The 72,089-nt window shown below is 42.7% G+C and overlaps 2 protein-coding genes across 4 annotated transcripts in view; one reads left to right on the top strand and one right to left on the bottom strand.

The window, feature by feature from the left end:
* GPRC6A (G protein-coupled receptor class C group 6 member A) overlaps positions 1–5,800 on the bottom strand; it is a 17,648-nt gene extending 11,848 nt beyond the window's left edge. The window contains exons 1-2 of one of the 2 annotated variants that reach the window (XM_083435236.1): positions 5,542–5,800; positions 911–1,214 (exon numbers count right to left, since the gene is read on the bottom strand). In XM_083435236.1, the coding sequence (XP_083291362.1) occupies positions 911–1,214; positions 5,542–5,735 (498 nt within the window). In that variant the 5' untranslated portion in view covers positions 5,736–5,800. Of the gene's footprint in view, positions 1–910; positions 1,215–3,017; positions 4,424–5,541 lie in introns of those variants that run through there. The other variant, XM_083435237.1, reaches the window with a different exon arrangement.
* Positions 5,801–20,540: 14,740 nt separating this feature from the next.
* RFX6 (regulatory factor X6) lies at positions 20,541–49,748 on the top strand. Of its 2 annotated transcripts, none has more exons than XM_083435247.1 (19): positions 20,541–21,204; positions 22,463–22,619; positions 23,865–23,988; positions 25,475–25,536; positions 28,374–28,451; positions 29,505–29,532; positions 32,277–32,384; positions 34,519–34,596; positions 34,690–34,803; positions 35,236–35,285; positions 36,257–36,416; positions 37,590–37,734; positions 39,101–39,195; positions 41,785–41,902; positions 44,110–44,232; positions 45,416–45,625; positions 45,758–46,273; positions 47,747–47,959; positions 49,323–49,748. In XM_083435247.1, exons 1-19 carry the CDS (start codon positions 20,979–20,981, stop codon positions 49,496–49,498), a joined length of 2,781 nt encoding a protein of 926 aa, XP_083291373.1. In that variant the 5' UTR covers positions 20,541–20,978; the 3' UTR covers positions 49,499–49,748. The 2 variants fall into 2 exon arrangements, with proteins under 2 accessions (XP_083291373.1, XP_083291372.1); XM_083435246.1 differs by having other exon boundaries at positions 20,551–21,204; positions 39,086–39,195.
* Positions 49,749–72,089: the final 22,341 nt, after the last annotated feature.

The raw sequence follows: 72,089 nt of genomic DNA, 5'->3' as shown, positions 1-72,089 counted from the left end.
TGCGGCACCAGGGTGAATGAAGATAAAACAATCAAGTAAGATGAACAAAAACCTGTGGTGCCAAATGACTTTGTCAGAAGATGCAAAAATGTTGTTGGCACGCAGCCCTGTCAGATTGCTTGTGGAGATCACATCGTTGAATTGTCGCTCACCTCAATAAACATGCCTTCTGACATTCAAAAGGCCAGTGCAACAGGAGAGGAGCCTAGGATCTTGACCATGTGCAAGCGAACACCAGCATCAAGAGCCTGGTTTGACTCCCAGCTGGTGGGTGGCACACCAGCCTCAGTTTGAGCTGGCTCCTTCTCCAGTTCAGAACCATGACAGTCCCCTGGTATTCTAAAGCAGTGGTGGGGTCTCTTTAGCCCGCAAGCCTAATTAGCTGCCCCCGCCCCAGCCATTTTGGCCAAGCCATATCTACCTGTCAAATATGACATCATACATACGTTAGGTGTAGGACAGGTAAAGAACTGGCCGAAAGGGAGATTGCAAAGCACAGTGCATCTGAATCAAAGACTAAGGCTTAGTGCACAATTACATAGAAGCAAGCTACACTGCCAGGGTGTCTCACTCTGTGTGCTGTCTTAGGTCATTGAAACTCCTGCTCAGTCAACAACAGGTTGGGTGATTCCACTGAGCACCAAAGGTATGTCAATCCCATCAAAGTCTCACGATCCACATCACACCAAATTCATGGCAATAAAGTTGTGGCCTTCTTTCTTTACCCCATGTTAAAATATGATAACCAAGAAATAAGCATATTGTGTATTTAGTACTCTAGAATGTTGTCCCTTCCATGTTGCTATATACCCACCAGCCAAGCCATCTTATAATTATATTCAGAGTCCTATAATTTCATTAAAACACTCCACCTGTTGAAAGCAAGAAGCACTTTTTCATAGTGACTTACCTGTGGTATAAGCTGCAAATTCAATACTCTGGCAACCGACATAGATACTTCTGAATAGGTGGCACCTATGACAGCTTTGACTCTGGGCGTATAGTCTGAATAGTTGCACCTGAATTCCACGAGGTCTTTTGAGGCATTGAACTTGGACAGGAACCTCAGAGCTGCAGCCATTGCCCTGGTGACCTCTGCACAGGTGTCATAGATTTCATACCCCAATTTAATTCCAGGTAAGAGTGTAGAGTTGTTGATTGTTTCTATTGCATGGACCATTGCAAGGCTCTGAAGAAACACTTGAACTTCAAAGCTGTCAAGAAACACATAAAGTCCGTTATCGTTATGTCACCCAAATTCACTTCACATGATTTGAAATTAATATGTGCAGTGTGCATATGTTGAGAATGTATCCACCATGGAAGGTTATGACATTTTGTAGTCTTTGAAATTCATGTCAGATCTCTAGAGAAAGATGGCGCCCCTCCCAATGCTGTTAGCTTACACTGCCCCAAAATTCAGCTCTCTCTGTGTGTGTCTTTCTCCTCCATACTGCTTCTGTTGTTTTTCACTCACAGCTTAATAAGGATGAGTCACACCCCCAACTGTCTCCTACCCTCTTGGGCCATTGACCTAACATAAGATGTGTCTGGAATCTTTGCCACTGGTGACAAGGAGCATCTGCAGTCATTCTGACCTCATTAACTTTCTCTCACCTCCTCCATCTCACAACACACACACAGTATCAAGAAATTGGTCTAGCTCATACTTTTCTTAAAACAATAGCAGCTTTTTCTATACAAGATAAATGACCAGGTTCATAGACATTAAACACATAAATATTGAGATAAATAAAAAACAGGTAGCTGTATATAAATTTAAAAACCATTTTCAATTTTGCAGTTGGCCTTTAAAGGTGAACCTACCTAATTCACACAAAACAATATGAGAACTGAAAAACAGGGCATCCTGCAAAATTTGCAGTTATCTGAATTCTTCAGTGCAGCTCCCTGCCAAGTAATGTGTAATGCATGCACTACAGTAAAATAAGCATGAAAATGAATATGATCGTGAAAGTAACATACAAAATGCATTATATTGGGGAAAATATCAATATTTGTGAAAATAACAATATTTGTGAATGTATGCTTTACAAAAATGCATATATTAGGCAAAACTGCACACAAAAAGTGTGTATCAGGAGGAATGCTTATTAAATTATATGTTGACTTTTTTCAATGCAAACTGACGTGGAAATGTGGAGAACCGCACTCAAGACTGGAAACATGAGAAAGTGTGAGAAACCAAGGCTAAGAGATTTGCCCATCCCTACATATGAACTCTCCACAAACAAAATGGAATGATTTTTTAATAAATAGTTGACACTGTCTAATCTCCTTAGAAATAAATTGGGATGAATGCTCAATACGGCTGTCATCTTGAAGTGATCCCAGTCTCTTCTGTTGCTGTAATTTGTAAGATCCTGTCTTAATCTAACTGCTGGAGCATGTCTCTAGGGTGCACCAATTGGTGGGGCCTTATCCCATCCAGTAACACATTTGTGAAGCACCTATGGGGCAAAGAAGTCAGTAAAAGATATTTCCTTGCCCAGGTCTCTGCACAATGGCTGCTCTTTCAGCAGAAACACTTCCAATCTTTTCCTCCTGCTCTTTCTCTTCCATGGGCACAAATGGGATGGAAAAGAATCTGTCAACAGTAATCTGCAAATGACCATTCATTCTCACTTCCATCATGCACTGTACCCCCCCAACCTTGCATCAACATCTGCACATTCTTTCCCCTCCCTGCATTTGTGGGACTTCTCTTCCATTTCCTTGCCCCCTCTTGCCACCATTTCCAGGATCCTAGACAGACAAAGCCTCTTGGTTCTTTGCTACAGACTGCAAATCTTCCCAGTTAAGCCCATCACCAGCTCATCTGCTTCCTGCACCCTCCTCTTATCCATGCCTAACTGCCTACTCTGTTGCTGGGCTTCTGAATATGCCCTGACTACCCTGGCAACAGCCAACACTAAACCTCTCATGTTGAGTCTCTATATGATGCTTAGACTAGAGGTTGTACTTGGGAGACCTCCAGTCTGTCTGCTCATGCTTACCTTAAAATCAATGTGAGGTTACTACTACTACTACTACTACTACTACTACTACTACTGAAACAACTTGAACTGCTGCTACATGCTTCATTATGGCTGAACCACACCAACCCAGAATTTCTCTCCAAAGAAATGCAGTCCCACTGCCAATACCAGTTTTGGTTTTTCCAAGTGATACAGTGTTCCTGGGTTGCAGTGCTAACCCAGGTTTGGTTTTTCTTTGAGTTTATTTTCAAATTCACAGGTCAAACATAGGTAGAGTGACGGCTTAATAGGCAGCCAAATCCACTGCCCCACATCAGATTTCCAGAGAGGGGCACCTCCCTCCAAAAACACACTTTTCAGACATTGCTGTCTCTCTGGCTCTCTCTGTGTGCCCCACTCAGAGTCTGTTGTCTGTTGTCTAATATGCTTCTGTTGTTTTCCCACTCATATCTCGCATGCCCCTTCCCTCTGGCTGAAGGAGAATGAGAATGGGTTCATCTTCTCCAATCATCTCTTAACCCTCGTGGGCAATTTACTACCAATTTCCCTAATAGAAGATACACCTTGAAACTTGGTCATCAGCTATCAAGTAGCATTTGCAATCATTCTGGGCCAATTACACAACACTCTCCTACCCAAACCCTAAATCTCACAATACCGCATATGAAGCTGTGCTGTATGGAATCCAGGGAAGGGCTCTTCAAACTGCATGTTGTTGAGAGGGGGCAATTTTGATTTGTCTTGCTAACTGTCTGGCCCCACAGAGCCCTACATTTTAAATAAGGGAAGGGACAGGAAACAGAAGGTCCAAAGGAACCTGCCTCAAACTGAGTCAGACCATTCATCTCTCTCAATGTCAACAGCAGCACTCTCTCTACCTGAGGTGTAGAGGTCAGGGGCCGAACCACTGTGCTTTACCGCTGAGCTGCATCCTCAGGAGTCTTCTGTAACTGCCCTACAGTAATTCTGAAAGCTTTACCTGTTTCTTACGCAATTAACAGTCTCTAGCTATCTTCTACCCTACCTTCAAGGGGTACTGGGGGACATACATAGGAGCCAACCCCTAGGGGTGGAGGTCTCTTTGGCCCCCCAAAAGATATTTGAGGGGGCTGGGGGCACCCAAAGTTGATGGGTATTACTATTTAAATGTTTGTGTGCTGCATCTTGTGATTATGTAGGGCAGGGCTTACCTGCCCTCCTCAGTAATTCAAGTTGGCACCCCAGGTGGCATACATGACCCTCCCCCCTCATACAGCACATGATTGGGACTATGTTAGACTGCAAGCTTTAGTTCAACTGGTCCATTTAGAGCTTTTGACAATTTAACTGGGGAGAGGTGATTTTAATTACATACTGGGATACATTTTAATTAGTAGGGTTGAGTATGAAGGTTATACCTATTTACTTTTGAGTCTTTCTTGTTCTGATGTTTCAATATATACAGCAGTTATGAAAAACTGCCTTTCCTTTTCACAATAGGAGTTGGAGGTTTTTGTTATGCTAAGCTGTTATCCCAAGCATCAGTCAGTAATTCAATACGGTATCTATGTGGTGGTTTTGGTGATACACACTTATATTGAGATATAATTGATTTGTTTGTTAAAACTAAAAGAGGACAACTTGCATTAAATGTAAACTGTGATTATGTGTTGAATACATTTCTGGATTACTTATACAGCCATCCTAAAAGCAGTTATGCTGCAATCCTGAAAACACTCTCTTACTGAGTAGTCACATCAGTTTCATTTGGGTAACATCAATGTAAACAGTCTATGGACAGCAGGTTAATTGCCTTTTTGCTGGCACTGTCAAAATGTTGACACATCAATGCAATGTAGAAAAAGAGATTCAGCTGTACTTTCTGAAAACACTCACGTTCTGTGTCAAAAATGCTCTCTATTATTTTATGTCACTGCAGTTCAAGCTTATACATTTCCACTCATAAGTAAGTCCCACTGAGTTCAATGGGATTTACTCAAAGGTAAGTCCACGCTTTTCTGGGAGTAAGTCCCATTGAACTTAGTAGGGCTTTCTCATGAGAAGACATTTATAGGTGTACATTGTCAGGCTTTAGCATGGCCAAAGTGAAAATGCTGGGTACAGAAGAAATCCAATATACAGACTGGGTTCCAGTTATATACTATGTTTTCTGCCATATTAAAATGTGGTGTATGGAGGTAATAAAAATGCAGGGGCTAGTTATATACCGTAAAAGAGGTGCAAGTCAATAAGACACTAACAGTGGAATCCTATGCATGCCAGTTCAAAAGTCCTATTACATTTACCTTCCTGATAAGTACATATAACATTACACAACATAAGAGGTAGAAAGTAATTGCAGCCTCTCACAGTCATTCATGTTAGATTTTACCCAGGCATATCAGGCACACACTTTTCATTGCTGATACCCTTTTAAGAAACAGTGATTTAAAGATTCCAAAAATGTAAAGGTCCCCCCCCCCCGCTTTTCTCATTTGCTCCATTCATGTCCATGTCATCCTGCTCTTTTCATTCTCCTGACACAGTTGATATTCTTACTCACCCGGCACAATTGGCAATCACTGGCTTGAGGGGGTTTTCTTCTGAATGCAACATCTTGCCATGAATTGCAAACAAGCCTCCAATGACAACATCTCCCGGAGAGCTGGCACCCACAAAGTCATCAGAATTCCGGCAAGACTGCCCGATATTAAAGCATATTAGGAAGACAGGCATCAACACACCAAATATTGCCATGTTTCTGTTTCATTTGATCTTTAGTTGCCTTCAGTCAATTAGGTAAGCAGCCCTGCCAACAACACAGTTCCTATTTCACCTGTAAACATCAGCAAGACACAGGGCTGTTCTGGGAGCCAAGCACGCCTTAACCAAATGCTGGTTACCAGCTCAGACGGGTCATGCTGTTTAACTGATACCACTGGAGGACTTATGAGGGAGGGGGAGGTCTGGGGAAAACTGGGGGGGGGAGGGGGTGTATAAAATAAGAGTGCACAACTCAAATCACTCCAGAGGGCCACTCTTTTTTACAAACTCAGGAAAGCTGTATTAGTAAATTAACTAGAGAAGGATTTTGGTGAAGCTCTATATTTTTGGTCCTCCACTCACTCCCACTCTTTTATGTAGGTTTGCAGTACCCACATTCAGAGTACCTCTTGTCTTTTTTTGTTGTTTGTCTCTGCATCTCCACCTCTTGTTTCTCTGCACCCTGTTGCACACTCTTCTGTTGCATCTCATTCTCTGTCATGCTATCCCCCACACTCTTTTTTTAAAAAAAATATTTTTATTAAACAATTTCAACATAACAAAATATCAGTCCGAATAATCAATTATTTTCCCCCCACCCCTCCCCCTCCAAGGACTTCCCTCAGTTCCCCTCTTTGATTTCTTTGCACATATTGTTCTCTGCATGTTACAAATTTGTACATATCCTTCCCTTATCTATCATGTATTCAACTAATAAATTTGTGGATGTTTATTCAAAACCGTCCAAGGAGTCCAGATTATTTTCTTGTCTTTTTATAGCTATCCCCCGGACTCTTGCTTCACCCCACTAGTCCCTGTGCACCCCATGATACCTACTTTTCTTTCTCTGTGCCTTATCTCTCGGGTTGCGCGCACACACTGTGCATTTGAAACACGCACCCCAAAAGAATACTGGGAATTATAGTTCGCCTCTGACAAAGCCACAGGTCCCAGCATGCTTAACAAACTACAGTTCCCAGGATTTTTTGGGGGGGTGTTTTAAATATATGCTTTGTTTGCAGCCTTGGTTCCACCCCCTTTTCTTCCTTTAATCTCTTATTTTATTTACTCTTATCTTCATCCTTATATCCATTTCTTTTCATTGAATCATGCCCAAGGGTGAGATAGCTTTGAGTTTGGTTGAGGGGGACTCAGGAGGAAGGAAAGGGTTGTATTTAAAAATTTGGGATTCTGCATGGAATCAAGAAGCCATGATGGCTTAAGGGTTTTTTCAAAGGTCCTGGCAATTTCATGACAACTGGAGACAATGTCATGCACTGCATTTTGTGTGCCTCGGGGCTCGTCCCCCTGGTGCTACTGGCAATAAGGGCTGGGCTGGCACAGAAGGCTCCACCCACCCTCTGTGCCCTGTCTCCCTGGTGCTGGTGTGCCCACCCCAAGCACCAGCAATCTATGCTCTGCCACTGCCACTCTGCCACACCGACAGTCTGAAAAAGATATAACACATGAGCGGAAAGGGGATTTGAGGGATGAGAGGACAACAAGCTCAGGCACCAGTTCTTAAAGTTCTAAAAGCAGCGGGCAATATCCAGAGCTGGAGGACAAGGCAATTCCAGCCACTAGTTCTTCTGCAAGACAGCTGGCTTGGTGATGACAATGTTTGTGGTGGCTCTAAATAGAAGGCTGGGGTGGAATATGTTTGCATGTGTGGAACTGCTGTGCCTTTCCTGGTAGGCAGTGGGGGCAGAAGCCCCCATCGCCTATCAGGAACCGGATCCTACCCTGCATCCTGATATGGCAAATGGGGATGCAGGCTGAGACTTGGGCTGTGCCATGGGGTGGAGCAGGTAGGCTTCCCTCGGATCCACCCCTTGTCCATCTAAGCAGCCCACACCTCTTATTGTTGGTCTCTTATTTATATGGGTTGGGGTATGATGAGCCTGGCGCCTGGTCTTGCAAGTGTGCTGCTGTACCACCACTACATCTGTACTCTACAAACTTTTCACAGCTCAAGCAGATCCTGCAGAATAAAAAGGATTTGGGGGGAATCAAGAACTGCCTATACGCCATTTTCTGTCTTAACTCTTACAACAACATCACTTGGACAAAGTGGTTGCTGAATGCATTCATTCTTCAACAGGTTTATGTTTTTCACATGAGTTTCCATTATCATGTTCCTTTGCCTTAGGCAGATAAGCAGAGCTTCCCAACAAAGACTCAATGATAATATTAAAAAATGGATTTTCCATGGATTGTTTGAAGTGCTGAACAGGAACATTGCTGCTAGGGACTGGAGACCCTTTGTAACATTTGGTTCCTGGATCCGAATTGTATACTCATTAGTTCAGCCAATGTAGAGTTTGCTCGCATGGGCGCTAGTAATATTTTTTGTTCCAGTTTTTATTGCTAGAGGAGGAGGAAGCTGGAGCAAAGGGGAAAAGGCAGAAGCAGTGTAACCAGATAAACCATTCAGCCAGGATCATTCCTACCAGTGAGCAGATAGCATTTTCTGTGATTACACTGCTTAGAACCCACTGATCCCCATCTACAGTTAACCATACCTCAGCTTTGCACTTATACAGGTACAGTCCTAAAGCCAAGCAAAAATGAATCCCTAGTAGACGGACACAATCACACACAAAGTTTAGGCACACACACACACAGTTTAATCAAATTGTCTTTTAAAATGCTTTCTCTTACTGCAAAAGAATTCCAAACACATAAGATTTTTCATCACATCAAATTATTGTTGTTTCCATAAATAACAGCCAATTATGTACCAATTATAGCTACTGTTTATTCTGTCAACTTCCAATTCCAATGTGAAGGCCCAAGGATTTCCTTATCTAAATCTTATAATTCTATTTAAAGCAAGCAAGCTTGCTGCCACAAGCCAAGACAGGTTTTCCAGCTCTTACCAGTTGCTAAGTAAAAAGAACCCTGCCCAAGCATAATTGTCTTGCAAGTTCTGAAAACTGTGACTTATATTACAGGCATCATGTAGAACTTAGTTCACAGAATGGAAAAGGTGTGCCGAAGTCTGGGAGCTTCCAGAAGCATGTTGACTATTGCTCCTCATGCACGCAAGCTTTGGGTTGACATCTATGTGCCACTCCCCAAGTTTCCCCATTTAATCTGGATTTACCCTATCCATGGAAAATCTATTTTTTATATGATCATTAAGCCCTTTTTGGGAAGCACTGCTTATCTGTAGTTAAAGGCAGTTCTTGATTCCCCCCTAAATCCTTTTTATTCTGCAGGATCTGCTTGAGTTGTGAAAAGTTTGTAGAGTACAGATGTAGTGGTCATTTAGCAGCACACTTGCAGGACCAGGCCTCGGGCTCACCATACCCCAACCCATATAAATAAGAGACCAACAAGACTGGTTTGGGGTCAAAACAGACCACAACTTTATTGAATACAGATGAAAGAGGGCTGGCTTGGGCATGGGGCAATCTAAATACTTCCTGCCTGCCCACCTGCCAGCTGGAAGCGATGTGTGGTCAATCCAGGCAGGGGTTCCTAAGACTTACATCCAATAGGGTGACCCCTAAAGGGACCACTGTCTGGGAGACTGCCTTCGGCCCAGGCCCCACCTGGGCACGCGGACATGGCCACTCCCCCCGGATCCCTTTAACGGGATACCCCAGTGTTTGGAGGGGCAGGCAGAGACTACAACCTCCCCTCCGCCCAAAACAAAGGATTGCCCCAATGCCCAACCTGTTGTGATGACTGCTATGAGGTAGGCAAAACCACCGGGTTGGTGCCAATCAGCCCAGTGGGCAAATTCCTACCCGGCCCCAATAAAGAACAGTGACCACCGTAGCCACAGCAAAGTCATTGACCACCAGCTTAAACCGAGGGTGGGTGGGCAGGGAAAACTGGTGAGGGAACGAACAGTCAGGGCCCCAGGTGCAGGCTGCTTAAATGGACAAGGGATGGATCCGAGGGAATCCTACCTGTTTCATCGGCTCCACCCCATGGCACAGCCCAAGTCCCAGCCTGCATCCCCATTTGCCATATCAGGATGCAGTCTAGGATCTGGTTCCTGATAGATGATGGGGGTTTGTAGTTCCACACATCCAAACATATTCTACCCCAGCCTTCTATTTAGAGCCACCACAAACATTGTCATCGCCAAGCCAGCTGTCTTGCAGAAGAACTAGGTGGCTGGAATTGCCTTGTCCTCCAGCTCTGGATACTGCCCGCTGCTCCAAGTCATGTAACTTGTCCATAACAAACTTGCTGCCCTCAGATTTGATGGGAGATATTATCTTACTCCCTGTATTGTAGTAAGATTCAACTCTCAGTTCAGTTGGCTTCTCTGCATGAAATGTAGGAAGGCAGAAATGCTATCTTGCCCTTCACCTCAGGTAGAAAGAAGTCCTAGGCCAGACCAGGCCTGTTTCTTTGTGACTCCTGCTTCCCAGCTTCTCAGACCCTGGATGAACATCAGCTGAGAGGCTGTGTGCAGGAGAATTGGGAGGGAAATGACTTTTTGCTTGCCACAAGGTGTTCTGGACTGGCCCAGCCCTTGAGGGGGGTGCAGGATGATATTCACCCTCCTTTGTGTGATAACTCAGAACTCGGGGAATGTGAACAGCCTTGAAGAAAAGGGAGTCTGTGAGACACATGCATTAGGAGTCTTGCTTTGTGGGGACTTAATGCAGAAATACATTAAACTCTGAATACATCAGTATCCGTTGGATATGAAGAAACCTCTGCTTTGTTTTAACTTCCAAACAGATTGCCACGGGGCCACCAGTTTTGCTATTAGAAAGAATGATGATTTATCAGATTTTCATCCTACTGTGACTTCAAAGAGGTTCCAGCAGTGCATCTGCATAGTAACCCTTTAAAATAATTTAAGCCACAGCTTAGCTTTCTTCCGAAGTGACAGTGTGTTTCATGGCTTATTTCAAGTGACAAAGTATTTCAAATTATCAGATTTCTTTCATGGCTGAGCAGATATATGAGCCAAAGTTTCTGCAGCTGAAGTCCTATATTAGATTCCCTCCTCCACTTCTTCCTCCTCTTTTTTAAAAACTTTTTTTTTAATGGCATCTGAATATAGATCAGCAGAAAATACTGTTGCAATACTGAAATAATGAGAGCTCCTGCCAGTGCGGCAGCTCATCAGTGTCACAAAATCTCCTATGTTACTCACTTCCCTCTTCCTATGTATTGACAGTATCTGTTTTGTGTGCTTGATCACATGAAGCAGCCACAGTGACAGACCAGCAATCTACATTTAGTGCCCTGATTTGATGCGATGATAACTTTTGAAAGAGCTAGCTCAGGCAGCCAAAGCACATGATAAAGTCATGTGAGTTGACACCCCATATGTGCATATTTCCCCTTTGTTTATTATGTTTTGAATTCTTGGACTGTGGTGGCTTGTGCAATGCTGTTCGCAGTCTGGCTTTTACAGTGTTTTGTGAGCTAAATTTTTACCATCCTGCTATGTTTACAAGCAGTGCTAAGGATAACAAGCAAAGGATTTGGTAGGGTTATGCCATGCATTAGGAATATAGAAGTCGGAGGTGAGGATGGCACATTCCTGTCCAGGTTCCCAGATTGTGACGGTCATTGCTCATCTCGAAAAGTCCTGGTTTGACCTCTAGGTTCTTGTCCTGCACCCTTTGATTCATGAGTAAATAATGTTATATGTGAAAAGAACAGGAATGAGTTGGCAAAATGTATATCATTCAGGTACACTCACCAGTGAACCATGATTGAATACAGCTGGAGTGAGAAAGGGGTTTAGATTGCCTTGTAATCTTTCTTTCTTTCTTTCTTTCTTTCTTTCTTTCTTTCTTTTCAAACTGCTTTTTTAAGTGTATTATCATAGTCTCACCATTAATACCTTCCTTCAGGGTGTGCATTCAAACCCACAACTTACAATTAACAATTTAACCAATTTTATTCTAGAGAAAACAACACAATCCAGGTAAGCCGCAGCAGTGCCAGTATCAGGTACCATTACCACTCTGTTCTAGGGTATGTACTTACTTATTTAATTTGTATATCGCCCTTCATCTACAGAAATCAGGGCAGTTCTCAACATAATTTGGCAATGTGGACATGTGAACCTGCCTTACACTGAGTCCATCCATTCAATAATAATAATAATAATAATTTTACTGCGCCCATCTGGCTGGGTTTCCCCAGCCACTCTGGGCAGCTCCCAACATCATCATCATCATCATCATCATCATCATCATCATCATAAAGTGATGAAACATCAAACATTAAAAACTTTCCTAAACAGGGCTGCCTTCAGATGTCTTCTAAAAGTCAGATAGTTTTATTTCCTTGACATCTGGTGGGAGGGCGTTCCACAAGGCAGGCACCACTACTGAGGAGGCCCTCTGTCTGGTTCCCTGTAACTTTGCTTCTCGTAGTGAGGAAACTGCCAGAAGGCCCTGGGAGCTGGACCTCAGTGTCCGGCCTGAACAAGGGGGGGGGGGGGCGGAATGCTCCATCAGGTATACTAGTGTCTGTTCCAATTGGCAAGTGCTCTCCTAGGTCTTAATAGATATCTTTGCCAGTCCTGCTTCCCACGACCATTTTCTAGCAGGGACTGAATTTGGGACCTTACCTAATGCATGGGCAGCATGTACGTACACTGCCATGAGGAATATCAGATCCAGGGGCTGAATGCAGCCATCCAGGTGTCACTATTTGGCGCTTAGGGTTATTTCCAGGGTTATTTCCCATCTCCCTGGGAAATCAGAAGCCATCCAGTCAAGGATGAGGTGCCTTAAGATCTATGTTCTTTTGCCCCATGTGGATCTTCTACATTGGAAGGGAAAAAGTACAAATATTTGATGGGCCAAAGACACAGAAGCAGGTTTTCTGTTTTGTCTGAAGATGGTGGATGTAGCAGTCCTCACAGACTGATTTCCAATTCAAGGAACGTCATTTCGCTGGGTTCATTCTGCAGCTTGAAGCTTTGCCATCTGCTCTTCTGATCACATTATGGCTTCCGTCTTTTCACACTCTCGGCTGTTTACATCAATTCTTACTGCTGTTTCTGGGAATCCAATTTTCGTTTGGTTCCCAGCCATAGGAGAAAACAGCAATGCAGCAGACCTGTAAGGAAGAGTCCAAACATGTTCTAACTTAAGATGCAATGATAAGTGGCAGAGAGCAGGAAATGTGAGTCACTTGTGCATCTTACCCTTTTTGTCAGCTTCAGAACAGCTCCAAACTTCTTGAGTTGAATGAAATAATGTAATACTGGCCATGGAAAACCATATTGTGTTTTGCATAAATAATATTTTTGTGTGTGGTTTTTTTTTTTTTGAGATATATAAACTAGATGTTGGATTACTATGTGTTCAGGCCATCAGTACATCAGTCAGTGAAGGAAAGAAAACACAAAGCAGAGAGCAAACGTTGTCAGAGCACACTCTTGATGTAATGGTCAGGCTTTGAAAAGGGTAAGGAGGTGAAAGACAGTCCTCTGAAATTTTAGCAATAAGCAGGGAGGGAGAAGAAGACTGTGCTCCTCCTCTCTCCTGCTCGGTGCTGCCTCCCTGCTCCTCCTCTCCTTGCCTGCCGCCACTCCCATTTTTTCTTTTCCTATTTCTCCACACCCACGCTAGTGGCACCCTCTCTCCTTCTTCCTGCCTCACTCTGAGAAAAGGCCTAGGCTAGGGGACCATTCCTCAAAGCGAGGCATTCTGAGGGAGCTGCTCAGGACTCCGCAGGACACAGCAGTAGCTAGAACCTCCGGTTAAACCTCACTTTAAAATTACCTTAATTTAAAAATCTAAGTTGAAACAGAACTTCTCACCACCATGACACAGGTGCAGGCACTTTCCTGGCCACCATGACCAAAATGCCCCATTCCAGGCCCCCCACTCCCCATAGTTCATTCTCAGACCAAGGCAAGGTAGACAGGAGCCCCCATGTTGTTGTACTGGTGTGTGTGTTTAATCATTGACTACTGGATCAGAATCAATTTATACTGGAAAGAACTTTGCTGATCTGCCAAAGGCAGGTCACCAAACTCCTTTCAGGGTTATGCTATATATCAGGTACAGGCAAACTCAGCCTTCCAGATGTTTTGGGACTACAATTCCCACCATCCCTGACCACTGGTCCTGTTAGCTAGGGATGATGGGAGTTGCAGTCACAAAACATCTGGAGGGCCGAGTTTGCCTATGCCTGCTATATATCATATACATGGCATTTCATAAGACCATGTCTTTACTGTATTTTTAAATCCCCTTCTCTGGTTTAGGGCATGTTTTACCTAATGCAATATCCCTGAGACACATTTCTCCAGACCCTACAAACAATTAGGCAATCAAGTGTTTCCCACAGCTCATTCTTTAGAGTGCTATGGGTGGGTTTGTTTTTTTTTATTGACTGGAGCTTATGTATATCTTTCTTCAATTCTAATTGATAGGAGAAACAATGGCTCAGATTTCATCAGTTCATTGGGTTCTTGTATGTCACGTGGAGTGCTTCTATGAGGAGAAATGCAACTTATAAACTATACTCCTTTTACATGTCATAAATCCATCCTTGGAAATAAGGGCTCGATGGATTCTGAGCCAGTTTTGTGACACTAAGAACGAGCAACCCTGCTAGCTATGGTTGCTTCCAGATGACCTACTTTCTGAGCATTAATCCCAATTTATATGCATAAAGTTTGTGCAGAGGCTAGACAATAAGAGCTGAGTCAGGCTAATGGCCCATTTAGTCAAGCATCCTGGTCTTACAGTGGCCAACCAAATGCCTCTGGGAAGCCTGCAAGATGGACATGAGCTCAAGAACACTTTGCCCACCTGTGATTCTCAGGAACAGGTATTCAGAGGTGTGATGCAAGAGTACCAAATCACCTTTAATTTTGCTATTATTATCATTATTATTAATTCCCCAGCCACTCTGGGTGGCTCCCAACAAAATATTAAAAACACAATAAAACGTCAAACATTAAAAACTTCCCCAAACAGGGCTGCCAAAATGGAGGTGCGGGGACAGAACCAGTCATATAACCCTCTTGTCTATTGGGAAACAATTTTTTTGTTGCATTGACACCTGCAGTTGTTCTAACCTAATTTTGATGTGCTGATTTCATATCTGAAGTTGGTTTTGTTCTGTAACAAAAAACCATGAAAAAAAATCCCCTATAGAGGTCCTCCTGAGAACATTTTCAAACAGGAGCCAAGGAAACAGAAACACTGAAGGATCTTCATAACTATTCAGGATTCTGATTTCACTGAGCTGTTAGGAAAAGCAGTTGTCCATTGCAAACGCACCACCTCACATAGTCTGTTGAACAGAAAAACATAGCAAAAGGTTCTGTAGTGTTTGCAAAACACTTCCTAGACAGGGCAGGTGGTGTTTTAGAAAGTTTTGCAGAGTTCAGATGAAATGAACAGACAAGCTGAAGCTGGTTTTTGCTAAAGCACTAGCATAACAAATTTAAGTGTGTAGAGGAAAGGGGAAAGGGGGGCAGGGATGTATGCAAATATCTCTCCCCCTTCCCCCATGTGCGCATCAGCTTCTTTGTCACATTTAACTTGAACTTACATTTTTATCATACACTCCAAAAATGATAGACTTTGGTTTAATTGCTGCAAACTTGTATCAACGTACCATAGTATTCTCCAGGGTGTTTTTATGAAAAAATAGCGCCATCTAGGGTAACTAATGCCTTATCTTTTTATATGATATTGGATTTGGGAATCCAAATATCAGCAAGATCCATTTAGGAAATGCGCCTTGTAATACCAACCATTGCTAATCCAGGAAAAATTAGGCACCAACTATACCAATTTTCCTTGACTTTAACATAATGATCAGAAATCTGTATCTAATGTTTGATGCATTGTGTCTAAAGTGTCTGAAGGAATTTCCACTTAAAAACAAATAACAAAAAGTATTTTTGGTTGCTTTCTTTTGATTCTGATTCCGAACTTTTCCCCAATGTCATGAAGCTTGTGAGTTCTCTAACTGGCTTTTAATAAAGCTGAGCAAAATATTCACTGAAAAGCTGAAGGGTTCTTATATGTCTAGTAAGTGTTTTGAACCTGTCTTTTGTAGGGGTTTTATAAATATGCATATAGTTCTATATGGGAAAGGAGTACGGCAAGGCTGTACATTGTCTCCCTGCTTATTTAACTTATATGCAGAATTCATCATGCGAAAGGCTGGGCTGGATGAATCCCAAGCCGGAATTAAGATTGCCGGAAGAAATATCAACAACCTCAGATATGCAGATGACACAACCTTGATGGCAGAAAGTGAGGAGGAATTAAAGAACCTTTTAATGAGGGTGAAAGAGGAGAGCACAAAATATGGTCTGAAGCTCAACATCAAAAATACGAAGATCATGGCCACTGGGCCCATCACCTCCTGGCAAACAGAAGGGGAAGAAATGTAGGCAGTGAGAGATTTTACTTTCTTGGGCTCCATGATCACTGCAGATGGTGACAGCAGTTACGAAATTAAAAGACACCTTCTCCTTGGGAGAAAGGCGATGGCTAAACTAGACATCATCTTAAAAAGCAGAGACATCACCTTGCCAACAAAGGTCCGTATAGTTAAAGCCATGGTTTTCCCGGTAGTGATGTATGGAAGTGAGAGCTGGACCATAAAGAAGGCTGATCGCCAAAGAATTGATGCTTTTGAATTATGGTGCTGGAGGAGACTCTTGAGAGTCCCATGGACTGCAAGAAGATCAAACGCATCCATTCTTGAGGAAATTAGCCCTGAGTGCTCACTGGAAGGACAGATCGCGAAGCTGAGGCTCCAATACTTTGGCCACCTCATGAGAAGAGAAGACTCCCTGGAAAAGACCCTGATGTTGGGAAAGATGGAGGGCACAAGGAGAAGGGGACGACAGAGGACGAGATGGTTGGACAGTGTTCTCGAAGCTACAAACATGAGTCTGACCAAACTGCGGGAGGCAGTGGAAGACAGGAGTGCCTGGCGTGCTCTGGTCCATGGGGTCATGAAGAGTCGAACACGACTTAACGACTAAACAACAACAATAGTTATATATAAACGTACTGTCAAAATAAGTAAATACCACAAAGGCATATGTATTCAGCTTCTATATATACTATTGTTCCAAAAAATCAAAACTAAATTTGTTGTGTTTTTTATGACTCACAGGACAGTGGGAATCTGCTCATAAGTGCAGATTCTGGATCAGGCCTTTTTAAACAGATCTCATTTCCTTCAGGAACCATAAAAATTGTTCCCTTGGAGAGAGAAGTAAACAGAAACAGCATTGAACATTGCCATCTACTGGTGATACTGTATTTTCCTTCAAAATCAATAGCACAATGAACCCAATGCAGGTGTACTCAGACATAAATCCCATTAATCTCAATGAGAATCCCTGTTAAGTGTGCTTCGGCTTGCAGCCTGAATAACCCACTGCCATTAATAGAATGTCTTTTCAAAGTAACATGGTAGCCTGCTGACTTTTGCAGAAAGTAAAAAAGCAGGGGAGGAAGGGGCAGAGTTGGAGAGAGTTCCTATAGGCAAAGCAGACTGCCTACCCTTGTGGACATGAAGAAGGAGCAGAGAAATGCCTAAAGTTGAACCACATTATCACCACCCAATGGATCATGTTACCGGCATCTTCTTGTTGAGCCCAGTTCCTTCTTCTCAATTAACACTCATTGGGATACTGAACCAGCACTCACATCAGGATGGCTTTAAAAGAAGAGTAGGCAAATTAAGGGGGAATAAGGCTCTCATTAGGGGCATGGGTGGCGCTGTGGGTTAAACCACAGAGCCTAGGACTTGCCAATCAGAAGGTCGGTGGTTTGAATCCCCGTGATGGGTTTAGCTCCCATTGCTTGGTCGCTGCTCCTGCCAACTTAGCAGTTCGAAAGCATGTCAAAGTGCAAGTAGATAAATAGGTACCACTCTGGCAGGAAGGTAAACGGCATTTCTGTGTGCTGCTCTGGTTCGCCAGAAGCGGCTTAGTCATGCTGGCCACGACCCGGAAGCTGTACGCTGGCTCCCTCGGCCAATAAAGCGAAATGAGCGCCGCAACCCCAGAGTCAGCCATGACTGGACCTAATAGTCAGGGGTTCCTTTACCTTTAAGGCTCTCATTTGCTACTAGCCATAATGGTAGTAGTAGCTTTCACTGCCAGAGGCAGTATGCTTTTGAATGTCAGTTGCTTGGAGTTGGCCTCTGTGAGGACAGGATTATGGGTTAGATGGACTACTAGCCTGATCCAGTAGGGTTCTTCTTGTATTCTGGTGTTGGGAAAGACTTTGGGGACATCCAGGTTCACATTCACCAGGTTGAGCAGAAATGCCACCAAATGCAGCAAGGCTGGATTGCCACATTTTGAAGTTAGTGGAGTAACACATCTAAAAATCCCCACCCCACCCCCATAATACCATTGCTCAGAGTCAAAAATACTGGGGGGGGGGGCTGGGTTCAGAGTTAACAAGGAGAGTAGGGGAAGGAATAAAAAAAGATTTCTTGCCTTTCTCTTTGACTCCCCACTTCCTTGTGGGTGGCCACTGGTATCATCTTTATCAAAGCCCCTAATATGATCAGATCCAGTGCTTATTAGCATATGTCAGAAAGAAGTGCATAGGAGGAAAGGCAGAAAAAGCATATGGTGCCTGCTTTTGTTCTCACAAGAGAGTTATATTTTGCTGCCCTGTGGGGGCAGATGCTGGCAACTTGTTATATTTGGCATTTTGTGAGTGATATGATTAATGTATTTTTTATGTTACTTAGAAGGTGTGATGAGAGAGTTCTGACCTCCCCCTGCACCCTGGCATCTCCTGGAAGACCAATTAGCAGGGTGTATTAGGATGTCTTGGATCATTCATTGTCTAGCTCCTTCCCTTTGACCTTACCATCTTGGGTGACCCTGCTGGGAGTACGAGATTCCCTACAGCTTCGCTCACAAGGGTCATAGGAACGGGCAAGCCCACTCACTCCCACCCAGGAACCAATGTCCCCACTGTGGAAGGACGTGTGGGTTTAGAATTGGCCTCCACAGTCACTTACGGACTCATTGATAAAACCGTGTTTATGGAAGACAATCTTACTTGGCTATGAGTGATCACCAAAGATTAGAATGTATTAGAGTGTTGGCTCAGAACCTAGGACACCACGGTTCGAATCCCCTCATTAATGAAGCTCATTCCTGAAGAGCCAGGGTGGTGTAGTGGTTAAGAGTGGTAGACTCATAATCTGGTGAAGTGGGTTCGCATCTCCGCTCCTCCACATGCAGCTGCTGGGTGATCTTGTCTCTCAGCCCCACTCAACTCACAGAGTGTTTGTTGTGGGGGAGGAAGGGAAAGGAGAATGTTAGCCACTTTGAGACACCTTCAGGTAGTGATAAAGCGGGATATCAGTTGGACTTTACAGAAGCTTGGCAAAAAGTTCCAAGGCAAAGATGTGGAATGAAATACCAAAGGATCTTCTTCTTTCTTCTTCTTCCTCCTCCTGCTGCTGCTGCTGTTTTGAATCTCCTTGGGGCAATCAGACTGTACCAGCTGCAGATGAATGAAACCATTTTTTAATTAATAAAATATATAGAACGTGATATTATAATCAATTTAAATGAACAATTTAAAAAGGCGGTTCTAACTTCTGAACTTGCCCTAACTACCTGCATAAGTTTCAGGTTACTGGAATTGTCCATCTCTCTTCCTACCCTCCTGGCAGGTGGACAGCAATGGAGTTTTATTAACAGGACTTGGCTAAGCATTTATAGTTCTTTTCCTGCAGGTCTTTCTTTTTGTGGTGAGTTTGTCTTCCCCACTGATTTGGGAGAGATTTTGTAGATGAGCTGTGCGTCATACTAAACACCTGTCTAAGAGATCACAATATACAGTGAGGGTGGGAAGCCTAAAGTCTGTGAGGACACCTGAGCCCACCTGTTCTCTGCAGGTGATCTAGCAAGGTGCAGCTGCACTCTCTGTGCAGCACCTCATGGTGGGGGATAGTAATCCTTTGTTAATTGTGCAGCTTCCCACACTGAGGGTAAAGAGGTGCATATTTGAATGTCATAATGTCCAAAGAGATGAAAATCTAGTACAGTGGTTCCTCGGGTTAAGAACCTAATTCGTTCCAGAGGTCTGTTCTTAACCTGAAACTGTTCTTAACCTGTGGTACCACTTTAGCTAATGGGGCCTCCCGCTGCCACCACGCCGCCACCACACAATTTCTGTTCTCATCCTGAAGCAAAGTTCTTAACCAGAGGTACTATTTTTGGGTTAGCAGAGTCTGTAACCTGAAGCATCTGTAACCTGAAGCATCTGTAACCCGAGGTACCACTGTACTGGTTGGATTTCCAAAAGCAGGCAAATAGTTGTGGGTGGTGGGTTTTGCTTGCTGCTCTTAATATTGGGGGACATTATATTTTAAAAATATGTCCCCCAGCAATGGACACTCTAGAGTGGACCATACAGTCCTCCCACCCATTCTGAATTGGTAGTGAACATCACTGCAGGGCACCTGTCTACAAAGTGCCTGGGGATCACCTGTCTGCTCCCGGTATTTATCAAAGATCCAGCATCAACCGACCCACTTTAATTCATCAGAGGTCAGCATCCTTACTTTAGTTAGAACTGCCGGGAGCCTTGGCCCTTAGATCGCTCAGTCGGTGGAGCAAGAGCCTCTTAATCATGGGGCCGTGGGCCTCACGCTGGGCAAAAGATTCCTGCATTGCATGGTATTGAACTATATAACCCTCAGGGTCCCCTGCAACTCTATGAAATCGCGCCCTCTGGCTTGGAAGCCTGAACTTAGTGCCCAGATCTGTAGGAGGCGACTACGGTGACTCCACTTTGCACGCGCTCAAAAGAACCGTTATCAGAACGTCCCTTCCTCTGGGGACGAGCCTTGGAGAGCAAACGAGAGCTGAGCAAAGAAGAGTTGCTGCAGGGGCACCTGCCCATGGCTTAAAAGGAAAAGGGAAAGAGGTCGCGAATCTGACGCGGGGCAGAGTGCGTGACAATGGGTGGGCAGGGCTTTCCTTTCTCCCCGGCCTGGCGGTGCTGAAGGGGGAGAGCGGTTTGTTCTCGACGGCCCTCCTCCTCCTGTCCCCATAAAGGAGCTTGACTGGAGAGAGCCTTCACGTCTCATGCCCCTTCGGCTCCGCCTGTGCCAACCTGACCAGCACCTGCTCCGTTCCAGATCGCGCACCTGTCCTTCGCCACCCCTCCTTGGGGCCACAGTGGGGTTGGGTGGCCGCCTCCCCGCGTGCTCTCCAGCCCCTCTGCGCCCCCGACCTCTCATGGACGGGGCGGGCGCCGCGCCCTGAGGATGGAGAAACTGGCGAAGTTCCCGTCCCGGGGCGCCTTTGCGCCGGGCCAGCCGCAGCCTCCGCAGCAAGCGGACGACGACGAAGAGGACGAAGAGGAGGACGAGGACTGCTACGCCGAGCTGCTGGCCCAAGGCTTGCTGGACGAGGCGCCCCAGGCCGGCTCGGTGCCCGGAGGACGGCGCCGCGGGGCCCACGAGCCGGGGCTCCGCGCGGGGATCAAGACAGGTGAGGGGGCAGCTGCACGCCGGCCAGCGGGAAGGGGCAGCCCAGAGAGAGGGGGTCACAATCCCTCAGGGCCGGTGGGGGCAGCCTCGGATCCGGGAGCCCTTCCTCGTGTGTCCCTGCTGTTGCGCACTCTGCACCAGCCCCGGGGATTTGTCACCACCCCCTGCTCCCGTTTGTATGCCTTTGGCACTGGGAACAGAGACCAGGATGGAGGATGCTCGGGTTTAAACTCCTTGTCTTCCCCTCCCGCCCACGGATGCGAAGGGAACGTCTTTCCAAATAATTGCAGTGGAAAGAGATGCCACTGAGCCAATGCCGAGTTTTTCTCGTTTCCATTGCATTCCAAGTACGCAGTGAAAAGGATGCACAGTTCATCCCCCCTCCCCACATCACCCCCTCAGTTTGGTGAGAAAAGTACAAAGGCTTTCATTCCCACCGAATTCCCTCCCTTTCGCTGCCGTTCTCTCTCTGAAACCCAGATCCTTAACATATTTACAGAAAGCGAAAGGCTGCAAGAGGTCCCCTTGAACTCAGCGGGACTTCCTTCTAAATAAATACATAGGCTTGGAATGCGAATCTCTCCCTGATTTTAGCTGGGCTTCTTAGAATTACAGTCACAGAGCTTGGCTTCAGTTTACTATACAGATGTGCAAGGTGGTGTCTTTTAGTGGTGTAGTGTTTGCTGGTGCTAAAGTCTGCAAGTCCGAGGTGGACATTCCCGCAGCTGGGTATCTACAGATTCCAAATTGGCAAGGGAACATTTACTGGAGTAATTTCTATTGGTGCATGGGGTTTTGTTACCGAGGTACCCAAAATTCAACAGTCTGCATGTGAGATATGAATATAATAGCTAAAACAACAGCATTGATTGGACCAAATATTCACCTCTTCCCGTATGCCTACCAAACATTCTTCTTTTCACACCTTTTAAAACTCTGTATAGCTCTATGATAAGAAGACAAAACCAGAAGTCATCCGCTGCAGCCATGGGGATGTTGCTCTTGTTGCATTGGGAATATGGGGTGTGTTTGTGTGTATGCTCGATGTGGCTCTTTGCCTTTGCAACACACCTGATCTGGATTAGGCTTCTCCCCATGCGGCTCTGATTTGCACCAAGAGGGAAAAGCTCCCATCCAAGAAATCCAAGTTCAAAATTGTGTGGAGTTCCCAGGTACAGGCATAGCAAAATAAAATGAACCAACAGCCCACAGTTCATTTTGATTCATTGTATTTTCTTCTTAAACTCCCTTGTGCTCAGAAATTCATTTTAACCGTGAACCCCTTTCCTTGGAAGAGGAAGATGGGAAGAGCCATGAAAGTAAGATAAAATCTCTGAACAAACACTCACCTCCAAAGAAAACGATCACTCAGATGATGAAGGATAAGAAGAAGCAGACGCAGCTCACCTTGCAATGGTAAGACCACTGGCCACGCCAGAGTCCTCCCCCATCGCTCTGCCTGGACACTGAGGTCCAGCTCCGAGGGCCTTCTGGCGGTTCCCTCACTCACTGCGAGACGCCAAGTTACAGGGAACCAGGCAGAGGGCCTTCTCGGTAGTGGCGCCCGCCCTGTGGAACGCCCTCCCATCAGATGTCAAAGCGATAAACAACTACCTGACATTCAGAAGACATCTGAAGGCAGCCCTGTTCAGGGAAGTTTTTAATATGTGACATTTTAGTGTATTTTTCATCTTTGTTGGAAGCCGCCCAGAGTGGCTGGGGAAACCCAGCCAGATGGGTGGGGTACAAATAATAAATTATTATTATTATTATTATTATTATTATTATTATTATTATTATTACTCTGAACACTTACTGAGGAGTGAGTCCCATTAAACTCAATGGCTTTGGAGTAGACATGCAATGCCCCTTTCCTGCTACTCCAGGGGTATACAACATGGTGCCCTCCAGATATTATGGACTATAATTCCAAGAATACTTGCCCATCAGCCATGCTGGATGGGGTTTATGGAAGCTGCAGTCCAAGCACCTAGAGTGCTCCATGCTGTGTACACAGTGTTACTTTCCCCCGTTTAATGTGTCCATTTTTAATTGTTTTAGGCTAGAGTGATTTCCATGTAAGCCTAAATATGGATTACCAGGACTGCAATAATCATCATCATCATCATCATCATCATAATAGTAATAATTTCACCCTGCCCATCTGGGTTGCCCCAGTCATTCTGGGTGGCTCTTTGGGTGGCTTTGTGACAGCTGATCCAAGCTTTGGCTTCACATGTCCTTCACACGCCGGATTGTGGTTAAACAAACCTTGGTTACAAATCATGGTTGAGGATGAGTGATCTTAACCACGATCCTACATGCAGGTGGCACACACTAAACCAGAGCTTAAGCAAACTGCTGTGCCCTGCTGAGCTAAAAGGACAGCCAGGCAGTTGTTATATGCTCCCTGGAAGCCAATACACCTCTGCATTCATGCTAGCCTATGGTTTGGCTTAGGGTTAGGTCAGAGACAGGGCTATTAGCATTTAGGAAAAATGATTGGAAGAAAGTGGTGGAGGTATTCACACAGTACAAAAGGCCCAGGACTTTTTTTTTTCTAATTTCTGGACTGGTCAGTAACAATAATAATAAGAAAAGTAGATAAACTAGGATTAAGGACAGAGTATTTCATGTTATTGGTTTGTTTTCCACCTTTAGGTTGGAAGAGAATTATATTGTATGTGAAGGGGTTTGTTTGCCGAGGTGCATCCTCTATGCCCATTACCTAGACTTCTGCAGGAAGGAGAAACTTGAACCTGCCTGTGCTGCCACATTTGGAAAGGTAAATAAGGCTGCTTTCATTTCATTGCTTTTTTGAAATAAACAAAACCAGTTCCCTCATTTTTTTCAAGAGGCGTTTAATTTGAGCCTCTGATTTCTCCCATGATAACAGGACTGAGCAAAGCCCTCTGTGCTTTCAGTGAAATTTATTTTAAATCTTACTCCTGGTAGGGTATGCTCAATGTCCTTCTTTGTTTTGCAACACGGGACTGAGAAGGGGCAGTAGTAGAAGCTGGGGATTTGCAGGAGGATAGAATCAGTCCTTCACCTGAAGAGGTGCAGGGTAGAGGAAAAGGATTGCTGGAGTCGGCAAAGTTGAAAGGCATGTAACTTTTGTAATAATTACTGTGAGAACAGGGCACAGTTAATGAAAGAGATTGAAAAGGATAGGGCTGCAGGTGGCAGATCTTTCCTCTTCCCTCCTACCCCCAATTGACAAAAATCCACCCACGCTTTAATGTTGAACTCATTTAATCAAAGTGAGACGTGGGCTTTCCAAATTAAATCCAAACTACTAGGAACTGGTGAAACTAAATACCAAGAAAGCTTCAGAGTTCAAAAAACACCCATGATATCTCCCAATTGCTTTGTGGAGCTGAAACACATTAGTTTAATGAAATGGGGGAGGCGGTCCATGTCTCCCAATGACATTAAATGACTTCACTACCAACAAGAGTGAATTAACCTTAATTCCTACCCCCAACTGCATTACTTCTTTTTCTGAATTTTGGCAACAGTAGGATTATCTCTTTCTATTAGATGCGGGGCTTTTCGGCTCCAGGGTATTTGCTCTGTTGTTGGCTGCTGAGCTGTGGTGTCTGTGGCTTTTGGCAGCTTGGCTCACCCTCAGTTGTGCCGTTGCAGAAGTCACTTCCAAGGAGGGCCTTTTCAAAACAAGATTAGCTATGCTGCTGAACTGAAAAACAACAACCCAGTATCGGCACATCTCAAGTTCAGAGTTCCTTATCTCAAACCGCATTGAATAAATTGGTTCTCCAAGCTAAAAAAACCCTTGTTTTAAAACCCACCTGGCTTTTTGGTAACTTTCCAGCTACTCATATTGCCCAGTTGTCTTGTTGATGCTTCCAGGGCAATTTACATGGGATGCTAAAAGTGACACTGGGCTTTTCTTGTGCCACTTGCCGAAAATTGTTTGATTCTTGTTATTGTGACACAGAATGTGGAAGAACATCTGCCTTGTGTGCAGAGTGTCCCAGGTTCAATCCCCAGGTAGGGATGGGAGATTTATCTGCCTGGAACCCTGGAAATCTCTTACCTGCCGTTGTAGACACATCTGAGCAAAATGGACCATTGGCTTGACTTGGCATAAGGCAGCTTCCTGTGTTCCTAGATGTAAATTTTAAGCTATGGAGGTTTTACATTCAGGTTTCATAATGTGGGAAATGAGAGCAGCAGGGGAGATGAACACAATGCCACAGCCTTTTCCCTCCCATTATAGATATTTAATTTCTGATCTTTCACTGTAGACTATTCGTCAGAAATTTCCTCTTCTCACCACAAGGCGGCTGGGCACCAGAGGCCACTCAAAGTAAGAGATACTCCTCCTCTAGCGCTTCAGAGCTGTGATTTCTCAATCTATAAATGTGTGTGTTAAGCCATAAAATCTTTCATCAGACAATGGGAATTCTCATATGAGATGAATTAATAAATAGTCTCTAAAACAGGGTGCAGAATGTATTTCAGACATGGAGCCATATATTCTTGTGGCTGATCTTCCAGGGGCTGCATAGATCGGGCCAAATAAAAAGCAGGCAGGGCCAAAGGTCCTAGCCACACTTGCCAAAATAATCACACACACACACACACACACACACACACCCGCAGTCACACACAGCAGTTAGGCTTGAAAAAAGCCTCCTATTGGAGCTGATAGGAGGCTTTTCTCCAAACCTAATTGTGGAACTGGCCATTATTGATGGGGAAGATTAATGATAGAATGATAGCTCTGGGTCCAACTCCCAAGAAGAAAGCTATTAATTAAAAGGCCCCTCAAAGCCTCAGTAGCACTTGGCCTGTCCACACTTACAGCAATTACGTTTTACAATTCTTAAAATATGCACAGATGAGGTCTGAAGAAAACAAAAAAACCAACCAGGACATCAACATGGAAAATGCTGGGGTGCAACAGATTAGCAAATCAAAATGTCTTTAGGATGATTCACAAGCATATCATTGGCAGACCCTGTCCCACTAAAAAAGGCCACAAATACTTAAAAACCTTCAGATTAAATGACAAAAGTCTGGGTAAAAAGGAAAGTTTTTGCTTAGTGCCTAAAACTAGACAAAAATGGTGTCAGGTGATCTTCCCTAGGGAGAGCATTCCACAAATGGGGAGCCACCACAGAAAAGACCCGTTCTCATATTGCCACTCTCTGGACCTCTCATGGAGGGGGCACCAGAATAAGGGCCTCCAATGATAATCGCAAGGTCTGGGTTGGTTCATATAGGGAGAATCAGTCCTTGAGGTATTGCGGTCCTGAGCCCACAGGTGGAGGAAGAGGGGGGTGGGGAGAGCGCACCGCCCCCAGTATCAACATCCTGAGGTGGGCGTCATGCCCACAGGATACATGCCATGCCCCTGCGGGCAGCGCACCAGGCCTCCGGGACACGCTCCACACCCCCGGGACGCACACCAGCCATGTCCCCACCTGCTCTCTGCCACTGCCTGAGCCATTTAAGGCTTTATAGCTCAAAACCAGCAGTTTGAATTAGGCCCAGAAACTCAGATCCATGTACTCTAGGTCTGCTCTTTTATAAATACCCTTGTGTGAGCCAGGTGAGATTCATTTCCTACTGATTTCCTATAACCGAGCCTCATTTAATTTGATGTTGGATGGAAAGGCTGAAAAAAATATTTATTTATCTCCCTACATTTATATGCCTCTTGACTGTAATAAAACCACAAAGTGGTTTACAAAAGGCAGAATGAATGGGAGGAGGTGGGAGTGAAAGATGGAAGAGTAAGTGTAGCGAAATGGCGAAAGTGATGGAAAGCCCAGGAGGAAGAGGCCCTTCCACACAACTGTTGTCCATGAAATCCCGCAGGCAGTTAACTTAGTAGGAACCATTAAACAAATGGCCCTGCACGGAGAAAGCCGTTGGACATAAGCCCTATTGAAATCAACATGACAGATAAATTAGTTGTGCTTAAATTAAGCCATAGGGTTTTAGCCACACAAGTAACTTCCTCTGGACCAAGGCCAAGGTCTGCTGTGCAGCTGCGGTTCCTGTTGAGGGATGACCTGTGTAGGTGTCATGGAGGGCAGATGCTGTGGGCTGTTTGAGCTCGAGTTACAGTTTAATTTCTTTGTAGACTTTGATCAACGCTAAATCTTAGCTTCCCTGCGCCATTTCTGAAAGGCATTATCTTATTTATTAAAAGTGATTTAGTGGGTTAATAAAACTGATATGGCAGCTGGCCTTGCGATAATGAGTTATTGCAAGTGCCTGAGCAGCTTAATCCTATCATTGCCCTTATCAGCCATCGTTTGTGTCAGCATATGCTCAGGCCAGGGCTACTTGCCGCACAGGAACATATGTCCATGCCCATGAAAATGGGAGAGTGAAGAAATAGAGGGAGAGGGATTGTTCTGCTTCTTACAGTAAATTTTGACGAAAAATACATATATGAAGATTATCACCACAGCTTTTATTTATTTTCAGTACAATAAAAACAATTAGACACTAAATAAACCTATCCCATCTCTCTTATCCATCCTATAAATCAGTTTCCCTCTTCTTGATCCTCCCTCTTCTATCATACTATATTTTATATAACAAATTACTTTTTATGTTACAGATAGTAAACTATTCAATAGCTAAAGTTCACTATGGCGAGTGAGCTTGCTTCTGCATACCTCAGACCGCTGGAAATAAGCAGTTTCTAAAAATCCAAATAAGTTGGGTTCCTGGCTTAAATGTCAATACCTAATGACAAAATGGTTGCCATCATATAAACTACTGTCTTGTTTTTCTCTTATTTGCTTATGAGTCTTAAGGAAAGGCATGCACTTTTCAGGGACACTGGTGAAACTTCTTATTGTGATAACACTTTGGGGTCTTTCATCACCTTGACTAGTCATGGTCCTAAGTTCAAATCTTAGCTTTTAATAATGTCCTGTCTTGGGGGAAAGGATTACTGAATGAAGGTTATCTAATGAACATAAAAAAATGAAAGTCTGAGTTCTGCTTTGTCCTCAACTTTTTGTGCCCCTTTTAACAGCATATCTCTCTATCATTTATCTGTCTATCATCTATCTATCTATCTATCTATCTATCTATCTATCATCTATCTATCATCTATCATCTATCTATCATCTATTTATTTATCTCTATATCTGTTTGTTGGCTTCTTCCCTGCTACAGATATCACTATTATGGAATTGGCATTAAAGAAAGCAGTGCATACTATCACTCAGTGTATTCTGGAAAAGGTTTGACAAGGTATGGTAAAATAACATTTGAAGTATAACTGATATGGTGTTGAATGATGTTCAAAAATCACCTTGGACTAGTTCACACATGTACACTTGCTTTTTCACCACTTGATTATTATATTACATGATCAGGCATTTGCTTGAACATGCAAATGCTCAAAGAGTGGACAGGGGAGAGGGGTGCATTCAGGCCCTATTTGTGTTATATGATAGAAGTAGCATATAACTAATGGCTACCCTCTCCTGCCACACCTGTGTGCCGTGTCACACCCTTTGAGAATGACTGGTTTATGGTCCCATTGCCTTGTGGACAGTCTGTGTGTGGGAGAAACATCCTGATAGTGGGTGGGGTTGAAGCCAACAGGGACAATTGCATAACTCTACAACACACCCCTTATTGGGGACACTTTGGGGAACATGCTCTTAAATGCCTGGGAAAGCAGAATTGTGTTGTCTAGCACCTAAATGAAAGAAATGAGGTCTCTAGTAGGTGCCCTTGGGGAGGGCATTCCAAAGGCAAGGAGCCACCACAGAAAAGGCACAATCATCAAAAAAGTGGCAAACTTTTAGCTATTCTGGGACTGAGTTAGGCTGCTTGCAGACAGGAATTTATTGTGGAACCATTGCTACTCATACACAGAAGCTTTTTGCAACATCCACATCAAAATGCCAGGCCATAATTTTTGTTGCATTTAATCCAAATTTCCTCTGACTGCAGAAAATCTCTTAAGGAAAAACAGACCTCTATATGTCTGCAGTCACTGGTGGTATCTAGTGCATTGGTTTGAGTGGGCAAGTTGTCAAATAATGTTTCAGTCTCCATCACCACCAGAATTTCAGTATAGCTGAATATATATCTGAATTATTATTATTATTATTATTATTATTATTATTATTATTATTATTATTAACCAAGTGAAAATAGATGTTGCTTCACTCTCCTCAAAAAGCACCACCCTCCCTTTTGTGAAACATGATAACTAGTGGGTGGTAGTACTTTTCTCAACATTTTCTAAATTTTACATCCTAATGCAAATGTGAAATATCTTGGTTTTCAAAGGTTTTCTGGAAGCAAGTTGAAGAATGAGGTGAGTAATATTTCATATGCTTTTGTAATGTGGTGGGAACATCAGATACACAGAGCCCTGCTGATCCCATAGTAGAAGTTCCACAGTCTTTTGATGTCTGCTTCAAAACCTCATGTAGTTGTGGCCTGTTGTTTATACTTGGTAAGAAGACTAGAAAATGCAGACTCTTGATCCAGAGGGGGAAGTGAACTCAAATTAGAGATTTAAGAACAGAACAGCTACAGGAAACTTTTGACTCCACACAGATACAACCAAGTTCAAGGTGACCTAACAACTAAACTGTACAATAGCACAATCCATATATGTGGGGAATCAACGAAGCTCTTCTCAATGTCAGCTTCCCCCTGTTTGGGGAGGACCAAAATTTTAGATTGTTTAGCAACATGTCCCTCAGGTAACATAAGGTATGAATATTTTACAGAACTACAGTCAATAATGTCCATTAGATTATGTTAATTGATTATAGCCAGAACTTTCCCAAGCCTCCCACATCTACAACCTTTTTTGCTTCACTGCGGCACACAGATTTGCAAATGGTTGGCTCCCCTCACCCACCACAAAGGCAGCAGTATCAGCAAACTCCTTTATCTAAAGCATTTATTGTGCCATTCAAGACTCTGTGATTAATTGAGCCACAAATAATTGCTGTCATGGACTCTCACGTTGAGCAGGCTTACAATGAGTTCCTTCGAAGTGAAAGACACCCATGGCAAATGTGCGGCTGAGACCCAAGTCTTCAGATTCATTATTGAATTCATCATGCCAATATTTTCTCTGCAATCGACACAACCCAAACACCACACCTCCTTCCTCAGCTCCCCTTGCCCTTCATTTTTGTATGTTTGATGGGTACAGTCTCCAAATGCTGATAGGTAATTGTTCAACTGCAGCCACATTGACTCATGACAGTCTTTTAAACCACCTAATGTTTGTGTCAATACAGAATGTGAACACACATCACTTCTTTCATTTAGCTCTTTATCTGTGTTTGTGTAGCCTGATTCTTAGGTGAGGTGCAGCCTGACTAGCTATATTTCTATCCTTGCTCACTTTATTTTACTTTAAATTGTTGAAAATCTAAAACAATGGTTCCCCAATCTTTAACTCTATGGACCACTTGAAAATTGCTGAGGGTCTCAGGTAGACCACTTCCTGATTTTTCCACCTCTCATAGAAATCGTAATGTGCCAGATGCTTTAATGGTATTTTTAGAGCTTTGTTTATCTCTTTTATATTGCATTTTATGGCATTGCAATTTGAATTCCATGCAACACAATAAAACACAATATAAGAAGTAAATGAAGCAGTAATAAACCATTAAAAATAAAATAAAAATATTTAATGTGATGGATGTGCCATCTCCTGTCTTAAACCACAAATCCACAGACATGCCATGGAGCACCTGAATGAAGCTTGTGGACCACTGATGGTTCTCAGACTACAGTTTGGGAATTTCTGATTTAAAATATCCATTGACTATTATCCTTGAATCATGAGATTGGCCATGGATAGACTGCTTAGTTAGATGGCCTGATTTGTGTCACCCAGCATGCTAATTCTGAGAGTGCCGATATATAACAAAGTCAAAAGCTGGGGTCACTGGAATAAACATAAAGGGATGCAATGTTCAAGCCAGACTAATGTTGCACTTCTTCAATGTTTTGTCGTTATTCACATTCTGTGCTCCTGGTTCCATGTTGTAAACTGTAGGATCGAAAATATGGGATCCAAATAAATTTAGCTTTCAGTAGTTACCAACACATAGTTACCCACACTCCATACAAATGTTGTATCCCAGCATCTGCTAAGGGCCCAGAAATCAAAGGGAGCCTTCCTCTATGGCTCTCAATCCTTCCACCTCTGATCCCACCCAAATCCCTCTTACAAATTAAAAAGTCTGCAAAAGCTACAAAATGAATAATTTACACATAATATACAGATTATGATCATTTATCCCGAGAATATGAGTTTCCTTCCTGTGGAAAGTACTTTTTTCAGTTTCAAAATATTTATTTTTTTAAAAAAACCACAGAAAGAAAGAAAAACAAATTAAAATATAATTGAAACATTTTAAAGGGCAGGTATGGAAAAGAAGGAAACAAGGAGAAAACACAGTTTTTGGAATCATTTCAGGAAGAAGCATCCAGGTGTTTTTTTTAGAAAATCTGTTCCCCTTTCCCCTCTCCTTCTGTCCTTTTAATGCTTAGGGTTAGTGTAGAAATATAGGCAGGTGGGGAACTTGGAGCTATCTGGTTGATCCAGAAAATGCCTGGCAGATTTATTATTGTAATTTAATTCAATCTCTCTCTCTCTCTCTCTCTCTCTCTCTCTGTGTGTGTGTGTGTGTGTGTGTGTGTGTTTTCCTGTGTGCTAAAGCACCACCATATATATATTTCTGATTTAGTCTACATATGCATAGATTTATTATTAATTTAATTGATTTATTCACAACTTAATATAAGCAATCTTGAAGTGGTTTGCAAAGTAGAAACTTGAGGGGAAACCCCTCAAGTACAATCTGAAGTACAAATAAATAAAAGAGAGAGAAACATACTTTAAATAAAAATAATGGAATCTAAATATAAAAACAAAATACTGATCAAAACAAAAGCAAAAAGTTTCATAATGCCAGCTTCATAATTCTGATCAGTAAATTTATGCCAATTAGTATGGCCAACTTTTATCCCGCTAAAATTGCGGCTGGTTCTTGGCGTGAAGATGTAATATTGTTTCCCATCTTATAGGGTGGATTCACTAGGAAATATTCACTGAGCTCCAAAACGGGGACTCTTCTTCCAGAATTCCCCAGCGCCCAACACCTTGTCCTGGATGGGTGCATCTCCAAAGACAAGGTAAAAATGTAAAGTGATAATATATTGAACTAAATCAGCTCCTTTTAATCTGCCTCTTCCCTTGAAGGCTTCACAGTAGTAGTGACATGAAACAAGTAGAAATATCTATAATCAAACAAACTTGACTGATTTATAGTGGGAGCAAACCTCTATTATCTCCTTTTAACTGGCTCTCCGGTGGAAAGTGGTTAAATTATTTACATATTAACTTGCCTAATATTTTACAAACAGGTGGTATTTGCCTTAAGAAGGGCAAAACAAAGAAATAGTTAGGAGTACTATCCATTCCAAATACCAATGGATTAATTTAGCACTGATAAGATAGGAGCAAACGATTGGGGCAAATTATTAAGTGGATTTTTCCTCCTGCCTAGTTTTGTCAATGAACAGAAGATAGCACACTTGTACTTACTGATTATTTTTAAATTATGTACATGTGGAGTTTACATGACAGAAAACAGCACTGGGCATTTCAGCTAGCAGACTGGGTTCATTTCTTTGTAGACCTTTGTGAACAATCACATAAAATGTAGACCTTTATGAACAATCTCACTGAAAATGTTTCACAATTTTGGCTTATTGTCCATTTGATCATAGGGATCTCCCAGACTTTCCCAATCTCCATTAAAAGCCTCAGATATGCTTTGGATCCCACAGGAGTCCATGAAAATGTAGGCACTGGTTTCTATTGAGACAGTTTGGCTTGGAAAGGTGCTCTACCTAAAGCATACTACATGCCCTTGTTGTAGAAGATACAGTCTGCATATGCCAGGCAAATTAGTGTTTAAAATGATTTTATAGCTTTGACAAAATCTTTATGATTCTATTTGATTGGGTGGTCCAGATCAACCTTTACAGCAAGATGATATATAACATTCAATTACCAAAATGCCCACTTTGGAGATCAAAGTCAGAAAAGCATGTTCTCAATAAAGGAGAGCACGTGTTGTGGATGGGGCCAAACAAAGCACCCCAGGGTTAACAGGCAGGCTAGTTTCAAAGGGATGGAACTGGATTGGTGGTTGGTGTTACTGGGGTAAATTTGATGTTGCCAATTTAGGGGTGGGATCAGAGCTTATTTAAACAAGGTGCACAGCATTTTCCTTTCTCTTTCGCTGTGGGCACCGGATCACCCACCCGCCCTCCCTAGTCATAACCAATGCCTAAGCAACCACTCACAATTTGTATGATAATAAAGTTGTGGCCAAAATTATGCCAAAAACCTTAAACAAAAATGATGTGTGAAGTGTGAGTTATTGGGTTAGGGTGTTTTGGGGGACCTCAGCACGCAATCAGCATTTTAACAGAAGAACCCAACTTGGAATGTTTAGTTTCAAATGCTAGTCACTTTGATTGGACAGTTTATCTTGGCATGTTAAACACTATTGCTCTATACTTTTAACTCTATTCTGTATTACATCAAGAAGCAGAATGACAGAGCATGGCAAAGCTTTAGCTCCAGCCTGAGTGTTGCAGTAGAGAGTGCTGGATTGAAATCATGGCTTAGCCATGACAAATAACTCTTTAGCCTTCTTAAGTCATTTATCTCCATGCAAAAGATTTGTGTTTGAAGCCCATGAGAGATGCTGCCACTCAACGCTAGCAATAGATGGACCAATGGTCTGATAAAGTAGAAGGCAATGTCCTATGTGCTTATGATAGTTGGATAGGTTTGCTGTGAGGGCAACTGAGGCTTCCAAGGCACTTTGAAAATCTTTCATAAATGGTAAATCAAATAAATTAACAACTCAGTGATTGCCTCACCCCATATATATGTTAAATGCAATGCTGAATTCCATACATTATTATTTTGTATTAGATCAGCTTTCACAGTTAGTACAAAAATGGACTGCGATACTTACTAAATTCCCATAGAAGAGGTGAAAGTTTCTTTGAAGGGTCATAGCTCGGTGGTAGAAAACATGCTCTACATGCAGAAGGTTCCAGGTTCAGTCCCGGCATCTCCAGGGAAGAATGGGAAGAATTCCTACCTGAAACCCAGGAGAATTTCTGGCACTCAGTGTCAACAATACTGATATTGAAGGACCAATGGCCTGATAGTATAAAGTGGCTTCTTATGTCTCTGAATTTCATTTGATTCTAATTTTTATTTTTATTTTTATTCCTGAAATAGGTAGATACCCTTATCATGATGTACAAAACCCACTGTCAGTGTGTCCTCGACAATGCCATTAATGGAAACTTTGAAGAGGTGAGGCTCACTTGAGTAGGCACCTAGCACTTACCTGTACAAGGTCATGGCCCCCATGTCATTCATATCTGTGCTCTGCTTGCTCTTCCATAGATCCAACATTTCCTATTACATTTTTGGCAAGGAATGCCCGACCACCTCCTCCCCCTGCTTGAAAACCCTGTGATCATTGACATCTTCTGTGTTTGCGACTCAATACTATACAAGGTGTGTTCCATGTTAACTAAAGTGGAGAATGGAAATCTTGTCCCAAGCTAAGTCCTCACTGAAGTGAGAAGCTTCAGTCTCCATACAGGGTTCATGTGACTGAATAATCCTCCATACAAAAATCATTAAAATCAGCGCAGATAGAAAACAGGAGTGTCAGGCTTCCTTTCTAGTTTTTTATCAGGAGTACCACCTATAGTGTAATGGTTGATGGGGAAGGAAGTGAAGTGTTAAAGTTTCTACAAACTTTTTAGTGAAGTGTTAAAGTTTCTACAAATTATTCAGTCTGTTAACCTTTAATGATTGTGAATGGTTGTTGAAATAATCTCTTATGTGTAGAGAAAGCAATTTTAAGGAAGCTTTAGTAAGCACCAGTTTATTGGAATGTGTTGGTGTTTGAGAACTTTTCATTTTCCTGCCATTTTATTCAAGGTCCTTACAGATGTACTCATCCCTGCAACTATGCAAGAAATGCCAGAAAGGTGAGCAATTACTTGCATAAGATGATGTTGATTGAATAATAAAGGTGGACATTTTGATAACTGATATGGAAGAGGGGGAGGAATTACCATTTTTAAAAAAACATTGATCTTTCAACGCCTAATGACGTGAATTATTGTAGTTGAACAGGGAACAGCTTGATGGACAGCAATGTTTCACTTGCTAATTTCAGTTGCATTTCTTTCTTCTCATCCAGCAAGGGCAAGCAAATTCTCTATGTACAAAAGGGCAGTATGTGAGTGGTTCCTTATGCTGAATCTCCTCCATCAGCAGACAGGGCTGTACACAAGTTCCCCCTTCCTAGTTTTGGACTGTACACATACCACAAAACAAAGAGTTAGTTCGCACTTTCAGCTTTGCCAATGCTGATTGCTAGCTAAGGAAAAAATCATTCAGCCTTCCCTTCCTAAACAGCTGTCTCAGTGTTCATTATCTATACCATGATATGCAGTATTAATATAGTTTTTTTAATGGTGTCTGTTGGATATATTTATTTAGGCTGAATTGTTTTGTATTGTTTCATTCCCTGTTGTTTAATGTAAAGTAAGGTTGAAGGCTTAATATATTTTGATTGGATAGGATTGCAGTGGCAAATGTTGATTTAGCTAAAGCCAGAACCCATTGCACATTGCTACTTTGCCATGTCAGGCAATAGCAGTTGGGCTGCTGGGACAGTAGATTTGGCCCATCTTGTTATGCTGGTGCAGAATAACACCACGTGACACTTGCCGTTGCTTCCCATGGTGTTTATGGTCTTGTGCATTTATTTGCAAATGCAATGGGTCTTGAGTTTTGGCCACGTGCTTTTTGAGACCTCAAGCAACCAGTCTGGCTTGTGTTGGTTTATCAAGTATGCCGCATTGATTGTCCAACATTTTTGTTCAGCCGTTCCTGATTATGACAAAAATCAATACAGAAGTTGATTCCAATCTACTATTTTCCTTTTCATTAGTTTGCTGGCTGATATAAGAAATTTTGCTAAAAACTGGGAACACTGGATTGTTTCATCACTAGAAAATCTACCAGAAGACCTTGCAACAAAGAAATTACCCATAGCACGAAGATTTGTATCTTCGCTGAAGCGTCAAACCTCCTTTCTGCACTTAGCTCAGGTAAATCTAGAATAAAGGTCATAGCACTGCACGCATGATGAAGAGAGTGACCTGAAAGTTTTGACAAGAGACATTGGTTTTTGCCACTGGTGCTCTAGTTGTCTCAGCAATTGCTTCATTGCCCTCAGCCCTGGGGAAAACCATAAGGCCACCTGGGCTCCATCTAGGCTCCATCTGGGAGGGCCCTTTGGAGCCAGACAGTCAATGCCCCTGGTTAACTCCACATCCCAGTGGGCTACCAGGGAATCAGCAAAGGCCATCCATATGGGATAATATATCCCCTACCACTCTTCAAACCATTTAGATCCATTGAGTAGTGGTGATAGACCATTCTGAGAAGTGAAGTTACAGGGAACCAGGCAGAGAACCTTCTCAATAATGGTGCCCACCTTGTGAAACGCCATCCCATCAGATATCAAAAAGATAAATAATTATACAACCTTCCATAGAAATCTGAAAGCATCCCTGTATTCGGACGTTTTTAATGTGTAGTGTTCTGTTTAATGTGTTATGAAGCATGCAGACATCAGAGGTTGGCCACCCTGCAACCCATTATATATTTGTGCTTGGATTCTATACAAAGCTTGAGGTGGCTATCTGTAGGTTAAGAGAGAACTGCTCCTCTCCATGCATTTGGTGAATGTGCAATAATGGCCAAGAGAGGAAGGAACACTTCTAGGCAGAAAGGGTAACAAACCATTGTTGCGAAGGTGCTCTTCGCTCAGGGGAGCCCTCTTTGCTCATTCCCCTCTGAATTGGTCCTGGCCAACTGACCATGTTCACTAACACATTGCTATTTACCAACCCACCTACCTCTCTCAGGGCTGTAGATTCACAAGCAAGAGCTGGTAAGAACAGTTGCTGCCACTGATTGAGTGCTTTCAGGCAGCCCAGACCTGCTCTGTGCTTTCTGATGGTGCAGCTTAACCCCCAGCTAATTTCATTGCATCTGAAACTGAGCAGACACCAGTTATAAGAACTGTGCTTGCTATTTCAGCGTTCATTCCATTTTTTTTCTATGTCAGAAAACATTAAGGGGGCCAAAAATAATAGTACTGATTCTGTATGGTCTTCCAAACATAAACATAAAGAGAAACAGTAGTGTCATCTCCCCACCCATCTCCATTAGCATTTTCAGCAGAGTTTTTTTTTCCCCCTGTTGCCTATTCACAGATTGCTCGACCAGCTCTTTTTGATCAACATATAGTGAACGCCATGGTTGCTGATATTGAGAAAGTAGATCTGCACAGCATTGGATCTCAGGCATTGCTCACAGTCTCAGGAAGCATGGTTTCTGAGGGAGAGGGCTACGTTGAATGTAAGTTGCTGGTCAAGGGAGGAATCATTGCTGTTCCCTACACCCAGGGAATTTCTTTTAAAATATGTTACATTAAAAATCACATTTAAACCTTTTCTGTCCTGTAACAATCGTTTCACCACTTAAGAGATTTTTGAAATCTTAAGTGGTATAGAAATGTTTTAAAGAAAGAAAGAAATACTAATAATGATGTTAATAATGTCCGAGAGAAGTCAGAAGAAAAATCAAATGATTCCCAGGCAATATAGTTTTAATTTTGCTTTATCCAACAACTTAAGTCTAAGGTAATTTGTGTCTCATGTGTGAAAATAGGCCTTAACCTGTAGATGTTAAATGTTGGGAGAAGCTCCTTCTCATTCCATGCACATGGTGGCCACTGATATTGAAGAATCTGGTTTGGGAATGTGATAGAGGCAGCTGATTGTATACAACTGAAAATATTATTTGGAAAAAATCAGCTTCATTCTACTCCTGAACCACCACTTTTGATATTTCAGACTTTTGCTGAAATCATTACAGGATCATTGGCATCCTGATTTTATCCCTGGTGATTGCTTGTTATGATGACCTGGCTAATTGTTATGATGACCTGGCTAATTTTTCCTTTTGTCTGGCTACACTCTGTGATCTTTGTGTGGTCGTTAAAAGTATTTCACTAAGGAATAATAAGTTTCAGAGTTAATGAACTGATTTTTGTTTCCTTTTTTAAAGTAATGTTTTTTTCTTTTTAAGACATGTTTACATTTTCAGTGCCATTTCTTTTCCTCTCCTTTTTTTACTCTGTTCTTCTGTTCTGCTTGCATAGCTTTATCATTGCTGTGAGACAGGAAAAGACTGGTTAATCCACAGGAGAAAAATTCCACATGGTGCATGTAGCCCCACCATTGACTGCTGAGGTAGCTTGCTCTAAATCAAGAGGAGTGGCCTAGGCATTTTTGGCCTGAAGGTCACACTGACATGTTACAAACCCTCTGGAGACCACATGCCAAAGTGGCAAGGCATTAAAGTCTGTTTAGTCAGGGTAGCTGGTATAAGACTGGGTATAACTCAACCATCAAGAGTTTATGGTATTTTATTCCTGTGTTTCTCAAAATTGCTATAAGGGTGTATTCCAAGCAACAGCTAAAACTACTGGGTTGCATCCAGCTAAGACATACTCAAAATAGGCCCATTGAATTCGATGGACTTTATTTTGATGAACTCAAGATGCTGTCTTCTCATTTCACCTCTGCAGCTCTAATTCTTCCTTTTCCTTTCCTTTACATGCTCCAAAACTATCAATGACTGGTGAGTGGCTTTCTCTCCTGTTCAGAGTAGAATGCAACTACGTGTTTTCCTTTTTACATGGTAGATGACTCTATTACAGTGTTCCAAGAACTGAAGGACCTTTTAAAGAAGAATGCCACTGTGGAGTCCTTTATTGAATGGCTGGATACTGTGGTTGAGCAAAGGGTTATCAAGGTAAGCCCCAACTGAAATCAAATTGTTCCTGATAAAGTCTATTCCTCTTGTGAACAGCATTCTTCCCTCTCATGGTGCCCCCTTCCTGGGGGTGGGGATACAATGGGAAACTGTGGTTTAACCAGTGCTTTTTTCTGGGGGGATGCAGGGGTACATACCCCTAAACATTTTGTGCTGCTCTGACCAACCGACTGACCGACATGCCAGCTGTCTCCTCAGTAGCAGCGTGGACTGGAGCTCCGTCGTTCTCCCCACCAGTGCTCGGGGAGGGGAGTCTGGGGCAGCTGCAATGGAGGCAATGGTGCTCCTCCTCCTCTTGCTGGGCTAGAGCCAGCCAGTGAGCACTTGCCCCTCTTCGCTCAAGCTGACCCCGCCATTGCCAGGGGCCTTCCTGTCCTCTCAGCACTGCTGCTGCCACCTTGAGTCCCTCATCCGGGGCTTGGGGGAGGAAGGGGGGAGGGGATGGGGAGCAGCCAAAATGAGAGTACCCCTAAACATCTTTTGGGGGGAAGCACTGGGTTTAACAAACCAGGAGGCAATGCATTAAGACACACTGGATGAGGGCCCAAAAGGTCACAATTTGTTGGACTGGGACTATTACATCTGAACTGAATCCAATGTATTGTTAGGCTTCACCTTGATAGAAATAAGTAAGGCATACGTCAGAGATATTGCAGGTTTGGTTCCAGACCAAATATTTCAATAAAGCAAGTCACCCAATTCTTTGTGTGTGTCCCAGTACATATAAATTTTATGTTTGCACTATACTGTAGTCTATTAAGCCAGGCCTCCCTGGCTGCAGGGGCAGGAGGGGGAATACCCAGCTTCAGCCCTAGCCACCTCCAGCCCTATGGCCAGAGGAGGGCAACAGCAGCAGGGGGGTGGGCTGGCTGCAGTTGCACCAGCATCCTCATAAGGGTCAATGAGGTACGCCTGTACTTTGTGGGAAGACCTTAAGGCCTGGAAATCCATATACTATCACTATACAATTCAAATGATCATTAAGCCCTCTGATTCAAGAACGAATTGAAATATTGCAGAGTAGAATGGCATTCTCAGCTCTGTTTGGCTAATCTTTAGATAATCACTGTTAAACAGAGGAAGCAAGGGAGGGGTGGAATTGTCCACCATTCAGCATCTGTTGCAGAACATTGTTCTAGGGCAAACAGGTATAGTTTCCAGTGTTTTCCTCCCACGTCTGGAAAAAAATGCTGAACAATTTACTGTATGAATCAAGATTAGCTGAGTAAGAGGTAATGATTTACAGAACACGTAATCCTTCCATTGCCCTCTACCTTCTGTTCAGTTAAAAGTGCAGGGCCTCTCTCCGTCACACCAAATGGCTTCCTTTTGTTTGCTGATTGAAAAAGGGGCAGCTCGTCATGTTACCACAAGCTGCTGCTGGGTCCTGGCAAGGGAGGCAGTGTCAGAGCGTCTTTCAACGCCTGGACACAGAAAGGACTGACAGATTGATAGCACAATTTCTTGTGGGGGTATTGCGAGGTTTTTGTATCTTTATTTTAGATTTTGTTGTGATTTATTTGGGTTGGTTTTGTATTTTTAAATGTTTTGTTTATTGTTTATGGCTGCTTTTGCTATGTTGTGGTTGCGTATTTTTTCATGTTGTAAGCCTCCTTGAGCTTGGTTTGAACTGTGGAAAGGTAGCATACAAATAAAAGTATGTATGTATATATATATATATGTATGCATGCATGACAAGAGACAGAAGCAGGCCCTGATATCTATTAAGTGTCTCTGCAGGTGCATCGGTGATGCTGCAACCATTATTTAGAATGGAGTGTAAAAGTGCTTAGGCTGTTGCAGCCTTAACGATACAGTGGGGTTTACGCAGAAGCAAATCCCTCTGTGCTCAGTGGGATCACAGCCTTGAAGGTCTGGGGCCTGGATTGTGCTCTCCACTTCTTAGAAAACATTGTTTTATCCCAACATCAAGTGAATACACTCTTGTCTGATGTTCACCTTGCAGCAGTAGGTTACAAAATTATGGCCTTTATGAGGCACAGCCACCATGGTACCCTCCAGATGTTTTGAATGACATCTCCCGTAATCCTTGACCATAGGCTCCTTACTGGTTGGGACTGATGGGAGTTGGAGTCCAACAACATCCAGAGGGCAACCATGTTGTCACCCCCTGGTCTATACTAACAATAACTGGTTTTTTATAAAGCCAGTTGTCAACACACAGTCTTCAAGCAAGTTCACTACAGTGGTACTTCGGGTTAAGTACTTAATTCATTCCGGAGGTCCGTTCTTAACCTGAAACTGTTCTTAACCTGAAGCACCACTAATGGGGCCTCCTGCTGCCGCCGCGCTGCCGGAGCACGATTTCTGTTCTCATCCTGAAGCAAAGTTCTTAACCTGAAGCACTGTTTCTGGGTTAGTGGAGTCTGTAACCTGAAGTGTATGTAACCTGAGGTACTACTGTACAAGCAAGATGCATGGGCATTGGTCTCCAGAAATACTGTACTTCACAGCAGGATGGGTATGTTATAGTTTCCACTATATGTGGATTTGGTTTTCATTTCTTTTTTCTCTCTCTACCCCCCCCCCCGCCGCCATTTTGTTTAGGCAAGTAAGCAGAATGGTCGATCCCTAAAGAAGAGGGCACAAGACTTTCTTCTCAAATGGAGCTTTTTTGGAGCTCGAGTAATGCACACCCTCACTTTGAACAACGCATCAAGTTTTGGTATTTGATTTTATTCAAATTCTTTGTTTTCCTATTTAAGTTATGGCAAGGTGTAACCAGGGGCCCCACCAGATGAAATGAGGTGGGACGTCCATTTAGGAGGTGTCAAAGTCACACAGATGAGCCTATTTTCCCAGAAGCCAAACAGAAGTCCTCTTGAATCCAGATATATAGAGACTAGTTGTGATTACTCAGTGGTGATAAGTATTTTCTACACATAGTCAGTGGTTCTTACATTGCTTTTCTAGGACTGAGTCATGGCAATAAAAATAAATTCTAATGTTAGGCTCTGGTAGGCCCTGGCTCCAACCAGACTTTTGTCTTTATCTGTGTGGTTTATATAATTGATTCTTTTAATTTTAGAGAAAAATGGGATTTTGTTGTTGAGATGCTGAGTGATTTTCTTTTACCTCTATGTAACTAGAAGCAAGTTTTTCTTGATGTTTTTGTTGGTGTACTTATGTTTTTGCTTTTTGGCAATGGGTTTGTATTTATTCCATTAAAAGGCACAGATGCCAGGATTCATGCCATGTTTAATTTCTACATGAGAGGTGATGGGACTAAGCTTTGTCTGGAACTTGTGCTCACAACCTCTCATACGGAAGTCCCTCCCTATCTACATATGTGTACATAGGATTTATCTTAGACCAAGTCAGACTATTGGTTCATATAGCTGAGTATTGTCTACAATGACAGCCAGTGGCTTTCCAGGGGTTTAGGCAAGAGGATTTTCCAACCCTGCCTGGAGAAACCTGTCACCTTTTGTATGCAAACCATATACTGTGTTTTTTCTATGTCCAGTCAATCAATCAATTGTTTTATTTGTATGCCGCCTTTCCAAAGTTAAAACTATGCTCAAGGTGGCTTAGAACATATCCAAAAAATAACTACAAACATAGCAAAAGTAGTCATAAATAATAAACAAAGCATCAAATGTTACACAACCCAATTGAATAATTTCCACATAAATAATAAGATACAAAATAAAGATACAAAGAATTATCAACAGCAACAAGCCCCTGTGAACAGCCATAAGAAACACCCTGCAGCCTCAGCTTTTCTAGCTGGAGTCAGTCAGAGCCCCACCCTCCCAGTCCAGGTGGGAAAAGGCCTGCAAGGCAGGGAGCAGGTCTTCCAGGACTCACAACCAAGATGGGCCTCAGTCATTCCCTATATACCCAAGTTTATAGGGAAGAGGTGATTTCACCTCAGAGAGCATTTTATTCTCTACATGTTCACAGGCACTTTTTCCTTTATAATTATTATACAAACCCTGGAGTTAGGGATGGAGAAACTCAATTCATTTACCCTTCAAAATTCAAACTTACCTGAATGTTGTGATGCAGTTCTGCAACAAACCAGCTTTTACAAAAAAAATAAAAATGCATATATTTGGGTGCATAAATGCATGTAATGTATGCACAAAAATGAATATATTAGTGAAAAGAATACAAATAATACATAAAATACAAAAATAAATCATGTCAGGGAAAATTGCTTGTATGTTAGTAAAAACTGTGAATAAACGTGTTTATAAGAAGAAATTGCTGGTGAACTTTTCATACTTTTAAACTGAAAATTGCTCCAAAACTGGAGAACTGAATTTAAGATTGGAGAAATGGGAAACGGAGAGAACCAATCCTGATAGATCCTTCAATCCCTACCAGGAATAAATGATTGTTTTTGTTTTTTTAATGACTGCTCTGTCATCTCAAAGAGCCCCTAGCAACTGCTGGGAATTAGATCTTAAAAGTGTTGTTAAGTCAAGATTTCATGACAATGTGCTCGTTTTCTTACTTTTATTCTACAGAGGTCTGCTAGCAAGACTCTGCCAACTACTTTCTTGTTGTTTAGTATAAGGGAAACTGAAATATAGCAAACTCTTGTCTACAGAGTTCAGTTTTATTTTACTCTAATGTATGCCCTCTTCAAATATCAAGCATATCTCACTTTCATCAGTGTTGTACTTTGATGTCATTAGTGGCCAAATAACCTACAGGACAGTCAACATATTGAGCTTGGGGGGCCAGTGCAGAGCAAGATTAGAGTGAGAAGTTAAGCACTGCTTCTTGTTGGTCTTAGCAGGTCATTGAAAGTCCAACAATTATTTGTTTGTTTCATTTGCTTCTTGTAGAGTGTTGAGAGATGGTCACCAAGATAACTTTATGACATACACACTCTCTCTCCTCTTTTCTCCCCCTGCAAAGGTTCATTTCATTTGGTCCGCATGCTTTTAGACGAATACATCTTGCTTGCCATGGAGACCCAGTTTAACAATGACAAAGAACAAGAACTCCAGAATCTGTTGGACAAGTATATGAAGAATCTGGGTAACTAGGATTGGTCGTTTATAACCCTGAGAGTTCTGAAGCTTTGATGATGTTCACACTTGTTTGTGGTTAGGCAATGGTAGCCAAGCTGATTGGTTGTTTTGACATATTTAAACAACTATTCTTCCATACCTAATATTGGCAGGGTGATTTGTTTATTTAAATTTCTCTTGGGCTAGATGATAGATTAAGGCTGCAGTCTTAAACACACTTATTGGGGCATAAGTCTCACTGAACTCAGCGTCGACACACGTTTCTGAGCAGGCATGCATAGGACTGTGCTGTTATAAAGCTAAACTAAAATTTAAACAGATTGCTCCCCACTTGTTCCTATTAATTCACCTTCAGTCACAAAATGCCAGCCCTAAAAAGGCCTTACAAAATTTCGTGTTGGTGCTTGAGCTAAGGCTTTGGTGAGCCCCTGGGGGTGGGAGGAGTTCCAAGTTGCAGAGGCTGATTCCAAAAACAACTTTCGGAAATGGCAGAGGGATTATGAATCAAGAAAGGTCACCTTCGAGAAAACCCTAGCTGGTCATAGAGAAGAAGGCTATCTCTTGGATATATTGAGCCTTTAAATAATACCCTGAGGAGAATAGGTACCCATTGTAAACCCTGAAAAAGTACTATATGATATGTAAAAGAGTACTTTAAAAAATATTCAGGTACCAAGCGACATGGTTCTTTTTAAATATACCTAACCAGTTTATATTGCCCAACAACTCTGTTCCTATTACGTTTGATTACTGTCCTCTGATCCTTTGATTACAATCCTCTCTGGTTCACTGCTAGCTGTATAGCTCAGTCGGTAGAGTATGTGACTCATAATCTCAGGGTTGTGGGTTCAAGTCCCACTTTGGGCAAAAGATTCCTGCATTGCAGGGGGTTGAACTAGATGACTCTCGTGGTCATTTCCAACTCTACAGTTCTATGATTCTGTGGTGATATGCCTGAGTCCCAAAGACACAGGGTTGCTCATGCATCTCCCCTCAAGGGAAAACCTCGCTTAACACTGCCCACCGTACACTTCAAGTGTGTGCTCTTTCACAGCAGATATTTAAGAACCATCCCTGAATGATCGACCCATTCTTACAGTTTCATAATTCATATAAATATATAGCAGTATACACACACAGCAGTGCATGCTCTTAATTCACATGTTGTGAATCCTGTCTTATTTTTCCAGATGCCAGTAAAGCTGCTTTTACTGCATCCCCCAGCTCTTGCTTCCTAGCAAACCGCAGCAAGGCTGGTACACTTTCCAGTGATGCTTCAGTGAAAAATGAATGCCTAGTGGAGCAAGCCTATTTCCCTCTGCCAACCAATCAGCACAGCAGCATGTCCTCTGGTCTGAATCCTTTCTCAATGGGGAACCCTGAAAATATGCAGCTAACAGGTAGGAAACAAATCCCCACCACCCACCCTTTATCCTTTCCTCATATTTTCCCTGTGTAGGAGTGGGCAGTGCTATGGAAAGGAGCTGTATACCATGCAAACCATTCCTCTACTCTTCTGTTTGTTTTCCCAGGTCAAACGGAGCTCTCTCAAAGCACAGGTCATCTCATGACTCCACCCATATCTCCAGCCATGGTTGGCCGAGGAAGCGTCATCAACCAGGGACCGATGGCAGGCAGGCCTCCTAGTGTAGGTCCACCGTTGTCATCTCATTCCCACTGTGCATCTTTTCCGGAGCCCCTGTACCAGACTGTGCCACAAACCAACCAAAACTTTTATGGAGTCAGTGCTGGCTACCCGGTCATGTTCAGGACCCAGACTCACCCATCTTCTGCACCCTATCAGCACAGGGCAGAGGCCAGCCATTTTGCAGCCAGCAATGAGCAGCAGCGCTTCTCCAGAGACTACTTCAGCAGCAGCTGCGCTGTATCTCCATACAGCACGAGGTCACCCCCTAACTATGGGTCCTCTTCGACAGTACAGGAGGCGCACGGCATGCAATTTCTGAACAGTGGGAGCTACAACTTCATGAACAGTCCAGCAGCTAGCTCTGGTCAAGGATCATCATATTCGTCAAATGCTTCCAATGGTACTAAAATGTTCAGATTTTTAAAATTATTGATTTCAATTGATCTGTACTTCTTCCCTAGTGCTCCACAATTTATGTATATTCTCTCTAATACAACTTCTGGAAGCGATAGGAGTGTTGGGACACATTCTTAACCTGACCTCCCTGCTGGTGGGACTTTGTGGAGTGGTGGGGCCACCATGGCATCTGCAACCCTGCTGCTCATGGAGGCAAGACGATTGGACCTAACACAGTTGTGCATCAGCAGTGAGCTCAGGGTCCAGTGGATCCTGGTCCAGCTGAGCCCCATCTTTTCTCTGCCCCTGGGACCCATTTTTGGGTTGTCCTCTGGGTCCTGGTGGCAATGAGTCTTCCAGTAGACCTTCCACTTGCCCGTTTGCTGGGTGGAAGAGGGAGAGCAGTGCTGACAAGAGGCCATCTTAGCCCACAGAGCTCAGTGGAGGGACACTTCTGCTCAGTCCAAGCCAGCCTGGCATAAAGGGTGGTTTGGATTGCTTTGTTAGTCTCTGGCAGCATAAACAGCAGTGAGTCTTGTGACATCTTCCAGGCTTGTATTGTAAAGTACGTTTTTGAGGACAAGAATTCTCTTTCTGCTCAAAACAAAACAGAAATGAATAAAAGGCCCCTGATTTCTATGCAGCAGGAGCTCTTAGGATAGATTTCTAGATAGTACCACTGTCTGCTGCTGAGTAAGAATTTAAGAAGAGAGCAACTGGATCAGGGCAAAAGTTCATATATAGTCGAACATCCTGTTTCTCAAAGCAGCCAACCAAAAGCCTCCTCCAGGAAGCCAGCATAAAATCAATCACCTTCTTCCGTTGTTGTTCCCAAGCAGTTGGGACTGTGAGGCATGGTGCCTCTGCCTTTGAGTCCCCAGCATGGTGTAGGGGGACCAGGTGGTAATACTGGACAGCATCATGAGATGATGGAGAAGGCAAACATTCAGCTGCTTGGAGGTTAGCATAATTGAGTGCAGCTCTCTGATCTTATGCCCAATTGTGATCTTATAGCAGCTTCTCAACAGCCACATACCTTCATGATGTTAATTTAGCCTCCTATGCCCAATGTCTTCTCTGCCACCATTGGTCACCCTCTGGTAAGGGTAACAGGTCTCCCCCCCCCCCATTCAGACGCTGGTATCCTCCAGCAAATCATCTCACTAGCCATTGCTGCTCCAGTATTTAGAAGTTACGGGCACACAAGTTTCCCTAGTTAAAACTGCTGCAAATCACAGGGATGCTACTTCACATAAGCAGCTACCAGATGGCTGGGTGGTGCTGTTTGGCTTCTGCAGCTTGTCCATCTTTTTGTCTTTCTTGTATCCATAACTATATCTCCATATCCATGTGCACATTCACTGTAGACATAGAACTTTAATTTTATTTGGGTGCTATAAGGCAGCATTCTAGATGATCTAATACTCATATAACAGTTGTCTATTATACCTAATATACACTTATTGTCTGTCAACAGGGTTCTATGGGAACAATATAAATTACCCGGAATCCCATCGACTCAGGTCAATGGTGGATCAGCATGTTTCGGTCATCAGCAGCATCAGCAGCATTCGACCATTGCCTCCATACAGTGACATTCACGATCCACTTAGCATCTTAGAGGATGCTGGAAGGAAACAGGGAGCATCATATTATGCAGATGCCTCGATAGCCTGTCAGAACCCGCTAAGTAAGTAGGTCTGATGGCAGAACAAGAACTCTAAATCTTCTCATGTTTTGGACTGGGCCAACACCTGGATGGGAAGAAGAATAGTGCTGACTGGCCATGCACATTGACCAAAAGTGAGAACAGGTTCTGTGCAAACACAGCTGTATGTGCATAGGACTTGTAGTACTTGGAATGGTGGAGCCCACTTGCACAGGTGCATGCAAAGCCTGCGCACATACAATAGTATATGAGTTGGGTCTGTTTTCACTTTTGGCCAAATGCCAAAGTTGAGGTATAATGCCAGCAGACAAGTAGAGGACAAGAATGGAGTCAGTCAGCGCAAACTTACTTTGTCTCCATGCATTTGCTCCACGCATGGGCTCGTATCCAGTGCAACTCTAAGTAAGCATATCATCAGTGCAAGAGTTCTCACTTGGGCAATGGGACTTCCCATCTCCCCCACATACACTTCCTACTCCCTCCCCAAATCTGCACCTAAATTTCGGGGGAACTCCAAAACTCCAGAAGCGATTGGGGAGGATGGATGCCTTCTGGATGCCTTCTTAGGGCTGCATTGGATACAAGCCTTAGATCCAAGCATGAAAAATGGGTTTAGTTTTTAACTTACATGGGAATCTCAGCTGCAAAACCCGCAGCCAGTGCCAGACCCCAGCTTTAGAATGGAGGCATTGTACATTTCCTCCTCCACCTCCATGTATCTCAGACATAAGACTTTCAGCTCAGAGGGTGTAATGTCTAGGAAGGCTGAAATGCTGTCATTCGTCTCTTTAGAAATTAATCACAACTAATGAATGGTTGATTTCCCCTTCTCCCAAGCTCTAAGTACAGCCCATTACGTATGTGATTTGGAAAGCTATGGTGGGAGGGTGGTTCCTCTGCAACACACCCACTCCCACTTTTCTGTTCAAAGACGTCCTCTAGGGCTCCCCTTTGGAAATGCTGGGCATTTTCTCACGAACATTCTTCAGAAATGTTGTTTTGGTTGGAAATGTCTTTTTAATAAAAGCTGGGGTTCAGAGGAACCCAACAGGGCCTCATGACCATCACACACACCCAAGAGTGTTAACTCCCTGTTCCTTACTTAATCTATGTTTGCAGGCAGGAAGAATGAAGAAGGCTTAATTTATGCCAGAATTGTTCACAGTGCCAGGACCGCACCTTGAAAGTAATAGATGAAAGTGCTCCTGAACTTACGCACATTGTATTTCTTGCTCTACTAAGTAGAGCAAGTCCTCCCATAGCAGGGTGGAACTTGCAGATCAGAGGGTACTATTCACAAGCAAACTAAAGCCATGGCCTATGTCTCCTTTTTCCCCTAGAAATTAAGCACTGGAAGTAGTAACTGTTGCCATTTTCTTTGTAGCTTCAGATCTGCAGCCTGCTATATCTGCATCCTCCTCCCAATGTATGTATGGACATTCTAGACAATGCCCTTCGCAGGAAGCAATGGATTCTTCTGGGCAAGGTAATAGTGAGATGGTCTCCACCTTGCCACCAATCAATACTGTTTTCATGGGAACTGCTGCTGGAGGCACCTGACTTCCAGAAGTGGCTGCACCCAGTCTTCAGTCCCAGGACTTGATGGCGAATAGGAATGAAAAAGTATTACACATAATTTTTTAAGACTACCAAGAAGATTTTACGATGCACTGAAAAAGCAACTACAGCTGGTTGCAGAGTCCAACCTGTCTCAAGTGTCTCTGGTCTTAAACACAGGAAAAGAGATTGTCCATTGCATTTTCTCTCCTCGTCACAATTATAACCAATATTCTTGCTTTTTTCCATGTAATCAGGATGCTGTTCTTTCTTGGTGATCACTTTGCTGCCCCTTGATGCACGGTGTACCATATGCACCACCTCGTGGTTACAACAGTGTGCAGGTTCACACCTGACAATGGGTTGGCTAGTCTGGATTTAACAGCTTTGCTGCACCATTATGATGTTCTAGATCATCTAACAACAACACCCCTAAATCACAGAGTTCTGGTGTTGCTCTGAGGCAATAGTTGCTGCTCTCCAACCTATAAAGAAGGCATAATCAGAGTGAACTCTCTTGTTCGACTTCAATGTCTGAGTTACCATCCCTTTTCTAATTAATTTTGTACAGGCACTGGATATGTGCCAATATGCACTTTGTTCACTACTGTATTACACCAAGTGCTTTGTGATCTATATTTGCTGCATGCATAGTGAAGTATAGCTTTATTTTACACCTGGAGGTCTGCTAGCTTTTGTGCACCGGCCCTCGTTATCTTTAGCATGTACATACTGCTCACAGTTGGCATCCAGCAACTGAACTGGAAGGAGGTCAGGTGAGCAGCACAACCCCACCACTCTGCCCGCTACTGGCTCCAGGTAGGCCTGGGATAGGACCCCTGCCTTGAAGAACAATTGCCAGTCAGCACAGAGTAGAAGATTCTGAGCTAGATGGATCAATGGTCTGATGCAGCAGAAGGCAGCTTCCTATGTTCCCACACCACAAAGCCCATGAAGCAGTGTGACTGTGACAGTGGTGCACTTACGTGAAACATCTGGTGCCTGAGTAATGTGACAGCAGCCATGAACTGTAGTTCTTGCCTGTGTAACATCCCATGTGTGTATGAACACACCTACCATATGAGTCAGCCTTTCAATATATAAAATCAGAGTGCCAGTCCATGATCCATGTGAGCTGATGAAATTTCCACAGTATTTCTCCATAAAGCACTGAAATATTTGCTTGTTTTTGTTGCTAAAGTCCCAGAATTTTTGTCTTTCTGCTCTGCTTTGTTGTGCCATGTCTTTGAAGCAAGAAAAACCAGCGATAAGTTCCAAAGAATTGTGGGGGGAAACATTCCTCTGCCTCATTATTCCTCTAATTTATATTTAAAAAGCAGTTGTCCTGTATCTTCATACATACATTTTGTTTATTTTGTAAAAGCAAAGAAACATTATTTAACGCATGTTATTTACCTTTATTTATTGGAGTTGCAGAGTTCTTTGCAAGTTGCAATTCTGTTTGGCAGATTGTCAAATGTATGTGTTCTACCTCCTATGGAAATGTTTACAGGGTCATTTTTTATGATGGGGTGGAGAACCTGTAGTCATCCAGATGTTGTGGGACTCCACTTCCCATCACCCACAGACAACACAGAGCAGTGGCTGGGGATTATGGGAGTTGTAGTCCAATAACATCTGCAGAGCCACAAGTTCATCGTTTCATTTTATTCCTTCAAACCTATCTGGACCAAACTTGCATTTTCTAATCTTGTGGATTAAAGGGTTTATTTCAAATGCTATCAAGTGGCAGCCTCATTTGTTATTTTGTTGTTCTCTGATTGGTTCAGACCTAACTCTTTTCCAACCTGATGCCCACTGGGTGTTTTGGATCGTAAGTTGTACTTCAGAACTTGTAGAGGGCACCAGAAGAGGGCAGGCTGTTTGAGCATATATTTCACATGAAAAAATTATCTTTAGCCATCATTTTTCATGCTCAGCATTTCTTCTGAATCCCTCATGGTACAATTGGATCCACCATGTGTTAAATTGTCTCTCAGTTCCAGTGACTGATAAATCTCAGAGCTCCTTCATAACTGAAAACATTCCTCACTTCTGAATCTTTCAACTGCACTACCACATGCAGCATGAAAGGAAGTGTATCTAGGCTTTGTCCAAACCAGGCATTCTACATGTCTTCCTTTGGGCCCCTTTGACCTTAGTCACCTTAGACACCCTATCATCCTTAGCTAGCGGGAATTGTGGGGGTCCAACAACAGCTGGGGACCCAAGTTTGAGAAACACTGTTAGAGTCTAAAATCTTGACTGCATTTTTTGGAACACATTGATCCATGCCTAAGTCACCTTGCCAATATTTCCGTAGCCTTACATGGTATTACCATAGTTTATGGTTGTGATGTGTATATACCTCTCTACTGAGTACATTTCTGAGCACAATTCAAAGTGTTGGTGCTGACCTTTAAAGCCCTAAATGGCCTCGGCCCTGTATACCTGAAGAAGTGTCTCTGCCCGCATCATTCAGCCTGGACACTGATGTCCAGCTCCGAGGGCCTTCTGGCGGTTCCCTCACTGCAAGAAGTGAGGTTACAGGGAACCAGGAAGAGGGCTTTCTCAGTGGTGGCATCCACCCTGTGGAACGCCCTCCCATCAGATGTCAAGGAAATAAACAACTATCTTTTAGAAGATATCTGAAGGCAGCCCTGTTTAGGGAAGTTTTGAATGTGTGATGTTTTAATGTATTTTTAATCTTTTGTTGGAAGCCACCCAGAGTGGCTGGGGAAACCCAGCCAGATGGGCGGGGTACAGATGATGATGATGATTATTATTAATATTACCCTGAAAAGAAACAGCAGCATCCTGCTGGCACATGCATCTGCCTATCTCTGGCATTAGAATAGAAAGGCAAGCTCCTTACCTGCTTGATGACCTGCAGTGCATGTGATCAGAGGATGAATTGTTGACTGCCACATCCTCAGATGTTCTGACACACAGCACCACAGCTGTTTTATCCATGGTGTAAGGCTGCAAAGATAGATCACCCTAGCTCTGCAAACATTAAATTTAGAACCCCCTTTAAAAGGCTTTAAATTAAGTCCTGCATCTAGTACATATTGAACACCATGCTCTGTTCTGTTCTTAGCCCATCAGTGTCAACCGAATCTTTTGAGGTTTTATGTACAAGCTAATGGAGTGTCATTATCATGATAAGGGGGTGGGGGGGTGGGGGGTGTTGGAGAGATCCAAGGAGAGAGGGCCTGGAAACACGTGTGTGTGTGTGTGTGTGTGTGTGTGTGTGTGTGTGTTTATGTAAGGAATGACTGTGTTGTTCAGATTAATGGGAGGTGAACCATGAGATGGATCTCTGCAGACTGAGTTTGCCAGTATCACACAAGTCCTATGATGGCCACAAGCTGCCCCAGCTATCATCTCACCATGCCCCTTCAACTTCCAGTCTGAGGCAGATGGCTTATTCATCCATTTCTGGCCTCTATAATCCTACCGCATCCCAGTAGGCTTGTTCCAATAACAACAATCTTCCAACAGTATTAAATATTTCTCACACCAGTGGAATAAGTTTGCTAGGATGTGCGAAAGTATTGCAGAGGCCAGGAGATTAAAGTGTTAGCACCTCCATTCATTAGATGCTGGGGGAGAATAGTGAGATCAGAGCAGGTCACACTTTCCCAGTACAAAACAAGGAAGCTAGGGAACTGCTTAGGAGAACATGAGATTTTTACAAGCTGCTGGGTACCTTCCTTCTAGAATTCAAGTTATTTAGCATCCAAATGCTTTTTAGAATGGTCTTGAGATAGGCACCTGGAAATAGCAGAAAGATTCTAGTAAGCAGTTGAAATAGGAAAATCTACTTCCCTTCCTCTTGGCTTAGTTGATTATTATCCCTGATCAAATAAAAGGCCACATGTTCGGGTTGCCCCATGCCCTGGTTGCTATAGTAAAGGTAGATACACAGTTAAATTCTGCATTTAAAAAGAGATTGATATTGAGAGTCTTTTTGTCTCCTTCATGCGCTGTATACCCCCACAGTGGTGGCAAGTTAATAGGAGTATTTCTCCCATTGTATGAGAAGCTTTACTCAGGAGATTTGCTCTACAAAAGGCTCACATCTTTGTCAGCTCATAAGGCAAAGGAGAAAAAAAACCTGTCAAATACACATACAAATATACTTATATGCCGAGCGTCAAACAAACATCAGGCTCTGACAGGAAACTAATATGGAGTCAATTTTCACGCTTGAAACTAAAATGAATAATGTACATTTGCCATTGTACTCCGTGTAATTTTATTGAATTTTTATTATTGCAAGCCATCTCTGGGAATGATGATGGTGTTTATAATAAAATGCCATAGAATCATTCCTACCTGATGCTAATAGGTTTCTGCTTATCTTTCATCATAAGAAAATCTCAGTGATGTTGTAGTAGTGACCGGAATGGTGCAGTGCAAAGAGTGTTGAGTCCAGGATTCATATCTCCACTCAGCCCTGAAGCTCACAAGGTGACCTTGGGCCAGTCACTATCTGTTAGCCTAACCTACCTCACAGGGTTATTATGAGGATAAATTGAGGAGGGGGAAAATCGTGGACTTCTTCTTGAGCTTGATGCCGCACTCTGCTCCTGTTGAAGCTTGTGGGCCATTTTTAAGGACAGTCACATGTAGAGAACATTGTCACATGTAGAGAACATTGCAGTGATCCAGGCTGGATATCTCCAAGGCATGTGTCTCTGACACAATGGTCATTTTGTTGAAGTAACTAAATGATGGACATTGATATGGCACATTTTGAGTGTTCAAAGCAATTCTTGTATACAAACTTAGCCACTCTTACAATAGTCCTGTAAAGCTGGCAAGTGTTATCAACTGGCATTACATCTGCGACGGCAGGGAGGGGAACACCACTTGCATTCATCTCTGGTAAGAATCAGTACAAAAATGTAGACACAAAAATCTCCACACATGCTGCTCTTTGCTTCTGTTTTTGGAAATTTAACTCAGAACAGCTATTTGAATCTTGCTGTTAATCTTCCTCCGCCTGTCAAGGAACCCAGAGTGGCACCTCCGTGGTTTATGAGGGATTGAACTTTGCCATTCATCTGGGCGGGATTTTAAAGACTGCGTTCTTGGGTTACACTGCTCACCTATTCCTCAGGTCCCAAAAAACTTTGTTTTCGTCTTTGTCGGCATTCTGCAAAGTGGATCTGAACATGGAGCAGTCTGGGTAAGATTTAACAGTGATGTGTGTGTGTCCCTCCATGGGCAATCATGAATGTCTAGGATTTCTACTTTAACACCTGCATTGTCTGCCCACAAAAAGCCTGTCTCCCTTAAGCACCACTTTATCTGCTCTTCTCAAGAAGAGCTCCTGAGACTCAAAAGCCAAACAAGCAGTGGAGGGAGAGATCAAAGCAGAGTTCTCTCTGTGTTACATGTGGCTATGGCATCTGTGAGGAGAACAATTAGATACCTGATACCCATGGGCACGCACCACTGGCCAAATCTGATTCCCCCCAATTTTATCTGCCCTGATAGGAACGGCTTCAGTACCAGACAATGCAAAATGATAAAACACAGGAGAGGCAATTTGTTAAAGTGCAACCACAAAGAACGCTTGACTTATCCTCCCTCAGCATATTTCAGAACCTTTTTCAAAATGCACATCTTTTCTTAGGGCCAAATGCTGCAGCTGCTTGCAGCCTTTCTCTGCCCTTGCCTGTTCTAAAACAGGGAGCAGCCTCTGAAGCTGCCAGCTGCAGCCTAGGAATCGTAGGTGTCTGGCTGGCTGGCTGCTGTGTGCCCTTATTTTTCCTCCCTGCAAAAACAAAACAAAAAAGCAGTCACAGGAAAGGAAAACTTTGAGCAAAAAGAAGAAGAAGACAGAAAGGAAAGGTTTACTGTAAACCAGGGTTGAGGAACTGGATCCAGCCAGGGGGTCATTCTGACAAGTGGCTGGGGCCATTAAATAGTCCTCTCTTCCCATCCATATCCCTCACCACCAATTCCTTCATGGAACCATGGACCAGCAGAGGTGCTCTCAGTGAGCAAATGACTAGGAGAGCAGTAGGAGAGAATCTTTTATACCAGTGCAAAGGCGGCTGTGCTTTTTCAACTAATAAGAAAATCATAGGTCCAACTAAGTTCTAGTCAAAGCAAATTCATTGAGATTAATGGATCTATCTTAGCCCCATCTATTAATTTCAGTGGGTCTATTCTGGGCAGAACATAGCTGGCTTTAACCTGTAATTTCCCTATTGGCAGATGCAGCACAGCCACCTTTCCACTGCTAGAGAAGATAAAACACAACATTGTACTTGCAGGAGACTGTTCTCATGAGATGCACTTCATTCATGCTGCCCATGACGACTTGGGACCACAACAGGGATGATTAACAAACATAAACTGGGAAATGAGTTGATCTTCAGGAAAAGGCAACTGCAGTAGCTAATGCAAAGTTCTGGTTAAACATTGCCTTACCGTTTGCTCTAGGCCGTCTGTTGTTTTTATGTTAAAGGCTTAGTTGAGGTTGGCCGCAGTATTGACTTTGTAATTAAACTATTTTAACTTCAGGATTTGGTAATCACCATATTTAAACCATCTGGTCTATAGCTGGGGGTTGACTTTCTCCTTTCAAAGCCGAAAGAAACCCCCTGCGTTATGTTTTTTAACCCGCAGCTCTGGGGACTTCACAATCCCTGTTCTTCGGCACGTAATCCTCGGCCAGTTGCAGGGGAGATGAGAATGACTTCCTGTTTCTGTGACAAGGAAGGGTTTCTTCCATCCAAAAACACTGCGCACGGGGGCAGCATTTAACACCATTGCACAATTGTACGAAGGTATCTGGGAAGTGGCCTCACCCAAAACACTGTCTCGGTTCAGAGGAGGTGCTGTAACTGGAGCAGGGGAGCAAGTGGTTTCTATACAGATGTCTCTGGCCTCTTCTGTCAAATTTTAGAGCTGGGTGACACCTTTTCCTGAGATACTGGAGTGTTACTGCCAGACAACAGTGACAGGTTGGTAGTGGAGTCAAGTCATGTAGCTGCCCACTCAGTGCTGCCAGAACTGCTGCTTTCTTGGACAGGACTGGGGTGGGAGCTAGGTTAGGGCTGCCTAGGTGTGTCACTGCCAATCCAACACTCCTGCTGGTATACCCACATGGTAAGCAGCAGCTATGCTGGTCCCTCCATCTCGCCACTGCACCACTGCTGCTTCCAGATAGCCAAAGAGGATAGGACAGTTACATTTTGCAGCAGAAGCAGGAAACTGCTTTGGGGTGATTTTCCGAGGGCTGCCTGGCAGTGGGTGGGGCTAGCAGTAGAAGCAGGCAAGGGCCAGAAGCAAAAAAGTGGCTTGAGTATAAATGGGGCTCTTACATTTGTGCAGTAGTCTATGTGTCTTTGAAGTAATGTCAGAGATTTCTACACACACACACACACACACACACAAATAAATACACAACTATACCTCTACACAGGGAGGAAAGAGGGTTTGCCGCTGTTCAAGGACACTTTGCAGCCAGGAAAAAGCACTCAAGGAAGACACAGATCAAGCTTAAATAGTTTCCTATTTAATTAATACGGCTGAGGGTTTTTTAAAAAGTATTTTTTTTCCAGATAAAAAACACATAATAACAAATAAGATACATATAATAAAACTTAACTATAAACTTAGTCTCACTGCTACTTGCAAGTGCAGTGAAAGAAGGAAAAACCAAATCATTTTTAAGGGGAATACTGGTTGACCATTTTGCGGGGTTATGTACTCAATTCTGAAACGCTCTCTGAAAATTCCAGCTACTGTTAATCACTTAGTATTCTTGTTGGACTTTATTATTTTTGCTCTTTATGAGGGGAAATAATCACATCATTCAACCACTTCATGCGGTCCTTTGTGATTGCCAGGCCAGTGTGGTACCTGACCACAGTGCAATGGCAACATATGAATTAGCTTTCATACATCTTGAGTAACAGAAGAGGACCGGGTTTTGTGGAGAACTACTCTTAGTGGATCATTGCTACTTTTCCGTTTATCCAACAAGCACTTACTCCAAAACGTGTCATGACCCACCGACTTGTTTAAACCATTAAAAAGTGCTTAATGTGGTGAGATATGGCTGTAGAGGGTCCATAATTCTGTTTTAAAAGCCTTTGGTTTGCAAAGCTTTCTGCTAATGTTGGCAACAAAACTATTGAAGCCTGCAATAAAGCATTCTCTGAACAAATGCATCTTCTCATGGCCAATATTAAAATTTATATCTGTTTTTAAATTAAACATGTTGGGTTCTTTCGTGTTTCCTTTCCTCTCCAAATGTCTTGGTCGGGAAGAGGTGCTGGAGGAAATGGACTAGCAACAGGAGGATGTGAAGAAGACATTAAACAGATGTCAATGGGGCTGTTATCGCAGGGTTTTTAGATATTGCCACCTGTCCTATGTCCCACCAACTATTACTTTAGCACTTCAAATCATCGTGTAGCAGAGGTATCAACATTTCTATTAAATCTTTACTGCCACATTAGAGAGAAGCCAAAGTGCATGCCTCCGTATTGCGTCTGTCACTGTGAAAATACAGATCAGAACATGGAAATGGCTGATACTGCAGCTACTAAAAGGCTCCCCACACAGATTCACTGGCACTCAGTGCTGTTTTTCTAGAAAGAGAGGTGCCAGAACTCACCATGAACACTTCCCTTGTTCTCTTCGACTGGACATGGTGCCCACCGGAGAGGTGCTGGAACTCAGTTCTGGCGAGTTCTGGCTGGGGAGGAAAGCCCTGAATATTGGCTGCTCAGTCCATATAACCAAGAGAAAAAGCACTTGGTGGTCCCTTGTGCATCTTGACAGCCATGCATTTTCCTAACTGGAAGCCTATGATGCTGACCACCATCTGTGTATATCTGTGAAAATATAAGCATTCGTTAAGAGAAATCCCTCTGATTTTGTCCTAAAACCTTATCATTTTCTATTCAAGGCCTTAGAGCACATACCAGTGGATTTTGGTCAAGAGTCTGATATCAAGGGGGTGGTCTTTAAAATATGAAATTTGCTTTTATTAATAGCTGAGGAGATTTCAGACCATTTTAGCAATTTTACAGATTGCTTCAAATATTATTTCCTTCAATGGAAGTAAGCAAGTGACAAACTGACAAAATATGGCAGAGTATTCAGCGGTGTGTGCCTACATACATGCAAGTGGAGGGGGGCTATATTTGCTCCATTGTCCTAGGAAGAGGGCAAAGCAATACTTAGGCTCCCTCTACTGGTTTGGAGCCCAACCCACAATCTAGTTGACATGAATTATCACTAGCAATGGAAATAGTCACTAGAAATGGAAATGGAAACTACTATACAGCAGTATTTATTTATACATTTCCAGCATTTATAAATTTAAAAATACGTCTCATGACGATTTTATGTTTTCAGCCTATGCGAAAAATATTTTTGTTCACCCAAGCATTGTCAAGAGTAGCAATGTTGGTCACATATATTACTGGTCACTGTGCAACTGTGAGAAGGTATTTCATCCTGTTTTTATATCATGGTATCATGTATTGCATGCTTTTTCTCTTGTATATCACATGGGTGTTTCTTTTTTTAAAAAAAAGCAACTATTAAAGCAGTTTACAAATATTGAACATAAGTAAGTAAATCATGCCAGCTGCGTTGGAGAACATCTGCTGGGAAGGTGGGGTGGTGGGCACATATGTAAAATAAAACAAATAAATAATAAGCACAAGGCAATTGCCAGTTCTGATCTGAGGAAAGATCCTTTTGGCATCATCATCATTGTGGTGACTGGTGCAGAAATGTCTTCCTCAGCTCCTCATTCAGAAGTGTGTAATAATCAAATCTGTTTCCAAGAGTGACATGAAATTACTTCCATATAAACAGCTCCAGACTCTCATGCAGGCCAGACAGGAAAGGAAGTTCAAACTATTTGGAGTGTGTCTAGCCGGCCGTTATTCTATCGCAGATGCTGCTGCTGTCAGCAACATATTCAATACCCTCCACACTTGCAATGCGAGTTATGTCCTATTGCCTGTCACACTAGACATATCATGTGGTGTCTCTGATTTCTAGGTTACAGCAGGATTGGACAATAATGTGTTCGTGCGGGCCTGGCCACAGATCATTAATGATAGGGTGTTTTTATTTTTTTTAAAAAATGGAGGAAAGCTTTTAGAAGGCAGCCACCATACCGCTAGATGGCAGTACTGCCTTGGCTGTATGGAAGCCACTGCAGCAGAAGTCACCATCAATCACTGGCAGCCACAGAGACATATTTCTGCTTAATACAATGAAATAAGGTCTTGCAATTTGACAAGGACGGTGTGTGAAACATCTGCATTGTATTTTACTATATGCATCCTTACTTTAGGGACAATGGCTACATGTGTCTTCGGCACATCTGAATGTGTTTTCCATAATGCGTGCAGCTGCCTTCGGAAATGTTCAGAACTTTGAAAAATGTTCAAAGCTGGTACAAAATGCTGCTCGCTTTTTCTGACCATAGAGTCCTAGCCCAGAAAACCTAGAGGGACATTGGCGATAGGATGCTATGTGATTTGTGCAGCTAGAAACTCTTCGTGAGGCAAAGGACCCTCTGAAGTTTCCACAGCAGGAACTCCAATAGAATCTGGCTGCTTTTGAATCTAGGGTCTCTAGATTCGCTTTCTGCTGCTTTCTTTAAAATCGTTTTTGTCCTAGCTATTGCTAAGGGGAAATAACAAGCCTGCACAGCAGTCTCCTGAACTCCTGCGTCACAGCCCAAAACTAAACAGGTGACAGATTCCATCATCACATCTTATCGCTATACCAGGAAAGGCATCTCCGGTTGAATTTCTGCCTTGTAGCTGTTAGTCAACCATTTCTATCTCAATGAAGCCTACTTACACAGCACAGATAAGGAAGGCTTCCAATTAATTTTTACAATGGTACCTCAGGTTACATACGCTTCAGGTTACATATGCTTCAGGTTACAGACTCCGCTAACCCAGAAATAGTGCTTCAGGTTAAGAACTTTGCTTCAGGATGAGAACAGAAATCATGCTCCACCGGCGGCGCAGCAGCTGGAGGCCCCATTAGCTAAAGTGGTGCTTCAGGTTAAGAACAGTTTCAGGTTAAGTACGGACCTCCAGAACGAATTAAGTACTTAACCCGAGGTACCACTGTACTGCTCACGGGTGGGAAAACCTTTCACTTCTCCTAACACCTACACACAGCCTGTGTTAGGTTAATCTGTGACTTATTTCTTATTTTTCCAGTCTTAAACCAATTTGAGTATGAATTTCTTCTAATGCACACATTTTTATATGTAATTTTGCCTAATATACACATTTTACACCTTTTCTCTTGATATTTACACACTTTACTCCAGTACATGCATTATTGCATACTTTACTTGGCTGAAGAATGACACTGCAAAACTACTGTGAATTTCATGTATTGTTTTGGAAAGTCTTGATTTGGTAGGCTTACCTTTGCACTGAATTGCATTTACAACTAAATAATAATAATAATAATAATAATAATAATAATAATACAACCTTAAATTAGAATTTTAAATTAAGGAAGACTGCACAATGAATATAATTAGCTGGATCTAAATCTTATTTCAGCATAATTTGCTTTGGAGAAGATAATAACTTAGGACCAACTTGATAGTGGGAGATAAAAGGGTCATTCTTTTGGGGAATAGACAGTTTAATATGTGAAATGGGAATTTGACCATCAGGATCTACTTCATCCTTATTTTGCCCTCTCCCAAGATTTCTCCCCAATACTGTCAGTGCTTGCTTGGCCAAGTTTAGCACCCCCTCCAGGGGGTTTCATTCAATGTGGCATTCCTTACTTCCTGGCCTAAACTGTTGTGCTATTCTGCTGCACATTGTTGAAGAGGTGCCACAACTCATGGTGAGGTGATTACACATTTCAGTGATGAGTTAAGCAATTCTTAGGATAGATGTACATTCCCCCCACTCCAGCACACATGATTTGCTAAACACCTGGTCAGAGAATGATCTGCAGGCATGCCTAAACAAATGGATGTGTGGTTTTTTTCATGTGCATAAGTATGCAATCGATTCTCCAAGCAGGAAATGGATCTTAAATTCTACCTTCCCTTTCTGAAGTTCTCCTCAATCTCTACTGTGCCAGTTTTATTTTTTAATCAAAGCCCCTACCAATCAAAACAATCTAAGAATCAGCTGGAAAGATGAAGACAAAAAATAGATTAAGAATAGCCAAAGACAAACCTTATGAGTGATAGAATAAGATCTAGAGCACATCCGGGCAGGATTTATTTTGAAAAGCAGTTGCAATACTGTACTTTGTATAATCAACTTTGTAAAGTTTACAGCAGGGGTGGCTAACCTGTTGGTTTCCAGAAATTGCTGGACAAGCACTCTTGACATTCCTGACCACTGGCCATGCTAACTGGAAATGATGGGAGTTGGAGTCCAAAAAGATTTGGAGAGCCGTAGATTTATAGGCGTCATGAATGAGCTAGCTCCCAAGGAAGGTTTGCAGCCAGCTCCCAGGGAAGGGTCATCTTGTTTGATGATGGCGGAAGCTGTGTTAAAGCTGTCCAGAGCTATCTATTTGTTTGACAATAAAGCATCATTTGTAATTCACTGCGCTCACTGTGTTATCAAGCCGGGGACTGGACTCCTCACAATAGGGCAGGTTTATCTGGCTGTGTATTGACACTCCAAATTGCTAGCATACAGGCTGCACTATGGACTTGTCCCTATATTCCAGAACACCTAATGGTCATTACTGGCTCCCCCCCCCCCCAATCCTTTATCTGGCCCTGGTAGTTAAAGCTGTGTAACAAGTTTAGACCATCCGGTTTGGCTGCTTTAGAAGCCAATGCCATGAAGTCTTTCAAAGATCCCAAAAGGGAGTGGAACACTTGAAGCTGTTAATAGCTTTTATCTTCATCCTTTCCCAGGATGCTAATAATCACCTGCCACATCCTCTGATCATGGAACCAATTTTATCATTTCGACTGGTTGCCCGTCGGAGAAAGAGAGAGAGAGAGAGAGAGAGAGAGAGAGAGAGAGATGGCAGCGAATGTATGGCTCTTTTAGCCATAGGCATGTAAGCTTGGGATAGAAAACAATTTCAACATTCCCAGCCTGGAATCCTGCCCTTAGCAAACACATCTGATGATCATACATGGTCTTTTGGCAGGCTCAGCTCATGACCATCTGTTGAGGATGGCCTTGTGCCTGCTTAGATGAGGGCTTGCCAGATTCAATAGGACACAACAGCAGATGCCAAGCAAAACTTGCCTGCTTGTCCTCCTATTATTTTAATTTCAAATTACGCAGTAATGTTGATCTGTATTGTAACATAGTTACATTTTAAAGGAATTAACACTTGGTTTCAGCTAGATTATAACAGAAGCATTAGAAGAGGGCATCAGATGAGAGAACAACCCCCCCTCCCCATTTCTAAAATGGCTGGCAAGAGTTGCTGTAGTAGTCCTGCTTCAAAAGAACTTCATGCTATGGACAGCAGCCTAGTCCTATAAATTAGCTTCTGCTGCCATGGTGCAAACATCTTTCTCAAGAGGGGCAGTAAGGATGTACAGTAAGCCTGCATCTTATGCTTATTTAATTTACACAATTGCAGCTTTGCATGGGTAGATGGGGGGAATAAATCCACTCTCTGTTTATTTACTTCCCACTACCCCCACCAATACATAACTGTGATCCAGGCTTACCTAGCTTTAAGAATCCTAGAGCCTTTGCACCACCTTCCCAAAGGTAGCTAAGCAGCCCTCCACCTTTCAGGGATCCCAGTTCTGGGGGTTCCTGGTTTTATGCAGTTTTGCATTTACACGTGAACCCCTGGAACCAAACCCTTGCATAAGATGTGAGCTTACTGTGCTGCTTTTTTTCTATCTATCTTTAAACTCTGCTATTGCTAGGGAACAGCTAAGGATGGGAGGGGGAATTCAATTCAGTTCGCATTAAAAGGTGAACCTACCTATTTCACACACTCCAGAATAACACACAAACCAAACACATCTTCTGAAAATCACACTTCTCTGAATTTTTCAGTGCAGTTCTCCAGTCAAGTAATGTGTACAAATATGCATCTATTAAAGTGTGTTTACAAATGCAAATATTAGTGAATATAACATACAAACCTGCTTTATATTATGGGAAATTGCTTCACACAATTATGTGAACCTTTGCTGCCGGTCAGTTCTGAGCCATTGGTCTGACTCTGGACCATTGGTCTGACTCTGTAACATACCTGCCTATGCTCATAGGTTCTTAGGTCTGTAAAGGGTTGAAAGCCTTCATGTTTTCAAGTCTATGTGTGGGGTCCATGTTGCAAGATGTCAACCTTATATTCAGCCTGATTTCAAGGCAGAACAATCACACAATAGTTTCATATGGCCACAAGCTTGCTTATTTTTCAGAATGGTTAAAACTGTTACCAAACCCTGTGATATTTCTCTGCTGCCCCTCGAGACCAATTGTGCATACATAAGGAGAAGAAATGTTGGTATGTTTGTTTTTTCTAAAATAATCAGTCGTCAACAATATAGCTTAGTATTTCAAGCAATAAACCTACTTTAATCACTGATAACAATCCTAAATCCCCATGAATGAGAAATCCGGATCTTTTCTGGATTAGTAAACATAGTTAATATATGGCCTATCCTTTGGCATTAATGCTCTTTGCAAAGTTTGCTTTAAAAATATACAATGCAGATGCATTGGACTGAATAGCAGTTGAATGTGCTGTAATTTATCTCTAAAACATAGCTGGCTGCAAGATTTACTGTGCCAAAAAATGTGGAGAGTGATTTCCCAGATATTTACCACTGATGAGAGAAATGCCGGCAATGTCTGCTGGGGAACTCTCCACACAGAATGAGTGACCTGCCGCACATTTCAGGTTAAGAAGCACGCACTTGTGGAATTCTAGGCCTCTGCAATAGACGGGACCCATAAATTGATGGGCACAGCCCTCTTCCTACATTTGATAGGGAAGCTTATCTTGTGCATTTCCAAAATGGGCAAGATTTAGAGAGCGCAAATAATATAAGACATGGTGAACAGGGCAGAAAGCTGTATAAGCTCACTCAACATCTGGCAAATTGTTATTCCGGAGGAATGCCAAGCTCCTCCAAGCTAATGGATTATTTCTAATCATTGGTGTAAGTCAGGGGTGAGGAACTTCCTTTTTGGCGAAGGGCTGCCTTCCCTTGTAGACAAGCTTCCAAGGATCTCATGCCGGGGTGGGCAGGATCAGAAGCCAAAGGGGGAGAAGCAAAAGACAGGATTTTTACATTGTCTAGTCAAGTCGGCACTGCTCTCCAACCATGCAAAAGACCCAAACGAGAGAGAAATATCATTGTGGTGTTGCTACGGGTTGCAATCTTTGCACTATATTCAGAATGTGCATTGCCCAATAAGTAAGAGAAGGCTTGGCAGAGTGATGTTACAGAGGCTGGCAATGATAGCAAAATAAGATGATAAAAAGGGTCTAAAAACCAAGTTGTATGAGGAACAGTTGAGGGAATTGGCTAAAGCCTGGATAAGAGAAGACTGAGAGGAGATATGATAGCCATCAAGGGTTGTCAGATGGAAGATGAATCAAGTTTGCTTTCTCCTGCTCCAGAGGCTAGGACCCAAACCAATGGATTCAGGTTACAAGAAAGGAGATTCCAACTAAACACCAAGAAGAACTTTCTGGCAGTAAGAGGTGTTGGACAGTGGAGCTGTCTCCCTCAGGAGGTTGTGGACTCTCCTTCCCTGGAGGTTTTCAAGCAGAGGTTGGATGGCCATCTGTCATGGATGAACTAGTTGAGATTTCTGTGTTGCAGGGGGTTGGACTCAATGATCTTCATGGTACCTTCCATCTCTACAATTATATGATTTCCTTGGTGGGGACCAACGTGGTTAACCCCTAGATACTCCTCTGGCTATATGTCATGTTTGATTTTCATGGTGTTAGTAGCCATCCATGATAGACTTTCATCCTGCTGAGATTGACGTGAAGGGCTTGCTTGGCCACATCCATATCCCAGTCTTTCTCTCCAAATTTGCAATTCATATCATTCTCCCATGTCCCCCTCCAGTTGTTATTGGACTGCACCTCCCATCATCTCCAGCCAGCAGGGCCAATGATAAGGGATGATGGGATCTGGAGTCCAGCATCATCTGGAGGGCCACAGGTTGTCTACCCCTACTCTACAGTTTAAACCAAGGCAAGGGAAATATGCCAGTCGTGTCTGCTACCCTCCCTGCCATATTGTGACATGGCAACACTAAGGGGATGGCAAGGACCAAAAGATGGTGTGGGAGCAGCATGGGTTGAATCAGTTTGAACTAACCAGTCAATTATTTGGCTGCAGGCTTCCAGCAATGTTTCTCTTTTTATCTGACTTTGTGTGTGTGGACCTATGAGAGTGCATATTGGCAATTTCTCCCTCTCTGTGTTTTCATGTAACAAAGGCTGAACTGTAGCCTTCAACTAAGAGTTTCTTTCAATAGGGATCTGAAAACATAAACACATTCAGCCTGCTCTCCTTTGAAAATGTTGCATTGTTGTGAAAATTCTCTCTTCCCTTTGACAGTCATAAAAGAAAATTCATGTACTTACATGGAAATGCAGAGAGATTCCCCCCACCCACCCACCTTGGGCACCATACCCTGCCATCTTTGTTTTGATAGTGATAGTCAGGCATAACACAAATGCCTTTGTACAAATTCTCCCTCCTGCCACAATAACCCCAGTAATAAATTAACTGAAGAGGCTGTCAATTAAACACTGATACTAATCTAGGCATAAAAGCTCCCTTTGAAAAGGACTATTTTATAGCATATTTTATAGAATTATCAATGTTGGCTTCATCCCATCCAATTCCCAAACAATTGAGTGCTCCACATAGTAGAAGCCATCTAGGCAACACTTGTAAATGTGAATTACTCCTGCTATAGATACAGCCCTTGCAAAGAATGCTTGGAGATTAAAATGCCTATTGTGTGAGGAAGGCATAATGGATTAAAAAAAAACTGGTAGTACATCAATAATTAATGTTGGTACCTATAATGAAAAGATTGCCAAGGACAATTAGGAAAATGATTTTAAGTGTCCTTGGAAACTAGAATGCTGTTCCAATTTTAGTCTTACCCTTATTAAGTGTGGCTTAAAGTTTGTTTTCTTTGAAGTGTGGAGATTTGAACCTTATTGAAATAGATGTCTTTATATGCTGATCTTTAGGGAAGGAAGTGATATATCCATCTCTATTCTCTATGCCTGAAGATGAATTTTATTCAAGAATTAAGGCAAAATATGTTGAATGACAGGGAGTGACTGATGTATTTTTGTATGATTTCCTTAGGGAGAGGTAGTTCAGTGGTACAGCGCATACTTTGATGCCCTGGGCAGTAGCAGATGGTGTGTTGTGCTGGTGGGGCTCACTTGACCACCAGTCAATTGTATTACCGCTGCTTACCAGGGGGTAGAATGGGAGAGGTAAGGAGCACCAGTTTGGCTCAGCTGGTGTGTTTACAGCATGCCAACCTTCCTACTGTTTGGCTTTGCCCTCATCTCCTGATGAGCACCAGCAACATTCCTGAGCAAAGATCAAGTGAGCACTGCTGCCTCACCGCATCTCCTGGTCTCAGGTTCCATTCCTGACATCTCCAGGTAGGGGTGGGGAAAACCACTCTCTGAACACCAGTAGATCAGCGGAAGCTAAGTATGTTGCTTTGGAGATGTTGCTGGGCTACAACTCCTATCATCCATGGCTATTGGCTACACTGGCTGAGCTGATGGGAGTCCAAGAACACCAGGAGAGATAGTTAACTCTTTCTTGTCAAAGATGACACAGTTGCTTCGACAGCTCTGGATACCTACGCCCACCAGTCTAGGTTCTAGGCAGCCATTCCCAAGTCCACGCTCTATGGAGCAGTTGCAGAAACAGGGAACCCCTCCACCAGTTTGTGTACCTTCCCCCGACGAGTGCAGCTGGAGTCTACACCTGCATGGAAACTTCCTCTGCTCATCCCCTTTCAAACGCCTCCTGGTTCTGGAAGACAGTGGTGCAAGAGAGGGTGGAGAAGCACATGGCCCTTCTCGTGTCTGACCTGCTCCTTCCTCCTCTTCCTTCACTCCCCCCCATCCTGCACTCCACCCTCCAGCTCTGAAGCTTTCTCTGCCTCCAACTTGTTACCGGAAAAATCCGAGGGCTCCCTTGGACAAAAAGTAAAGACACCAACCAGAGTAAATTGGAGCAAATCAGCAGCCTGTAGGCTTGGCCTTTATTGTACTGTTGCAGCAGGGTGTTCCCCTCACTCGCAAGAGAGAGGAAAGACACAGAAAAATAGTGTGCAAGACCTTATAAAAACTTTTGAAATTCCCATCCTCTAGGTCAAGCCCACCCCCAGAAACATCATGCATACATTACAGAAAGGAGGGGTTGAGGGAGGAGTTGTGGTGGTAACCTGAGTGTCCTGTCACCTGGCTGGTTCTCCTCTTCCCCCCCCCCTCCCATGAGTCATTTTCTGAAGACAAAGGTAGTCGCAGTTTCCTGCCCCCTGAGGGGAAATCTGTTCTTTTGTTATAGTCCGTGTTGAATCCACTCATGTATGCAGTCTGTAGTGTAGTTGATGGTCTTCTGTCTAGGACCATTAGGGTTGGCATAGCAACTGGGCAGGGCTCCTGTGGATGTGCTGCTATGCTCAAGGGATTATGGTGGCCTGTATCAAACCTTCCCCATTTTGTAGTCCTTCCTTCATGGAGTAAAATAAAAGTGGAACAGTGCAAATCTGATGTATGGTTGATTTTCTATGAATTTATAACAGAAGTGTAGCGTATGTAGTGCGTGAGTGTGAGTGTGTGTGAAGTCTGTACAAACTGAATGATGGGGGGGGGGGTTTCCTGCTACAGACTCTTGCCTTCTGGCCAGTACAGTTCCCCAGAAACCACTAACCCCTTCTCCTCAGCCAATCTCAAGCCACCCTTCCCCCAACACACACTCATCAGCAGCCTGCCAGTCCCTGACATGGTGATTCCTGTAAAGATCTAAATCAGCATCAAATTAGTAAGAAACCATCCAAATTGCAGGGATTTGTCAAGAAAGAACTATGTTGAGACCTATTCTTTCTACTTCAGTATTTCTACTTAGAACAAGACTTGCATAGGAGGAGCACATTGTCAGAGCATAAATTGTTTCTGAGACCCATGAGGCTCTTGTTTTGGCTTTGGACTAGCGAAATCCAGTCATGCATTCAAAAAGGCCCAGGAAGTGAGAGCTTATTCCCATTCTTTCCTTCTGTTTACCAAACATGCTGTTTTGTGTGATGCCACAGAGTAATGGCTCCGCTGTTCAGAAAACTGTCTACTTTACAAGAATTCAAAGAGCTATAAAAAGCTCTGGGAGCCTCTCCGTTTAAATAAACAATCCTACCGCACCTCATCTTTGAGATAATAGATTGTAATTTGGTGTGAAAACAGTCGTCTCTAAGGCCATGCTATTCAGAAAGGAGGTAGAGCAATATTATTCAGGGCAAAATAGTTAAACTGAGCATTCATATCTATCATTTTTCCTTACAAACTGTCCCTGCATACAGCAACAGCCTTAAATATTGCATCTGCTGTTGGATTGTCTTTTGGGTGGTCATGTGTTCAGAAAGGCCGTCCTATGTTTGAAGGGCTGCCAGAGGACATTATTTATTTGAAGGAGTCTTCTCTCTGAAGAGCTATCAAGTCCAAGTCCAGATTGAAGATAAAGAACCATAAGGAAGGAGAATGGAGGCCTTGAAGTTGTCCATTGCCTGGGCAGCAGCCTCAGGAGAAACAGTCTTCCCCAATAGGATAAAATGCATTGCATTTATATTGTAAATTATTATGGTAATTATTACTAAATCTGCAACTGTAAATATAGATCATAATATGCAAATTTTATGCAAATTGTTGTTCCTTTCAGTCCTCTTTTTAACGGTGCATTTTTCACTTTTTAGTAATGTGTAGCCCTTATTTCTTAATGCACACCTTAATACATAAACCTTTCTTAATACATTAGCAAATGCCCATTTTATGAAAATATGTTTCCATTCCCTTGTGGGGGTAATGCATACCCTCTAACATTTCTCAGTTGAAAATAGGGATGTCCCATTCCATAATGATAATTTTACTATTTATAGCCCACACATCTTACTGGGTTGCCCCAGCCACTCTATTTATTTATTTATTTACTTACTTACTTACTTACTTACTTACTTAAATTTTAGTTTTGCATTTTCTATTTTACATATGCAAACAAAATAAAAACATAAACAGAAAATCCCCTTTGACTTCCCTCCCCCCATTGTGGATCTTAATGTAACGATTTCCCCCTCTGCATCTCTATTCTTATAAATCCTTTATCATTCCATAGTTCAATTTTTTACTACAAGTTTTCTGTCAATTCTACCAATATGTTTAATTGTTTACAATAGTTTTTCAAATAGATTATAAACTTTCCCCATTCTTTATTAAAGTTCACCTCTTCCTGGTTTCTAATTGTTCCTGCAAATTTTGCCATCTCGGCATAGTTCATCTGGCAGGGGGGAAAACCAAGAATAAAGTATACATAACTGACAGATGCCAAAGAAAGATGTGGATTCTCCTTACCAGGTCTGAGATTATATTTTGAGGCGTCTTGTTTTTGCTGATTAACGGAATGGATATCGTTGGGAAACTGTTCCATTTTAGATCTTGAAGGACACAATAACAGATTTAGTTGGCACGCCTATTTGTAGTATAACAAGGTTAAAGTTCATAAAGCTTTTTTGAATCATGTTATGAGCAAACCAATGTATGATGTATGGGACAAATATAAATATTTATTGGAACTCAAAACACCATAGTGGCTCTCTCCACTTGAAGCAATATCGGTGAAAAAAAGAATATGAGAAATGATTGGGCAACATATAAAAACTATTAATAAAAGTAGATAAAGATTTAAAATTAAGGAGGTTTGAAGATATAAAAGAATTAGTAACTGATTGGTTGCAATATCACAAACTTAATGAAGTGTTTAAGTTGGACAAAAAGAAGGGTTTGGAAAAAAATTAAACCTCTCAGTTTGAAAGGGAACTGTTAGAAAATAAAACTAGGCTAATTTCTAAAATGTACAAACTTTTATTAAATTGGCAAACGAAAGATGAACAGGTCAAATTGGTTATGATTCACTGGGCTTAAAATTTACAGCTTGCTACACTTTGAAGGAGAACTATATGAAAATGATGTATCATTGGTACCTAACTCCTATTAAATATACAGCTTCTATCAATGTTTCATTTTTAAAAATTATTAATTTTTTCTATGTTTTTAGTGGTTCTTTTTATCTGTAAGCTTCCTTGAGTCCCATCAGACTCAAAGGCAAGGTGCAATACATAAACGTATAATTTTCAGAGTGGTTTAACAACCAATTCACAGCAAACTCTGGGAATTGTAGCTCTGGGAGGGAAATATGTCTCCTAACAACTCTCAGCACCCTTAACAAAACTGCAGCATTCACATACCAATAATTGCATAAAACAACATGACACCACCCCGTCATGAAAAACAGTCAGTTCCCAAAAGCCTGCTGGCAGAAGGACAACAAGGAGGGAGCCAGTCACACTTCTCAAGGGAGGGAGTTACAGAGTCTGGGAGCTCGGGGAGGGGAAGAGAGGTCTTCTAACAACTCCCAGAAATCTTAACAAACCACAGCTTCCAGAATTCTTTGGAAGAAGCCATGGCTGTTAAAACGGTATCATAGTGCATTGAATGTATGACTTTGGCCTCAGCCTTAGGGAGAGGTATAAGGGCTTCCGATTGAATGCTGGGAAGTGTGAGTCCTGTGTCTTAGTCACCATAGCACCATGACTTCAAGGGGAACTGTTTTTATGGGGTGTGTACAGAGAAAGTCCACAGCCTGTTCTGCAGTTATAGATGTACTCTTTCCACCCATGGAAATCACAGGAATAGGTTCAATGATGTATCAGTGTTAAGCCGAGTCCTCAGCCCCTTTATGCCCTGTGATCATTGGTACCACCATGATCCAAGAAAAGCCACAAAACCAGTTTGGGCATAGCCATACTACAGATTTGAACTGGTTACTCCCACTTCTCAGGGAACCGTGGCTTAGAGACAATTCACAGCCTTCCACATAACTAAAATTCGCACAATTCTTTGTCACCACAACAGCCAATCAAAAGACTGTAATGTAGATATGACTTGCACATGGACAGGACCATAATGTTGGAATGACCAGGTGGTCTTCTGGAAAGGGCCATTTTGACAATGTTTTACTGATGACTGGCAGCTTAGCAAGAGAGTTATAATGCATTTAAACATGCTGCTATTAATGACATAGTTGATTAAGGCTGTGTTATGTCAAATTGCAAGAGAAAGGCAGTCCTGATATAATAGTTTACATGCAGTGTTTTTATACAGGCTAAGAATCTCTTTACTGGCTCAGAGGCTTTAGCGCAGTGCTTTTCTGATGTTGACAGATTCCATCTGCTTCCCCTCAATTAACATCAAACATGTAAACCATCTAACACATACAGTACTACATTTCAAGGGATTAAGAAATCAAAAGTAACTCTTCGTCATAAAATTG

The sequence above is a fragment of the Podarcis tiliguerta genome (assembly GCF_965153285.1).
Source record: "Podarcis tiliguerta genome assembly, chromosome: 3".
Taxonomy (NCBI): Eukaryota; Metazoa; Chordata; class Lepidosauria; order Squamata; family Lacertidae; genus Podarcis; species Podarcis tiliguerta.
The sequence above is the reverse complement of the archived record's forward strand: the minus strand, read 5'-3'. Positions and strand labels throughout refer to the sequence as shown.

Bases quoted from the DNA above. Each gene is read 5' to 3' on its own strand.
- RFX6 (XM_083435246.1), top strand. From the start codon at position 20,979: ATGGAGAAACTGGCGAAGTTCCCGTCCCGGGGCGCCTTTGCGCCGGGC. The intron at 25,537-28,373 runs GTAAGAGATACT...TCCCTGCTACAG, and splicing joins GGCACCAGAGGCCACTCAAA to ATATCACTATTATGGAATTG. The intron at 34,597-34,689 runs GTGAGGCTCACT...GCTCTTCCATAG, and splicing joins TTAATGGAAACTTTGAAGAG to ATCCAACATTTCCTATTACA.